Raw genomic sequence first — 72089 nt, 5'->3', positions numbered from 1 at the left:
ACATAAAACATTAAGTTGTAGGAGCAGAAATAGGTCATTCAGCCCCATTAAATCTGCAACATCATTCAATTACATCATAGCTGATCTGATAATCCTTAATCTCACTATCCTGTCTTTGCCCATTGCCCTTGATTCCCTGATTGATTAAAATTCCTTCTATTTCAGCCTTGAATATACTTAATGACCCAGCCTCAATAGCGCTCTGGTGAACAGTTCCACAGATTCACTCCCCTCTGAGAGAAGAAATTCCTCTTAATCTGTGTTTGAAATGTGTACCCTGTTACTTTGGACCAGATAACTAAGACCAAAGTGAAAGTCAGGATGTATGGGTCATTATCAAGTTGTGCTCAATTTGTCTTGGGTGCTGTGCCACAGGGATCTGTGATGGATCCTTAACTATTGAAGACCTATATTGAGTTGGATGAACTGACCAACTTGTAGACAAATTTGCTGATCATACAGAGGTGGATGGGAAAGTAAATTGTGAAGAGAATGTAAAGAGCCTGCAATGGGATATAGAGTAAAATTCATGCCCAGACAGGAACTGGGATGTGCCAATAAATTGAAAATACTTTCTCTGAAGATGAGTCATATTGGACTTGCCAGACCTGCTGAGTTTCTCTAGCACTTTGTTATTTCAGTCCCTTCATCTGTCTGCTGTGGCTTCATATGCTCTGGTGGCGTCTACAGTCTCTGATACTATCAGCTTGGTTAACAGCTTGGGTATATTTTCATCCGAGTTCAGAAGAATGAAAGGTGATCCTGTGGAAGCATATAAGGTTCAGAGTGGGGGTGGGGACATCTTAACAGGATAAACGCTGAGAGGACATTTCCCCTCAAGGGGAGTCTATAACTAGGAGCAGTGTTTTAAAAATAAGGGATTATTCCCTTAAGATGGAGATATGAAGGATTTTGTTTTCTCAGGGCTGAATATCCTTCCAAAAGTATAGTAGAGGCTGTGTCATTCAATATAGTCAAGACTGAGCTAGACAGATGTCGAGCTACATGGTAGTTGAGTTTTACAGATCAGCCAGAAAAGTGGAGTTAAGGCCATAATCAGACCGGTAAAGATTGTATGGAACACCAGAGTATACTTAAGAAGCTGAATGGCCTACTCCTCCAATTTCTTATCATGTTACATTTCACTCTGCATCATCATTGAGAGAACATCATCAGTGCTCACACTGAAGCAGTTCATGTAGATGGCCCATGACTATCTTCTCAAACCAAATTAGGATGGATAATAAATTCCAACCTGTCAAAAACACATCTGGTGGATGAATTTAAGAACCTCAATGAATTCCAGGAATCACATCATTAGGCCTTTCTCATTTAACATTCTTTTCAATTCCAGCCTCACTTTCAATTCTTTGATAGAAATGTAAGGCAAAGTCTGAGTTGTTTCAGGTTTTTTTGGATGGATTTGCCCTGCAAGGTTCGAGTGTTTTCATGTTGTATCTTATCAAACTCACATTATTAATTACTTCCCTCTCCATATTGGCATCTCCATGTCTGATTCTGGCCCCAACTTACCATGCACCGTTCCCAGAACAACTTGTCACTCAGTGAACACCGCAGAACTCACCAGTAGTCTCTGTAATTGCACCTTCTTTCAAAGCCTATTGCGCATCTGGACCAGCCCTGAGCTACCCTGCACGGTTTCTGATATTTGCCCCAGAGATGGCAGAGAAGGGAAACTCGTGTCCAGCTTGATGGGCAGAGACCTAGAGGAACTGCTGGGCTGGTGCAGAGATTGGACTACTTCTTGCCCTAGGGCCAACAGACAAGGGCACAATACCAGACCCTGCCCAGCCTAGATTGAGGGTGCTCCTCCCCTGGGTCAGTGCGGTCTCTGCTGCCTGAAGGAATGCCCAGTGCTGTAAGCTGAAGGTCAATGACCTTCTCCACGTTGCCAGGGTAAATGCTGCCATCTTCACTCTGATACCTCCATCTCTACTAATGTCCCCACTTCCCAACGCTCAAGGTGTAGCCCTCTAACTATTGCTACAACATTTTCCCCCACTGTAACATACATCTCTGGAGAGTCGGTGTGGACTTGTTGGGCCCAATGGCTGTTTTACGCACTCTAGGTATTCTAGGACATATTGGTTTATCACCCACCAACACACCCACCCCTGCATTGCCCTCTGTGCTGCCTAGCCAGAGGGACACCTCCCTGCCTGCACCAACAGTAATATCTGTGACCCCCTGTTTCATCACCTACCTCTCTCTCATTCTGGAAGAATACAGCTGACACTGGGGGCAGAGAGCCAGGAAGGGGTGCTGGGCTGCCCAACATTTGACTCCTCATCAGTTATTTGGAGAGCATCCTGACTCTGCCTGCTCCAAGTGGCTGGCTGACCACAATGAAGCCCTGGATTGGTATCAGATGCTGCCCTTGAACTTACTGTACTAAGAAACTCTGACCAAAGGCTGTCTTCCTTGACTTGCCTGAGGCCTGCTGGCAGCCATGACAAACTTCCTGGCTTTGTGCCTGCACTAAACAGCAAGGTGCAAGGAATGAGCCTGGTATCTCTGGCTCAGGAGGTAAAGTGCAAAGAAGCAAGTCACGAATTCTGTGTGTCCTTTCTCCATAGACTGTGAAAGCAAGGATGTAATGCCACACCTCTGCAAATCATTGGTCAGACTACATTTGGAGTATTGTGTTCAGTTCTGGGCACTTTATTTAAGGAAGGATGTTAAATCCCTGGAGAGAGTTGAAAGGAGAACTCTCTTCTAGATATTTACTCAATTCCCTTTCAGTCAGAACATACTGGATCACAACAACTTACTATGTAAACAAAATTCTCTCATGTCACCTCTCATTTTTTTTTGCTAATCGATCTAAACCCATGTCCCTCTGGTTACCAACTGCCCTTCCAGTGGAAACAGTTTATCCTGATTTACACAAACAAAATCCACCAATGTTACAATTTTATTGAGTTCTGCAGTCTTGGAACTTGAAGTAATTTCCTTGCTGTTAACGATCTTTGCACGCTAGATTTATATGGTTCACAAGTCAGTCTGTTGTGGAAATCCCCTTTCCAGTTTTGATATAATCATTGACCTGCTGCATGTAAATTTCATCTCAACATACACTTAATGCTCAATAAATATTAAATAAATAAGTGAATTATTGCCTAGATTCCAGCTGTGGAGTGCTCTAAACCTACAGTTATCACAAGTCTTACTGTTGTTAGAATTTACTTATGATCCTTGGTGTCATGCCTGAGTCTATTTAGTCCTTTATCAAAAAAGACTGGAAAAGATTACTGGCTGCCCAAGATTTGCCTATCTCAAGAGTGAACAAATAGACTACTCCAGGCTAATGTGAATGAACGCTCTTTCCTAAAACCAATCCATAATGGTATCATCAATTGAATGGAGCACTCAAAGACATTGTATCAATCACACCCAGTGTTAAACAACACAGGACGTTGGGATCAACATAAACACCAGCTGTTTTCTGGCACAAGACTTTGACCTTGTTAAAATCGTATGATAAAGGAGCCATATTGTTCTTATCTTTAAAGATCATAGAATTATAGAATCCCCATAGAGTGAAAGCAGGCCATTTGGCTCATTGAGTCCACACTGACCCTCCAAAGAGCATCCCACCCAGACTCACCCCCCCCCCCATTCCTATCCCTGTAACCCTGATCAGTTTCAGGTAGAAACTATTTGTAGATGGAGTTCCTTCTTTTTAAAAAAAAACCTGTTACAAGTAATCCAAGTGGCCAGGCAACTAACAGCAATACCTTGAAAAAGCAGGAGATTCCAACAAAAAGAGGAATGACCCCAACTTGTTCCAGTTAAAGTTCACCTGAGAACCACTAGCCTAAAAACTCAAACACAGGAAGCCTTATGGTCTTCTGAGAATCCTGCTGAGAATTCTGAGCCTGGAAGAGTGCATGGTATCCTCTTTGGTCAACAAAACAAATTTCAATGTTCTACTTTTGTTACCACTATGGCCAGTTAGGTATTTTATTTATTTTAGGTTTAAAATAAAAATACCCACCAATAAGGTTTCTTTAACAATAAAGTTATTGATTTACTGTAAAGAAAAAGACTTATTTGGCTAATTTGCAAAGACTATATAACCGTAAAATATAGGAGCAGAATAAAGCCTATTGGTCTGCTCCACTATTCAATCATGGCTGTTATGTTTCTCAAACCTATTCTCCTGCTTTCTCTCTGTAACGCTTGATCCCCTTACCAATCAAAGGCCTAACTATCTCTGCCTTAAATACACTTTATAACTTGCCTGCATACTCCTTGGCAACAATAACTGCTGCAGATTGACCACCCTCTGGCTCAATAGGGAGACAGAAAGCAGGAAACTATAGGCCAGTTTGTCTAACGTCTGTCTTTGGAAAATTGCCAGAGTTCATTATTATGAAAGAAATAGCAGAGCATTTAGAAAAGCTTAACACAATCAAACAGAAGCAAGACGATCTTGTGAAAGGGAAATCATGTTTTACTATGAATGACTAAAGAGTTTAGCCTTTTATTGATTAGAGTTTAAAATAATAAGAGGTGACCTTATTGAAACATACAAATTTCTGAGCCAGCTTGACAGGAGAGATACTTTTGTTCATGGTGGAATCATGAACAAAGGAAGATAGTTACAGAATAAGGGACACTCATTTAAAACTGAGATACAAAGGAAATTGTCAGAGGATATTGAACTTCTGGAATTCTCTACTCCAGAGACCCGCGGAGACAATAACCACCAAAAGTATTCAAAGAGGAGATCAATAATTTTTTGAAGTATCAGACAGTTGAGGCCCACGAGGAACTGGCACAAAAAAGCCTGCAGCAGATTAGCCCTAATTTTGTTGAATGGGGAGGCAGGCTTAAGGGACAGATTGATCTACTCCTGCTCCCGTTTCTTATGTTCTTCTGAGTTTTAACTTCAACACCCAATGTATATTCTCATATGGTGTATTCTCATTTCTGAATGATTTGATTGTGATTCATTATTTGCCTTCATACTTGAACAGAGCAAAAAGCACTAAATGCTGTGATGCAGAAATGTCTCAGTCGGTTTATTTATTTAACAGATCTAACATTCAAATGATAACATGCAATCCATGAGACAGCATCATGGTTGTCGGGTTTGTTCATATTGAGCAGCCCTCGCAAGCAAAACAGGGGAGTTCTCCTGGAATCCAGCAAACCCATGGTAGTGACCTCTGACCTGAGCGTTTTCCAATGCACGGAGTGATAATCCTTGGGGGTGAGATGAAATAGCCCACTCATTGTAGAATGATGAGGAAGATCAGTTTCAGGGTCCCAGAACTGAAGGAGATAATTCAGGAATCATTCATTCCAACATTATGCAGATGCCAATGCAGACTTAAAGGGCCTCTTCAGTATTGTTTGATTCTATGTCAGGGAGCAGGAGAGAATTTCTGCTGAAAATCATTCTCAGAATGTTGGCAAGGTTGACATTCATTGCCTATCCCTAGTTGCCCTTGATCTTTTTGGTAGTTGAATGCCACGGACAGGTTTCATGAGTTATTTCAGAAGGCTGTTAAATCTTAGCCACATTGGTATGGGCCTGGAGTTACTCATAGACCCTGACTGGATAAGGGCAGTACTTTTCCTTCCATTAAATGAATCTGTTTGGGTATTACAAGAATCTGACAGCTTTGTGATCACTTTTCGTGAGCAGGACTTTATATTTTCCATTTTTAATTGTATTTAAATTCCCAAACATCCACCAGGAAGCTTTGAACGCTTATGTTCTCAATTATTAAACCAGATATCTGGAGTACAATATAGTAACACAACTACATCTAATCTGTATTCAGAATTTAGGAGAGGCAATTTCACAGGATGATTAATTATAGTATTACAGGGATAGAAGCTGGCCATGGAAAAGGCTTGTAGGAGAGAAAGGTGAGAGCAGGATAATCAAACAACAGACTTATCATTAAAATTACATCTGCTTTAAAGCTACTTTCTATCTGATTTGGCATTTGTCTTTTTCTGTCACAGTGATCTTGTGGATAGCTTTGCATAGAGGTTTATAACTAATGTGGAATCAATTGTTGTGTAAAGTTTTTTCACATCACAGGACAGCTGAAATTGAAAGTGCAGCCACTGTCAGTGTAGTTAATGATTGAGGTCCTGTTTGTTAAACATTGTGAAAATGGCCAGAAAATCCTTATTTCCCTGTGCCCGAGATGGTTTTTGACTTTCAGACTTTGCACACACCACTTCCTACCCCCACCAACCAGAATATCTTCCAACTGAGAACATTGAATCCCCTGGCCTCTTGTTTTGTGAATTTTGTGTTGATGGGATGTTGGTGTTAGCAACAGGAACATTTTCATCTATTACAATGTTCAATACAGTAAATGCCAACATACAGAAGCAGAGCAACTTGTTTATAAAAACCAGTAGAACTGCGGATGCTGTAAATCAGGAACAAAAAAAGAAGTTGCTGGCACAGCTCAGCAGGTCTGGAAGCATCTGTGAATAGAAATCAAAGTTAATGTTTCGGGTCCAGTGACTCTTTCTCAGTACACTGGACCCGAAACGTTAATTTTGACTTCAATTCACAGATGCAGCCAGACCTGCTGTGGCAGATCGGGTTCAGAATTGGCTGAAACTTAGAAGATAAAGGGTGGTAGTGGACAGAAAATATTCAACGTGGTGCTCAGTTACGAGTGGTGTACCACAAGGATCTGTTCTGGGTCCTCTTCTATTTGTGATTTTTGTAAAGGATTTGGATGAAGAAGTGGAACGGTGGATGAGTAAGTTTGTGGACTGATACAAAGGTGGGTTGAGTTGTGGATAGTGCGGAGGGCTGTTCCAGGTTACAAAGGGATATTGGTAAGATGCAGAGCTGGGCTGAGAAGTGGCTGATGGAGTTTAACCGTAAAAAGTGTGAGGTGATTCATTTTGGAAAGACAAATTTGAAAGCAGCATACAGGATTAATGGAAAGATTTTTGGCAGTGTGGACGAGCAGAGGGATATCTGGGTTCATGTCCACAGTTCCCTGCAAGCTGCCAAACAGGTGGATAGAGTTGTTAAGAAAGAGTATGGTGTGTTAGCTTTCATTAATAGAGGGATTGAGTTCAAGAGCCCTGAAGTTATGCTCCAGCTATATAAAAGCCTGGTTTGGCCACATCTGGAGTATTGTGTCCAGTTCTGGTAACCTCATTACAGGAAAGATGTGGAAGTGTTAGAAAAGGTGCAGAAGAGATTTACCAAGATGTTGCCAAGAATGGAGAGAAGATCTAATGAGGAAAAGTTGAGACAGCTAGTGCTTTTCTCTTTAGAACGACAAAGGATGAGAGGTGACTTGATAGAGGTGTACAAAATGATCAGAAGTATCGATAGTGTGGACGCCAGAAACTTTTTCCTAAGGTGTAGGTAGTTATTATGAGGGGGCATAGTTTTAAAGTGAGTGGAGGTAGATATTGGGGAGATATCAGAGGTGTATGGATGATAGTATAAGGTAAGGGTGGAGGTTAGGTAGACCTTAGGTTTAGGGTAAAAGTTCGGCACAACATCATGGGTGGAAGGGCCTGTACTGTGCTGTACTGTTCTATGTTCTACAGAGGGGAGCTTCTCCATATATACTGCCCTTGACCTTCTAGTGGATTCAGTGGCAGTGGTTGTAGATTTGGAAGATGCTGTCAAGGGGGTCTTGGTGAGTTCCTACAGTGTATCTTGTAGATGGTCCACACTGCTGCTACTGAGCATTGGTGATGGAGGGAGTGGATAGAGTCATAGACTTGTACAATTCAGAAATGGACCCTCCGATCCAATTCGTCCATGCCAACCAGATATCGAAAATTAATCTGGTTCCATTTGCCAGCATTTGGCCCATGCCCCTCCAAACCCTTCCTAATCATATGCCCATCTGGATGCCTTTTAAATGCTGTAATTGTACCAAACTCCACCACTTCTTCTGGCAGCTCACTCCATACAAACACCACCCTCTGCATGAAAAAGTTGCCCCTTTAGATCCCTTTTAATCTTTCCCCTCTCACCTTTGTTTGCACAGTCTTTCTCATTCTTCCCTACACCTGTAACTCTGATCTAGAGCAGAACATGCCCCTCGTGATATTGTTGCATGACCTTTCAGCACCATCCTTCTTACACTGAAGCTTCCTCCCAAATGCCCCACAGCTTGTTTATTGGCCAGACATCCTAATCAGAAAACAGAACATCATTTTCTTTGCACTATTATATAGCCTTTGGGACTTCCCCAACAGTGTTTCCACCCCATCATCAATGTTTTTATAACTAATGAATCAATATATTTAAAAATGGACAAACTGGGTACTCTTAATGTCTCAAAGATACTAAGAACTGCCAATGCTGGAGTCAGAGATAAAACAGTTTGGAGCTGGAGGAACACAGCAGACCAGGCAGCATCAGTGGAGCAGGAAAGTTAAAGTTTTGGGCCGGGATCCTTTTTCAGAAATGGGGGAGGGTGAAGGGAGCTCAGAAATAAATAGAGAGGAGGGGTGGGGCTGGGGAAGGTAGGTGGGATGGTGGTAGGTGGGATGGCGGTAGGTGACTGCAAGTGGGGATTGGTCAGTGAGGTGGGAGGAGAGGATAGGTGGGAGAGAAGATGGTCAGGTTGTGTCAGCTTAGGGAGACGGGGATGAGAGGGAGGGTTGGTCATGGGATGAAGCCGGGGTTGGGGAGATTTTGAAACTGGTAAAGTCCACATTGAGACCATTGGGTTGCAGGCTCCTGCGGCGGAATATGAGATGCTGCTCCTCCAGTTTCTGGGTGGTGTCATTGTGACACTGGAGGAGGCCCAGGATGGACATGTCGTCCAGGGAGTGGCGGTGGGAGTTGAAATGGTTTGTGACTGGAAGGTGTTGTTGATTGTCACAAACAGAGCACAGGTGATCTACAAAGCAGTCTCCGAGCCTGCGCTGATCTCACTAATGTATAGCAGGCCACATCGGGAGCAGCGGATACAATAAAGCACATTGGCAGATGTGCAGGTGAACCTCTGTCTGATGTGAAAGATTTATTTGGTTCCATGGATGGAGAGGAGGGGGGAGGTGTAGGGACAGGTGTAGCACTCCCTGCGCTTGCAGGGAAAGGTGCTGGGGTGGTGGGGTTAGTGGGGAGTGTGGAGCGGATGAGGGAGTCGCGGAGAGAGTAGTCCCTATGGAAGGCAGATGGGGGTGGGGTGGGAAATATATCTTTGGTTGTGGGTCGGATTGTGGGTTGTGGAAGTGGCAGAGAATGACGGGTTGAATCCGGAGGTTGGTGGGGTGATACATGAGGACAAGGGGGATTCTGTCTTTGTTTTTGTTGGGGGGAGGGGATGTGAGGGCAGAGGTGTGGGAAACACAAGAGATGTGGTTGAGGGCATTTTCGACCACCACAGGGGGGAAGTTGCGGTCCTTGAAATAAGAGGACATCTGGGATGTGTGGGAGTGGAATGCCTCATCTTGGGAGCAGATGTGACGGAGGCGGAGGAATTGGGAGTAAGGAATTGCATTCTTGCAGGAAAGTGAGTGATAGGAGGTGTAGTCCAGGTAGCTGTGGGAGTTGGTGGGCATGAAATAGATGTTGGTTTCGAGGCGGTCACCAGAGATGGAGACAAGAGGCCCAGGAAGGAGAAAGAGATGTCAGTCATGGTCCAGGTGAACTTGTGGTTGGGGGTGAAAGGTGTTAGTAAAGTTGATGAACTGCTCGAGCTCCTTATGGGAGCACAAGGCAGCACCGATATAGTCATCGATGTAGTGGAGGAAGAGTTTGGGGGATGGGTCCAGTGTAACAGCAAAAAAGGGACTGGTCCACGTATCCTACGAAGGGGCAGGCATGGCTTGGGCCCATGTGGGTTCCCATGGCCACCCCTTTCATCTGTAGGAAGTGGGAGGAGTTGAAGGAGAAGTTGTTAAGGGAAGGATGAGTTCTGTTAAGTGGATGAGGGCTTCGGTAGTGGGAGGCTGGTTGAGCCTGGAGGAGAGGAAAAGGCAGAGGGCTTTTAGGCCATCCATGTGGGAATACAGGTGTACAGGGATTGGATGTCCATAGTAAAGATGGGTGTTGGGGGCCAGGAAATTGGAAGTATTGGAGGAGGTGGAGAATGTGGGTGGTATCCCAGACATTGGTGGGGGGTTCCTGGACCAGGGAGGAGAAAATAGCATCAGGGTATGCAGAGAAAAATTCAGTGGGGTGGAGACAATGGGTCAGCTGGGACAGTCAGGTTTGTGGATTTTGAAAAGGAGATAGAAGTTGCGGGGTTGGAGAATGATGAGTTTGGAGGCTGTGAGTGGGAGGTCACCTGAGGTGATGAGGTTATGGATGGTTTGGGAGATGATGTTTTGGTGATTGTGGGTAGGGTCATGATCGAGGGGGCAGTAGGAGGAGGTGTTGGAGAGTTGGCGCCCTGCCTCGGCAACGTAAAGGTCAGTGCGCCATACTACAACTGCGCCCCCCCTTGTCTGCGGGTTTGCTGGTGACGTTAGGGTTGGAGTGGAGGGTGCAGAGGGCTGCATGTTCCGTGGGGGAGAGGTTGGCATGAGTGAGAGGGGTGGAGAGGTTGAGGCGATCAACGTCGCGATGGCACTTGGAAATGGAGAGGTCAAGGGAGGATAGGAGGCCTTTGGGTGGTGTCCAGGAAGAGGTGTTGTCTTGGAGGTGGGAGAAGGGGTCTGTGGAGGGTGGGTTAGACTCGCGGTTAAAGAAATAGGCAAAGAAGCAGAGGTGGTGGAAAAACTGTTCGACGTCCATGTGTGAGTGGAATTCATTGATGTGTGGACAGAGGGGAATGAAAGTTAATTCTTTACTGGGAACTTGATGTCTGCATTTGTTTGCACCTGGGATTTGCATATAATGGTATCGTAAAGATCAATCCCCTATTTCTGGAGATTGATGGCAATCACAGAGATTTAGCATCTCTACAGTGGTCACATATTGGGAGCGCACCACACCCAGTGGGAGCAGAGATAAGATAAATCAAAAGCTTGAATGATATAAAGCTTGAGTTTGAAAAGTCCTTTGGAGGGGAGAGTGTGAGCAGAGTCAAATTCTCTGAAGGCTGAGTTCAGAACCATAGGGGCACAAATTTATCTACAGTTCCATCTGTTACATTTTGTGTAATGTAACCATTTTAATTGAAATCATAAAGAGGTTACAGTGTTTCCATATGAAGGATGTACAGATTGGGAACTCCCATCCCATGAGGGATGTGGATGCTGAAGAAATTAATGAAATCTGCATCACTGAGATCTCTGTTGGGTAAGGGGATTGAGGAACAGTATAGTGTTGGCTGTGTAACTGAGGTGTCATTCACTCAAATGGAAACAAAAATTGGTGGAGAAACTTCTAGCAGCATCTGTGAAGAGAAATGCGGAGTTACAGTTTCTGTTTTTATTTCAAATTTCCAGCTGCCTCGGTTATTTGCTTTTAATCGATCACCGTTTACTCACTCCACTGAGGATTGAGGCTGACAACCTCAAATTTGTAATTTTGATAACTTGCAAAGCAAATAGTTCTAAATTATTTGCAGAGCCGATCAATCTCCAACTGGGGCTTGCCTGTCCTTGAGGTCATTTGGAGAGGCAAAGCCAAACTTATCAGATTCTATGTGTACTGAAAGTGAATCACTGCCAACTGAAACTCTGACTCTATGTTTAAACCTGATATCGCACATACCCAGTCCAGACACCTGAACATCTGATACAGATGGACCTTGTTTTTCGAGAAGCCCAGTGCCCTGCTGTTTGCTTTTCCCACAGACTGGCTGGACTCTTACTGCAATCAAAGTCCCACTGAGAAAAAGCTGCATTGATTGTGAATCCAAAACTCAACATGAGCATTATATTTGAAACCAGGATAATCTATGCCCTCTCAGGGTAACCTATAAAATCTCACAGCACTATACTAAAGAAGAGCAGGTGAGCTCCTCCCATTGTCTTGTCGAATATTTATTCCTTAGTTAACACATCTAAGAAAAGATTTCCTGGACATTATCACATTGCTGTCTGTGGGATCTTGCTGTGCATAAATGTGTTGCCAGATTGCCTACATTACAACAGTGACTACATTTCAAATAAAGCACTTACAGCGCTGTAAAGTGGTTCAGCAATGGGCTGAAGTTTTTAATGGTGCTATATAAATACAGATCTTTGTTATCAGTGCCAGAAGCATGTATAAAGATGCTTTAACTTAAAAAAAATTCACAAAGATAATTCAAAGAATAATAAGCAGCCTTCAAAATAACAACCATCCCAGGGAAGTATGAAACATACTGTGTGTTACAGTTCCGTCCTGTTTTAAGCTGACAGTTGTTGTATATAAAATATCTTGGTTTCAATGATTGCTCTGCTGAAGCCAACCAATAGAGAGGAAGTAGTTAGCTAGTGTCTGGTTGAGAGCAGGGTTTCACTTCATGGAAATTGTTATTTGTCAGTTTCTTTTGGCACTGTGCATTAAGAGTAGTCTAACCTGTCCCATTAGTAATATTTCATGTATAACTGCTGGAGTCAGCCCAGGATAAAAATAAACACATCCAAATGATTGAGGAGGTGCTGTGCTCGAGGCACAATCAACCAAAGGTCCGAGTCTAGGGCGTTCGGAGGGCTCAAAATCAGCAACGGGCGATGTTATATGTTGAGCACCATCAGGTTCTAAATCTTTGAAGTCATCGATTCTTCCTTGCATCTTTGGAGTTTCACTGGTCTTAAGTAGTAGCTGAAGGCGAACAAAGCAAATGAAAATGGAAATCTCAGCTTATCATCCGCTGTTAGTGTCTTTTGTTATATTTTAATTTTCTTTCTTTGTCAGCAGAAGACTGGAATGAAAGAGTCCTGAGACTGATACTAGGCGTGACACTGGTTTTGCACAGTCCCTCAAAGTCAGTGATAGGCATAAACGCAGGGGAACAAAATACAAACATTGCGTTAACTTCTGAGACTCTATCTGGGGCCACACGGTGGAACAACATCAAAATGTCAACGGAGGCCGCAATGCTTGGGAGCATCCTAGCCCAGCGCGGCTGAACACAGTCCACGAGATGGGATGGGGGAGTTCCCACAGACACACGGTGTGAGCGGAGAGTTGGTTTGGTTTCGGGGTGGGACCAGCAGAGGGCTCAGTGCACAGTATCAGGTTACGCTGGGTATCAGACGCTGTGCTAGTGATGATCACTGGGTGACAAAACCAGGTAACCAGGCGACTGACACAAACAAACACAGCAGAGACAGAAGATACAAGTATCACCCCAGCAACATGAGAATCAGAATTTTTATTACGAATGAAAAATGTAATGAATAATGTAATTAAGATTAATCTTAAATTATGAGATCTGCTGCTCAGTATTTCCAGTGTGAGTTAATTTACAGACGTTTATTTCAAAGTCAATGATATACATATTTTGGAAATAGAATAATTCTTTTGCTTCTTTCTTTCTTTCCCACAAGTGCAGCAATTTTTTTTTAAATATACTTTCATGGGGCAAGGGTGCTACTGCATTTGTTATCCATCCCTAACTGTTATTGTAGTCAGTACAGTTAAGAGTCAACTATCTTGTAGTTTAGGTACAGAGTAAAGCCTCCTCTACTGTTTTAACTGAAGGTAATACACAGCCTTTTTTTCCCTGAAGAAGGGTCTAGGCCCAAAACGTCAGTTTTCCTGCTCCTCTGATGCTGCTTGGCCTTCTGTGTTCATCCAGCTCCACACCTTGATATCTCACAGTCTCCAGTTGTCTCTCTCTCTCTCTCTCTCTGAGCAATCCTATGCTCTGGTAAGACTATGGCAAGTTTACCTTTAAGTCCGGAATAATGCAGACTTTTCATTTCATGATGGAACAGTCCAGGACAGAGACAGTATGGGGTCAGATACAGAATAAAGCCCTGTCTACACTGTCCTCATCAAACACTCCAAATGCAAACATTGTGGGGGGGGGGGGTGTCAAATACAGAAGTTGCTGGAAAAGCCCAGCAGGTCTGGCAGCATCCGTGATGAATAAATCAGAGTTAATGTTTCAGGCCAGGTGACCCTTCCCCAGTTCTGATTAACTCTGATTTTTCCTACACTGATCTGCCGTACCTGCTGAGCATTTCCAGCAACTTCTGTTTTAGTCCCTGTTTTTATTTAGAGAATGGAAAGATTGTTCTCGGTGCACCCAGGGCTTGTTTTATCTCCTGTATTATTTCTTAGGCAGCAAGTTTCCAGGTACAACAATCAACAAGTGTCAATGGAGAATGTAGCTTTTATTAACATGACTAACCCTGGCAATATTAGTTTAATTGGCCTCAGGGGACTTGTTCAGCAAAACACCTTCTTGCTGAGTCACCTGGTGAAATGTTGCCTTGTTATGAAGGTTGGTTGGTACATAGCCATACTGATCTGGGTGGTGTCCAGCTCAATTCAGGTGTCAGAACTATAACACTCTCTCATAATCAGAGATACAAAGTAATTCAAACTCTTTCCAAAATCTACCTGATTGGGCAGGTTGGGTTCTGAGTAATTGAAGAATTACATTAAGGTATCAATCTACCTTCCTATCTCCAACTTCTCTCTTCAGAGATTTTGAATAGGTTGTTGACTCCCAGCTTTTCTGCAACCCCATTTTGAATGTCTCCAAACTGGTTTCCACACCTGCCACTGCATTGAAATAGCCCTTACCAAAATCACAAATCACTTCCTGCATGACCGTGACAAAGGAAAACTCTCCTTTTTGTCATTGTTTACCTGTCTGCCACCTGTGACACAGCTGAAGAAAGATTTTGCATTTATATAGTGCCCTTTACAGTCTCAGTATGTTCTAAACCACTTTACAACTATTGTTGTACTTTTGGGGTTTGGTCATGGAGCAAACATTCACTGCACAGCAAGATCCCAAAAACACTGAAGATGACCAGATAATCAGTGATGTCTGCTGAGGGATAAATGCTAGCCAAGGTACTGAGGAGAACACCCTTCTCTTACTCAAAATGGGACGTTTTTTGAGGCTAAATGAGACCTTGTTCAATCAAGCTAGCACGTTTAGGCTGGTATCTCACTAAGTCAGTGACACCCACATCCCATGAACAAATTAAAGCAAAATGGAATTGTGCAGCACTCACTCAGTAACTGTTCAGGAAGTGTCAGCCAGGAAAACGGGTTCAAATCTCTCAAGTGGAAAAGTAAACACACATCCTTCCAACTGAGAGGTGAGTGTACTGCCCTCTAAAAATTTTGCTGAGTATTTAATTGAACAATCACAGTCCCTGATGGGATGGAGGCTGCCACTGAAGGTGACGATGGGTCAGGACTGGCCTCAGATTTTTGTTTGATCAACCTGTTTGATTGGATTACGATAAATTCCCATTGCCATCACATCCTGAAATGGGACTTGAGCTCAATGTTCATTGCCTGGGATTGAACCACAGCACCACTGGGTCATCTCCGTCTTTGTAACTTAGTGAGCTCAAACAGCAGTCAAAAATGTACATGGACTCATTTTCAGAGCCACATCACAAAATTACTATGACATAGGAGGAGGCCATTTAGTCCATCATGCCTGTACTGCTCTTCAAATGAGGGTCATTGCCAAACTTCTGATTTCCCCCAATACCTTTGCACACCATTTCTCTCTAAATAACCACCCAACACCCTCTTGAATGCCTCATTTGAGCCTGCCTCCACTACATTTCCAGGAATTGTATTCCATACCCTAACCACTTGCTGGGTGAAAAAGTTCTTTTCTTGCATCACCCTTGCTTCTTCTGGATGTCACTTTAAAATCCACGTCATTCCCTCATCGTGAGGCAATTTGAAATGCACAGACACTCGAGAAGCAAATGTAATCAAGTGGCTTTCTCAATTGTCTCAGCAGGAAGCCAGTTTTTTTTGTTCATGACTCAGACTGATCCCATTAGACTGAACAAGATATGGAACACAATGTAGGAACACCACAGATCAATGAAGGAAATTTAAATTGACAGCTTCTGTGCTCGGTGTCTGTACAGGGTCCAATGTTTGCTGCCATACCACAGGGATCAGTGTTGGATTTATGATATATCTAAACAATGTAGATGAGAATGTAGGGGGTGATCAGTAAGTTTGCAGGTGACACAAAGATTGCAAAAAAAGATTTTAGGAAGAAGGGAATAATCCGTTCATGGCTGAATACAAGGAAACTCAGAGGAATCTTGGAGTTCTTGTCAATATTAAGGAGGCTGAAGTTTAAGGTGAAAGGCAAAAGGTTTAGAGTGGATTTGAGGAAAAATATTTTCAACCAGACAGCAGTAGAGGTCTGGAATACAGTGCCTGGGAGAGTAGTTCAGGTGGGAAACCCTTTGAAAAGTACTTAAATGAGCATTCAAAACTTTAGGCCTAGTGGAGGAATGTGGGACTAGATTTAGTGCAGTTTTGATGGGCCAAAGCAACTACTCCATGATCCTATGAGTAACTTCAGACCATTCCCCTTAGATTAGATTCCCTGCAGTGTGGAAACAGGCCCTTCAGCCCAACAAGTCCACACCACCCCTTGGAGCATCCCACCCGGACCCGTCCCCCTATAACCCACACACCCCTGAACACTACAGGAAATTTAGCCTGGCTGATCCACCTAGCCTGCACATCTTTGGACTATGGGAGGAAACTGGAGCGCCTGGAGAAAACCTGTGCAGACACAGGGAGAATGTGCAAACTCCACACAGACAGTTGCTGGAAGCTGGAATCAAACTCGGGTCCCCGGTGCTGTGATGCTGTAGTGCTAACAACTGAGCCACACCACTTAGGAGTGCTTCTTTCTCTCAGACTTAGGAACCATAAAAGCTGATTAGATGCCACATTTACCTGTGATAATGGGAACTGCCGATGCTGGAGAATCCAAGATAACAAAGTGTGGAGCTGGATGAATACAGCAGGCCAAGCAGCATCTCAGGAGCACAAAAGCTGACGTTTCGGGCCTAGACCCTTCATCAGAGAGAGGGATGGGGAGTGGGAACTGGAATAAATAGGGAGAGAGGGGGAGGCGGACCGAAGATGGAGAGAAAACAAGATAGGTAGAGAGGAGAGTATAGGTGAGGAGGTAGGGAGGGGATAGGTCAGTCCAGGGAAGATGGACAGGTCAAGGAGGTGGGATGAGGTAGTAGGTAGGAAATGGAGGTGCGGCTTGAGGTGGGAGGAAGGGATGGGTGAGAGGAAGAACAGGTTAGGGAAGCAGAGACAGGCTGGGCTGGTTTTGTGATGCAGTGGGGGTGAGGGGAGATTTTGAAGCTTGTGAAGTCCACATTGATACCATTGGGCTGCAGGGTTCCCAAGCGGAATATGAGGTGCTGTTCCTGCAACCTTCGGGTAGCATCATTGTGGCACTGCAGGAGGTCCAGGATGGACATGTCGTCTAAGGAATGGGAGGGGGAGTTAAAATTGTTCGCAACTGGGAGGTGCAGTTGTTTATTGCGAATGGAGCGGAGGTGTTCTGCAAAGCAGTCCCCAAGCCCCATATGTAGAGGAGGCCACACCGGGTGCAATGGATACAATATACCACATTGGCAGATGTGCAGGTGAACATCTGCTTGATATGGAAGGTCATCTTGGGGCCTGGGATGGGGGTGAGGGAGGAGGTGTGGGGGCAAGTGTAGCATTTCCTGCGGTTGCAGGGGAAGATGCTGGGTGTGGTGGGGTTGGAGGGGAGTGTGGAGCGGACAAGGGAGTCACGGAGAGAGTGGTCTCTCCAGAAGGCAGATAAGGGTGGGGATGGAAAAGTAGTCACATTTACCTCGTGGTTTGTGGGATCTTTACGTGTACAAACCTGCTGCTGCATTTGTCTACTTTTGGCCCATCATGCCCATGGATGGCTGTTTAAAACAGCTTCCTGGCCGGCGCTCAGATCACCTCAGCTCATCAGATGAGAGCAACAGGAAGGACTTCTTGGCCCCAGAAAATCTGGCACTAACTTCACCCTCCACCATCCCATGCCCCCTCCATTCAAAAGGCCATCCCACATCCCACATCCCACATCCCACATCCCACATCCCACATCCCACATCCCACATCCCACATCAACCCCTCACACCCTCTCCCAACCCACATCACCCTCCATCCCAATTGATAACCGCGCACAGTGCACCCCACATCCCCCCATACACATTTTCTACCCACATCCCACACCACCTTCCCAAATCTTCCCCAACTCCCTTCCCCCCACCCCATCTCCAAACCCACAGACCCCCCCCCAAGGCCACCTCTGGTCCACATTCCCTCCCTGTTGGGGTCAGCGGGAAGAGAAGAGTTTTCGAGCCTCGCCCTCCCAAATATGTAAAATACTCGCCACTGGCCAATGAGCCACCGCTATGTCGGGCACGTAACAGTGAAGGGGCGGGGTTGAGTTTGGGTGGATTTATACCTGGGCAGGTGTGAGACTTTCCACCTGTCGGAGGTATACAGCCTGAGCGAGAGGGCCGTTGACACTGGCACCGACAGACCCCCCAGAGGCTGCAGTTTGACCCACATTAGTTCACCCCGTGACGGGGACAGCGGGGGGGGGGGAGAAGGCCATGAACTGGGAGCCCGCAGCCTTCGGTAACAGCGGTGTGTGTGTGTGAGAGGGGAAGATGCAGACGGAGATAGGGGAACCCGCGTCCCCGAGCTGGTGGAAACTCACCTTCCTCCGCAAGAAGAAGAGCAGCGCGAAGGTGCTGTACGAGATTCCCGGGGAGCGGGGCTGTCCCGACAGTAAGGAGGGTGGCGGTGGGACCGAGAGCCGGGCCAACTCGGAGCTGGAAGCCCGCCTGGAGAAAATCGTGGACAAGAACACCAAAGGCAGGCATGTGAGGGTCTCCAACTCGGGCAGGTTCAAAGAGAAGAAGAAAGTCCGGACCAGTCTGTCCGAAAGCCCCGGCTTCTACAACGATTCAGGCAACAGCGGCGGGGCGCAGTCGTGAACCTCCCGCCGGGATCGATCCCCCAACCACCTTCCCTCCCCCCTCCACCCCAAGCCTTTCCCGGGAGGGCTACAGACCCGGCACCGTCCAGAAACGAGAGGCTTCTCCTGCACTAAATGGAAGAAATTGGTTCCTCTAACTGTGCTCAGGATCGAGCCGTGCCTTCTGATTTTAAAGGGTTCATACCTGCAACCTACTTCCAGGGGTCACTGTTTCCCTCCCCAAATCCCACCGCCCCCACCCACTTTAAAGATGAACCGACTTGGAATCCTCCCCAATTTCAAAAGCATCATGTTTTTTTTAAACTCCGAACAGTTTATCTGCAGGAAAGGAGATTGTGGGTTCTCGGTTTGAGTTTTGGAACAACGCCAGGGTGTGGGGCTCCCCTCGTCGTGAGATTCCCGGAAAGCTGGAGTGTGGAAGGCCTGGAGAGAAAGCGGCTGGGGGTTGCTGGAGCTCGACTCCGGGAGGGACACGCTATCCCACCGGGGTGCGGAGGTTGTAACTGAATATTTCACCCTGACATTGCACTACATTGCGTGTGCGTGAGAAGATTCACCGTTTCTTTTTTTTGGGGACAATAATGAGGATTTGAGGCGATGGGGTGGGGGGCGCACAAGGAGTGACTCTCTTTGAAAAGGAACTAGGAGAAGACTTGCATGTGCAAAAATAACACATTGGATTGTAATTGTTACAGAGATAGTAGGGACTGCCGATGCTGGAGAATCTGCATTTGGTCCGCAGTGAATGTTAGAGAAACTGGGACCCAGCTTTTGTGTGGGAGCTACTGAGTGTACAGTGTAATTGTAGGATTTCGGGGGAAATGCTGAGTGGCAGCTTGTGAACGGGGGCTGGGGCGAGGTTCCGAAGCCCCGTTTTTAAAGCTGATTTATAATTAAATGACCTGAATCGACTATGACTCTGTCAGCTTTTAACAGTTTTAATTGTGTGAAATGCCTTGAGCCATGTGACTTTATTAAAGGTGCCGTATAAATGCAAGTTCTATTCAGTCATAGGCTTCGCGGGTAGAAATCTAATCGAAATTCTCAGATTTGTATGTATACAGGTGAGAGAGAGAATGATTGAGGTGAAGGAGGCTGTACGAGCCGAATGGCCTACTGCCACCGCCCCCCGCCCCGCTCCATGAAACCATGCCTTCTAAGAAGTTTCAAATGGTTGAGAAACAAAAATGTGCTAAATTAAAAACAACAAAATACTTAAGGTGCTAGAAATCTGCAATAAAAATACAAAGTGCTGGAGAAACCCAGCAGCTCTGGCAGAAGCTGTGGAGAGAGGGAAAACCGCTTATGTTTCGGTACCGTTCATAGAACAGATTTTGAAACAGCTCAGAAGAGTCATTACTGGACACAGCATTAACTCTGCTTCTTCCTCCACAGACCAGCAGAATTTCTCCAATTTTATTGAGATCTAGAAAGTTTTATCAAAAAAGTCCTTCCTGGCTGTGAGCACTGAATGATGTCTGGATCGGACAGCTCATCAGGATAAAATGCACAGGAAACATGACCCGGTTTAGATACTCAGTAACAAAACTGGAGCAGGACTTCAGATCAGACCCTTCAGACTCAGATGGTTAAATAAATATCCACATTCATCTCTTTTGCATGGTAGGTTTTTTCTACCATAAATATTGTGTGTTGTTCGAAGGTGTCACGATAGTCACACCTGTGTCTAGTCAGTGAGTTCTGTTGGGCAACACTGAGTTAGCAGATCAGCACAAAATCCAGCAACTTAGTCAAGGTATCACCCCCCATGAGTATTAACATATTCACCTTTGTGGTGTCTGAGACACATGTCCCATAACTTTGTAAAAACGGACAGCCAGCTTATGTGCAAAATTGAGAGGAAGGACATTCACTTTGTAAATTAAAATGAATGTGTCAGTTTGTGACTGAGGCCAATATCTGGCCTTAAATAGAGGCTCAATATTGGAATCCTACAATAAGTTAAATGGTATCACTGCCTTTCGCAGAGTTGGCCTTTCTCTCCAGCTATTTGGGAGCTAAGGCCAGCCAAGGGCAATAGACAGGCCTGTAATTTGGGTGCAATGATAATAGGGTAAATTTGTATCTATATCGCACCTTGTATGACTGTGGGACCAAAATGTTTTCTAGCAAAAATGTTTTGAGGTTCCTCTTCATTTATTAATATTTTGAATTGATTATTAAAGTGATGATGGTTTAATGGTCACCCCCAGAGACTAGCTTTTTTCAAAAAATTGGAGATTTTCTTAATTGAATTTGAATTCCAGTAGGTGCCATGGTGGGATTTGAACTCAATGAGATTCCAGATGTGGGTTGTCGTACTTCTGATTTGAAAAATGAATAATATACATCACCAGCCATGTGACCTCAATATTATTTACAACCATGGTATATTGGTGAACCATACTGGGTCTCTTGTATTTTTCATTGTACAAAACATCAGAGTTTGTGCAATGTATTCGTTTTGGTAACTGAAGGGTGGCAGATCTTTCTATCAAAGATGTGCATTTATTTAAATTTTTTTAATGTTTTTAACACCCTTGTATTTATTTCATTTAGTACAGTCACTGGTTATGGATTTTGTACATTGTACCAACGTGCTCATAGCAAGCTTCCACAAACAGAAGCGCAAATTACTGCATTATCCATTTCAATGATATTGAATGAAGGTTAAATATTGGCCCAGGATACCAAGTAGAGCTCCTGGTCTCTGTCTCTCTGAAGTTGTGTCATGCATTCTTTTCCCATCCACTTGAAAGGGCAGGTGGCATTTCAGTTTAACATACCATCCAAAAGAACCAGGAGTACTTTTTAAGCATTATTTGGTGGGTGTGGATATTGCTGGCGAAGCTGGCATTCATTGACTGTCCCTAATTGTCCTTCAATTGAGTGACTTCCCAACCTCTGAAGAGGGCAATTAAGAGTCAACCACATTGCTGTGGGTCTGGAGTTACATGTAGGCCAGACCAGGGGAGGATGGCAGATTTCCTTCCCTGAAGGATAGTAGTGAGCCAGATGGGTTTTGACAATAAGCACCAATAGTTTCTGGATCACCATTTTGAGACTAGATTTCAATTTGAGATTTATTAATTGGATATAAGTTCCACCAGTTGCTGTGGTGGTCTTTGAACCTATGTTCCCAAAGCGTTAGCCAGGCCCTCTCCATTCATGCTAGTCCAGTGACAATGCCACTACATCACTATCTTCCAGTTCCTCTTGAGAAGGGCAGAACTCATTTCTGCAATGAAATATCAACCTACTGAATGTGTTTGAGCATCTTGAGCAAAACGTTGATCCACAAGCTTCTGAGTTTGGTTAAGTCAATATCCGTAAGCTGGAGCTTCAGCCCTTTGAGTCCACTCCTCCATTCAATGAGATCATGGCTGATTTGATAAGCCTCACCTCCACTTTCTTGCCTGTTTCCTGGAACGATTTTTTGTTTACTGTTTAAAAGTCTGTCCCAGCGCCAAATATACTTAATGACCCAGCCTCACATTTATTGCCTGCAAGGTGTTTCCTATGGAAGGCTTTTGTGGTACAATGGTAGTGTCCCTGTTGCTGAGCTAGGAGACCTGGATTTGAGTCCCACCTGCTCCAGGGGTATGTGATAACAACTCTGAGAAGTTGGTTTGAAAAATTACATTTAAAAAGTGGTGTTTTCTACTTCAAATGTTGTATTGTTCATAAAAATGTTACAATAGCCACATCTGTGTCTAGTCAATGAGTTCTGTTGGGCAACACTGGGTTAGCAGATCAGCACAAAACCCCCAAGCAACTTAGTCAAGGTCCGATATGCAAAATTGCAGTCAAACACATTCACTTTATAAATTAAAATGAAAATTCCTAGATGGGAGTGTCAGTTTGTGACTCAGGCCAATATCTGGTCTTGAGTAGAGGCTCAATATTGGAATTTTACACCAAGACAAATGGTACTGCTGACCTTCAGTGTTGTCCTTTCTTGGAGCAAAGGTCAGCCAAAGACAAGCAGCATTTTTGTAATTTGGGCGTCATAGAAACAGAGGAGATGTGCAGAGTAGAGCAGCTGTCAAACCACAGGGTTATTGACTGCTGAGGTGTGTGTATGAAATTCCTTGGTTGCAGATTGTACCCTTGGAAACACAGCTTATCTGAATTACTCAAACATAATGGTGAGTAAGACAGTGGGGGAGGACTAACTTTGCAGGGGATGTCGGAAGATAAGGGTTAAATACTGTAGTTTTGAGATTCTAACCCATATTCCCAGCAAAATACAATAACTCTACAACAGACAAATGAGGTAATGGAATCATTTTATATCATATCAACATTAACCGTTTTTTAAACACTGTGGTTTGTGTAACAAAACATTGCAATGTAGAACAAGGCTTTGAAGTTCGGTGATGTCCTCTCAGGCATCACAATAGCTAGGCATAGTCATAGGGTCAAAGAGCTGTACAGCATGGAACAGACCCTTCAGTGTAACTCACCCATGCTGACCAGATATCCTAAATTAATCGAACCCCATTTGCCAGCATTTGGCCCGTTTGCCACTAAACCTTTCCTATTCATATACCACTCCAGATGCCTTTTAAATGTTGTAACTGTACCAGCTTCCACCACTTCCCCTGACAGCTCATTCCATTCACACACCACCCTCTGCATGGAAAATGTTGCCCCTCAGGTCTCTTTTAAATCTTTCTCCGACATGTTTAAACCTATGCCCCTCTAGTTTTGGACTCTGCTGTCCTGAGGAAAAGACCTTGCTATTCACCCTATGCATGCCTCTCATGATTTTATAACCTCTATGGTGTCACCCCTCAGCCTCTGACACTCCAGGAAAAATAGCCCCTGCCTATTCATCCTCTCCCTGGCAACTTGCTTGAAATTCTTTTGTTAATCCTTTCAAATTTCTCAATATGCTTCATATAGCAGGGAGACCAGAACTGAACACAGTATTCCAAAAGTAGCCGAACCAACGTCCTGTGCAGCTATATGTTCTGACCAATAAAGGCGAGCACACAAAACACAACCTTCACTATCCTGTCTACCTGCGGTTCTACTTTCAAGGAACAATTACCATGTACCCCCAGTGCTCCTCATTCTGATCATTGTCAGTTTGTAAGTGAGGCTATTTGGGCCTATACGGACTTGATAGCTGGTTTGTTTGTAAATTTTATTGTTGCTAAGTAACAGCCTCTCAATCTGTCTGTGTTGTTCCCAATGTCTAATTAAGCTGCTTTACCATTGCTGGGTCCTTCATCAATACTGTAACTTCCCAAACCAATTTCCCTCTCCCTTCTGAAGATCCTATTGCTTGTCATTGTTCATCCTAACTATGCTCAGTTTCTAGCCAGGTCTGTTATTATTCCCTTTAAGTTGAACTTTATGCCTAACTTGTTGCTTTCACATATTGTTAAAAGGGTCATCTTAACCCTTTTAATCCTCCTTTCAGACTAGAACAGATTCTGGTTTCTTTCTTTAAACTATTATTCATGCGTAGGAGGTGTACTAATCAAAGATCGCTCACAACTCAAACTTTACTGCATGCTTCTATATATTGAAGTCCTGCCTGGTACCTACACTCCCCCTGCCTAATACCCTGCCCAATTGTCCGTCTCATACTGTATGACTTATCTCTTCAAAGCCCTAAATTGCTTAAATATTTCTCCACAGCCTGACTTACCCTTTCCACAAAGGTATTTGTTACCCTTACTTTCTGATGGTTTTGTTGTGCCAGGTTGAGGAAAAATTTGATTCCAGGAGCTTTTATTTTAAATTTACTCCCACAATGTGGGCTTCACTGGGTGGCCAAGAATTTACTGCCTGTTCCTAATCACCCTTCAGAGGGTGGTGCTGAGCTGCCTCCATGAATCATAATTACACTCTGTTTAGAGATAGCAAGAACTGCAGATGCTGGAGACAGAGTCAATACAGTGTGGAGCTGGAGGAACACAGCAGATCATGCAACATCAGAGGAGAAGGAAAGTTGACATTTTAGGTCGGGACCCTTCAGTATAACTGGGATGAAAGGCCCTGACCCGAAATGTCAACTTTCCTGCTCCTCCAGCGCAGTCTGACCTGCTGTGCTACTCCAGTTCCACACTGTATTGGCATAAGCTCAGTGTAAGATCAACACGGCTTTGTGAGGGGCAGGTTATGCCTCACAAACCTTATCGAGTTCTTTGAGGATGTGACTAGAAAAGTTGATGAGGGTCAAGCTGTGGATGTGGTGTGTATGGACTTCAGCAAGGCATTTGATAAGGTTCCCCATGGTAGGCTCATTCAGAAGGTCAGGAGGAATGGGATACAGGGGAACTTAGCTGCTTGGATACAGAATTGGCTGGCCAACAGAAGACAGCGAGTGGTAGTAGAAGGAAAATATTCTGCCTGGAAGTCAGTGGTGAGTGGTGTTCCACAGGGCTCTGTCCTTGGGCCTCTACTGTTTGTAATTTTTATTAATGACTTGGATGAGGGGATTGAAGGATGGGTCAGCAAGTTTGCAAACGACACGAAGGTTGGAGGTGTCGTTGACAGTATAGAGGGCTGTTGTAGGCTGCAGCGGGACATTGACAAGATGCAGAGATGGGCTGAGAGGTGGCAGATGGAGTTCAACCTGGGTAAATGCGAGGTGATGCATTTTGGAAGGTCAAATTTGAAAGCTGAGTACAGGATTAAGGATAGGATTCTTGGCAGTGTGGAGGAACAGAGGGATCTTGGTCTGCAGATACATAGATCCCTTAAAATGGCCACCCAAGTGGACAGGGTTGTTAAGAAAGCATATGGTGTTTTGGATTTCATTAACAGGGGGATTGAGTTTAAGAGTCGTGAGATCTTGTTGTAGCTCTATAAAACTTTGGTTAGACCGCACTTGGAATACTGCGTCCAGTTCTGGTCGCCCCATTATAGGAAAGATGTAGATGCTTTGGAGAGGGTTCAGAGGAGGTTTACCAGGATGCTGCCTGGACTGGAGGGCTTATCTTATGAAGAGAGGTTGACTGAGCTCGGACTCTTTTCATTGGAGAAAAGGACGAGGAGAGGGGACCTAATTGAGGTATACAAGATAATGAGAGGCATAGATAGAGTTGATAGCCAGAGACTATTTCCCAGGGCAGAAATGGCTAACACAGGGGGTCATAGTTTTAAGCTGGTTGGAGGAAAGTATAGAGGGGATGTCAGAGGCAGGTTCTTTACACAGAGAGTCGTGAGAGAATGGAATGCGTTGCCAGCAGCAGTTGTGGAAGCAAGGTCATTGGGGTCATTTAAGAGACTGCTGGACATGCATATGGTCACAGAAATTTGAGGGTGCATACATGAGGATGAATGGTCGGCACAACATTGTGGGCTGAAGGGCCTGTTCTGTGCTGTATTGTTCTATGCTCTATGTTCTATGTTCTTTGGCAGAGAGGTCCACGATTTTAACCCAGTATCTGTGGAGAAATGGAAGTATGGTTTGGAGGGGAATTTGCAGGTGGTGTGTTTCCAGATAACTGCTACTCTGGTCCTTTCAGGTGGTAGATTTGCAAGCTTGAAAGGTAGTGTTGGAAGAATCTTACGAATTATTGCAATGCCCCTTTTGCTGATGCACATTGCTGTCAATGTGTGTCAGTAATGGACAGGGGAATGGGTTCCAATCAAGTGACTTTTGAATGATGTGGAGCTTCTTGAGTATTGTTGGAGATGCACCCATTCTGGCTAGTGGAGAATATTGTATCAAACTTGTGACTTGTGCCTGTGGATAGTGGACAGGTTTTGGGAAATCATGAGGTGAGTTAATCACTGCAGGATTCCTAACTTCTGACCTGCCCTTATAGCCACAGCATTTACATGACTGACCCAGTTCAGTTTCAGTTTATCTGAGAAACTAAGCAAAAAGGTTTGAGAGATAGAAGTACAACATTGCAATGATGTACAACCTTGCCTTAAGCAAAGTTTCTGTTTAGGAACAATTATTCTCCATATGGTGCATCTCTGGAACAGGAGCAGAATAATGAGAGACAACACTTTTTAAAAAATTAATAACTATCCACAAGAGAGGAGGTTGTGGATTGGAGACATTAACAATACTACATGAATATTTTTCAGGAAAGTTAGAAATGGTTGAAAGTAGGACCTCTGCAGGTGAAAATGAACAGGAAGTATTTGATGTCAAAATATTGAATGTATTCAAGAGGTGGCAATTATTAGTGCTTAGGGCAAAGGGGATCAGAAGTTATGGGGAGCAAGCTGTATTAGGCTATTGAGTTGGATGATCAGCCATGATCGTGATGAATAGTGGAGCAAACTCAAAGGGCTGAATAGCCACCTTCTGTTCCTGTCTTCTATGTTAAATAAAATACCTGAGTAATAACAGTTTCTGTTTCTTACCTTGCCCATTAACAGTCCAATCACTTTCATTTGAAAGTGTATATACAGATTTACAAGATATTTGTCACTGTTAATTTTACTTGGGCTCCAACCCCTGATATTCTCTCCTTAAATCTCTCCACTACTTTCTTCCCATTGAAAATGCTCCTCTTAAAACCGATCCCTTTGACCAATACAGTGTTATGAGGCTATGTGTTATTTGTCATTTTAGTCTCTCATATGAAAATCTTCCAAGGTAACTCATAACTTAAGCTATATAAAAGAAAACTAACATTTTATTGTGGAGGTATTTCAGCCCATTAATTTGCTGAATTGAGGTTTTTTAAAAACTAATACTGACATGCTGGATTGTTTCTGACCATTCTCTGAAATCATTTAATCAAATGGATAGTGGTAATCATTGAGCAAGATTGCAAGGCTGAAGTAATTAAAGCAAGGCATAAGGACCATGAATCCCAGAAAGAGAATATACTTTCCAAACTTCTTTCTGAGCAATGTTACAGAAATTTATTTACTGCTTTATTACTGCGATAGTGTTTATTTCAGTGTCACAGTCCAATGACCTGAAAAACGTGTTCAGTTTAAAGGAAGAATCTTTGGTTTCTCCTCTATCAGCTGGCATTTGGGGTTAAAAGTTTGGTCTCAGTAATCGTTTAACCATCCTTTTTGTTTTGCAACTGATGGCAAGATAAAGTAAAATATGATGTTACTTCCTTGCCAGTGTGTGAAGGAATTGTGGTTTAATTTTGCTTTTTGTTTTCTCCTCCCAATGTGTAAAGTCCTAATTCAGTAACTGGGGACCAAGTCTTGGTTATTGTAACACTTGGACTTGTGTTCAACAGGTTTCCATGACCTGTTAACCATTTTTATTTCATAAGAGCAACAAGGATCAGCGCTGGGTCAACTGTTGTTCATTATTTATATAAATGATATGGATGAACGTAGAACATAGAACAGTATAGGCCCTTCTGCCCACGATGGTGTGCCGAACTTTTACTCTATTCCTAAGGCCTATCTAACCTTCACCCCTACCTTATACTATCATCCATATGCCTATCTAATTGCCGCTTAAATGCCCCTAATGAGGCCAACTCCACTACCCTCTCCGGCAATGCACTCCACGCCCTGACCACTCTCTGAGTAAAGAACCTACCTCTGACATCTCCCGATAGCTACCTCCACTCACTTTAAAACTATGTCCCTCGTAATAGCTACCTCCACCCTAGGAAAAAGTCTCTGGCTGTCCACTGTGTATATACCTCTGAACATTTTGTACACCTCTATCAAGTCACCTCTCATCCTTCGTTGTTCTAAAGAGAAAAGCCCTAGCTCTCTCAACCTTTCCTCGTAAGACCTTCCCTCCATTCCAGACAACATCCTGGTAAATCTCCTCTGCACCTTTTCCAACGCTTCCACACCTTTCCTGTAATGAGGTGACCAGAACTGGACGCAATATTCCAGATGTGGCCGAACCAGGCTTTTGTATAGCTGGAGTGTAACTTCACGGCTCTTGAACTCAATCCCTCTATTAATGAAAGCTAACACACCATACTCCTTCTTAACAACTCTACCCACCTGGATAGAAGCTTTCAGGGAGCTGTGGACATGAACCCGAAGATCCCTCTACTCCTCCACACTGCCAAGAATCTATCCATTATTCCTGCATTCTGCTTTCAAATTTGTCCTTCCAAAATGAATCACCTCACATTTTCCAAGGTTAAACTCCATCTGCCACTTCTCAGCCCAGCTGTGCATCCTATCAATGTCCCCTTGTAACCTAGAACAGCCCTCCACACTATCCACAACTTGACCCACCTTTGTATCATCTGCGAATTTACTAAACCACCCATCCACTCCTTCATCCAAATCATATACAAAAATCACAAATAGAAGAGGACCCACAACAGATCCTTGTGGTACACCACTCGTAACTGAGCACCATGTGGAATATTTTCCGTCCGCTACCACCCTTTATCTTCTAAGGGTCAGCCAATTCTGAATCCAATTGGCCACATTTTCCCGTATTCCTGTGCCTCTTTACCTTCTGCATGAGCCTACTTGAATAAAGGAAGTGTCATTAGTAAGTTTGCAGATGACACCAAAATTAGTATTACAGTAGACAGTGAAGGTTATCTGGGTGTAGAATGAGATCTTGATTAGCTGGGCCAGTAAGCCGATGAATGGCAGATGGATTTTAATGCAGATAAATGTGAGGTGTTGCATTTTTGATAGGACAACCCAGGGCGAGACTTGTACAGTTTATAATAGGCCCCTGGGAGTGATGTCAAACAGAGACCGAGGGGGTATGGGTACATAGTTCTTTGAAAGTGGCATCACAGGTAGACTGTGATGAAGTAGGCATTTGGCACGCTTGCCTTCACCAGTCAGGACACTTGAGTACAGGAGTTTGGACATCATGTTACAGCCACACAAGACGTTGGTGAGACCAGATTTGGAATACCATGTAAAATTCCTGTCTTCTCGCTATAGGAAGGATGTTATTAAATGGCAAAGTCCCACCCTTTATAAGGATGTTTCCGGAAGCTGCGACATATGTGCAGGAGGCTGAGGGATGGCCTTTTATGGAGGTTTGTAAAATCATGGACATAGATAAAGGTAAATAGCCAAGGTCTTTTTCCCAGGATAGGTGAATCCAAAACTAGAGAGCATAGGTTTAGGGTTAGAGGGCAAAGATTTAAAAGGGACCTGTGGAGCAACTTTTTGTCACAGGGTGGTACATGTATGGAATGAGCTGCCAGAGGAAGTGGTAGAGGCTGGTACGATCACAACATTTCAAAGACATTTGGACAGGTGCATGGATAGGAAGTTTTAGAGTGATATGGGCCAAATGCAGGCAAATGGGACTATTTGAGTTAAAGAAACATGATCGGCATGGAAGAGTTGGGCTAAAGGGCCTGTTTCTGTGTTGTATGACTCTATGACTCTGAGCCAATTGCAAGTTTAATGTTTCACCCATATCATTATGCCTTAAAAATTTAAACCTTGTAACATGAGCTACTTAATGTTCCTGACAGTAACTGTAGATGGTTACCTAAAGAGTGTGAATTGATACAATTTCTTCATATCATGGTACAGGCTAAAGCTTCATACTACCAACTGTCAATGGGAATAATTTCTGAGATCCCGAGAATACAAACACTGGCTTTAACCCACTGGCCTATACCACTGTGTTCCTGAAACATTTCAACTCAACATGCTGGAAAAAATTTGTTCTGATGCTTACGAGCCTCCTATCTGTTGTTAATTGTTCTATTTGTTAATTTAGGCTTTTCACTGATGCAATGGCTTAAGCTTTTACTTGAACTTGTGGTGGTGTTCCTTTTGTAATCACAGGGTCACTCTCAGTCACATTATATCACATTTGTGAACTATATGTGCATAATTGCTGTGTCAAAATCCGGGAATGACCTCCTCGTCAGCATTTTGGGTGTATCTACACCACACGAACAGCAGTAGTTCAACCATCTGAGTCCTTCAATTAGATTCTGTTTGACAATGTGGTCGCTACACACTGACCAGGGCCATCTCATTCCAATCTGCAGTTTCCAGAGAAAGTCACCAAATTACCCTTCATTTACAATTTGTTAAAACACCTGGAAACGTGCTAAGCTGTATGCAAAGGCAGTTTCTGTGATCTAGGATTAACATGAATTTTATGTGCAATAGTTGCTGTTAATTGATAATATTTCCTCAGCTTGGATTCTGATATTATTGCAGTGAAATTCTGAAGTTCACTTCACAACTGATCAGGGGTCAACAAGCTGATAAAGTACAGACTAATGGGGATTCTCACTCTGCGTAACAGAATTAAGAATTTCTCAGTGAGCTAGACCTCTATAGCTCAGCTGCAGCAGAAGTTCAAAAAAAGAGTAAAATACTGCAGATGCTGGAAATCTGAAAACAAAAACAGAAGATGCTGGAGAAACTTAGCAAGTTTGGCAGCTTTTGTTGAGTGAGAAAGAGTTAACATTTCAACTCCAAAGACTCTCATTCCGGACCAGCTAATGCCAGAGGGTGATAATGGGAACTGCAGATGCTGGAGAATCCAAGATAATGCCAGAGGGTGTTGGGTAAAGCCTGCCTGGTCCAGATTTGTACGGTCAGAAGTGGGGATGAACAATACAACTCATCTGACACTGAAGAGGTCTGTGTCCATGTGCGACAAGACCTAGACATCAAATACAAAATGCTGGAGAAAGTCAGCACGTCTGGAAATATTTGTGGCAGAGAGAAACAGAATTAATGTTTCGAGTCTGTCATAATGTCTTCAGCTCCCAGCATTCTCTGTTTTTGTTTCAGATTTCCAACCTCTACAGCATTTTGCCTTTAGACCTGGACAATGCTCAGGTTTAGGTTGATAAGCCACAACACTTAACATTCATGTCACTTAGGTGCTGGTGATAACCATTTCGAACAAGTGATAGTCTAACTGTTGCCCATCCATGTTCAATGGTAACACATCACTGAACCCCCAACCAGTAATAACTCTGAGAGTTACGATTGACCAGAAACTGAACTCGATGGCTCTATATAAACACTCTGCCTGGGAATCCTGCAGTGTGTAACTCATCCTATCTTCCAAAGCCTTTTGACCATCTGTAAGGCAAACACAAGTGTGATGGAATACTTTTTACTTTCCTGGATGAATTTAATTTTTACAACACTCAAGAAGTTCACTACCATCAAGCACCTTCACAATTAATTCCTTTCCTCACTGATGTACAATGGCAGCTGTGTATCATTTACAAGATACATTGCACTAACTCTCAAAGGCTTGTTTATCAATACCTTTTAAACCTATGACCACTTCCATCGAGAAGGTCAAGGACAACAGATGCATGGAAACACCATGCCCTGCAAGTTACCCTCAAGCCATTCACTATCCTGACTTGGAAATGTGTCACTGTTCCCACAGTATCAATGAGTCAAAATCCTGAAATTCCCTTCCTAAGGGTATTGTGGATCTACTCACAGTATGTGGACTGCAGTTGTTCAAAGAGGCAGCTTACAAACACCTTCTCAAGGGTAACCAGCGACAGGCAATAAATATTGGCTTTGTGAGATACATTGGCTTCACATGAATGTATTCAAGAGAAAGCTACGATAGCTGGTTCCTGTCACAACAGAGCAGTGTTCTATCTCACCGCTTGTCATAAAATCATCAAGCAGGGAAAACTGGCCTTTCAATCCAAACAGTCCATGTTGAACATAATCCTAAACTAAACTAGTCTTACCTGCTTGATCATGGCCCACATCCCTCCAAGCCTTTCCTATTCATGTGCTTATCCAAACATCTTTTAAATGTTGTAATTGTACCCACATCCACCACTTCCTCAGGGAGTTCACTCCACACATGAATCACTCAACTGTGTAAAAGATTTGTCCCTCGTGTCTTTTTAAAATTTCTCTGCTCTCACCTTAAAAATGTGTCCCCTAGTCTAGAAATCCCCCATCCTAGGGAAAAGACAATTACCATTAACTCTGTCAGTACCTCTCCATTATTGCCAAGGGACTGAGCAATGAAGGCAAGTGTGTTAAACGTCTTATTAACCACCCTGTCTGCATGTGGCACAACTTCAAAGAATGATGTGCCTGCACCCCTAGATGGGCAAGTCCTGTGTGGAAATGCAGATCAGAGATCGTGGGAACCACACATTCCCATCTGTTCTGTTCAATCCCTTCCTGATTGTGAATATTTATATGAAGATCGAGTAGCAGGCACTTCATGCAGCCGTGCTCAGCTGCACCTCCCTGCAATTTAGGCAGATTCAACACTTACTTTTACTGACAGGGGAGGAGCAGAATCCCCAACCCCAACTCTCACCAGCAACCATTCCCCTCAAACTACACATCCTTCCCAGGGCATGGGGCGTAGAGCCTGAGGCCCAGGCAAGAGGAGGGTCAGCTTTCCCAGAATGTCTGTGCACCAGTACCTTGCTTTGCAGATCATTACTGACATCTGTAGTCTCCTCAATAACAGCACTTTCCCTGTGAAGTTGGCATGAGCCTACTGCCAGCAGCCAGCAAAATGCCTGACACTGGAGGGCACACACACACAGGTGTAGGCCATTCAGCCCCTTCGAACCCGGCTCCACCATTGAATGAGATCACCCAATAATCTTTAATCCTTTTGTTATTAACAACCCAGCTAGTTGTGCCTTAAATATGTTTTAAGATTCTGCACGCCATCCTCAAGCCTTTGCCTTTAATGTGTGCCGTTTTCTCTGTGAGAGAATTACGTCAAATTCTATACAGACTCACGTATAAACAGAGATAATGGGAACTGCAGATGCTGAAGAATCCAAGATAACAAAGTGTGGAGCTGGATGAACACAAGGAGGTGGGATGAGGTTGGTAGGTGGGAAATGGAGGTGTGGCTTGAGGTGGGAGGAGGGGATAGGTGAGAGGAAGAACAGGTTAGGGAGGCAGGGACGAGCTGGGCTGGTTTTGGGATGCGATGGGGGAAGGGGAGATTTTGAAGCTTGTGAAGTCCACATTGATACTTTTGGGCTGCAGGGTTCCCAAGCGGAATATGAGTTTCTGTTCCTGCAACCTTCGGGTGGCAGCATTATGGCACTGCAGCAGGCCCAGGATGGACATGTCGTCTAAGGAATGGGAGGGGGAGTTAAAATGGTTCGTGACTGGGAGGTGCGGTTGTTTATTGCGAACTGAGCGGAGGTGTTTTTTCCATCCCCATTTTTCCATCCCCACCCTTGTCTGCCTTCCGGAGAGACCACTCTTTCTGTGACTCCCTTGTCCGCTCCACACTCCCCTCCAACCCCACCACACCCAGCACCTTCCCCTGCAACCGCAGGAAGTGCTACACTTGCCCCCACATCTCCTCCCTCACTCCCATCCCAGGCCCCAAGATGACTTTCCATATCAAGCAGATGTTCATCTGCCAATGTGGTATACTGTATCCACTGTACCCGGTGTGGCTTCCTCTACATTGGGGAAACCAAGCGGAGGCTTGGGGACCGCTTTGCAGAACACCTCCGCTCGGTTCGCAATAAACAATTGCACCTCCCAGTCGCAAACCATTTTAACTCCCCCTCCCATTCCTCAGACAACATGTCCCTTCTGTGCCTCCTGCAGTGCCACAACGGTGCCACCCCAATGTTGCAGGAACAGCAACTCATATTCCTCTTGGGAACCCTGCAGCCCAATGGTAGCAATGTGGACTTCTCCCTCCTCCCACCTCAAGCCGCACCCCCATTTCCTACCTACTAACCTCATCCCACCTCCTTGACCTGTCCGTCCTCCCTGGACTGACCTATCCCCTCCCCACCTCCTCACCTATACTCTCCTCTCCACCTATCTTCTCCTCTATCCATCTTCGGTCCGCCTCCTCCTCTCTCCATATTTATTCCAGTTCCATCTCCCGATCCCCCTCTCTGATGAAGGGTCTAGGCCAGGAATGTCAGCTTTTGTGCTCCTAAGATGCTACTTGTCCTGCTGTGTTCATCCAGCTCCACACTTTGTTCATTTACAAACAGAGGTCGCTGCCATTAAATCCCCACATTAAAGCCTCACTAATGTTATTTGACAGGGAAATGGTGAGAATTTTGCATTTACAGTCAGGTGGTGTTCGCTTATTGAGCCAATTGAGAGAGCTGACTATTTCCCATACTAGTGCCCGGGTTTAGTTAACAGAACACCTCTGAGAATCAGCCTGTGAACCAAACCAGAAATTGAAGACAGACTTGACATGCAGCAAGCAAACCAAACACAGGTCCCTTTCATTCCTTCATCACAAAGAAACCGCATCCCAGTTTCTTCCTGATGTTCTGTTTTGGTTTCTGTGAAACCTTCCATCACCCAACTACATTAGAGAGAATCATTGGGCTGGAGTATAATGATGTTGTGGCAACATGTCTCCCACTCATTAAATGCTCCAGAAAAAATGCAGATGTGTCCTTCAGTGTTGCTCAGTGGTTAGTGCTTGTGCATCTGAGTCATGTCGGATCAATTCCCACCCCAGTCTGAAGAACATAGAGTGACTGGATTACTCAAGTTAGCAGAGGCAGCCTTGAATGTATTAGAGATGATTTCTTGGAATAGTATGCTGTGGAACTAATCAAAGAACAGGCTATTCTGGATTTAGTATTGTATAATATGTCATACTCTCCTAGTAAAGAATCCTGTAGGAGATATCCTAAATTAATCTGGTCCCATTTGCCCGCATTTGGCCCATATACCTTCTAAACCCTTCCTTTTAAATATTGTAATTGTACCACCTCCACCACTTCCTCTGGCAGCTCGCTCCATACATGCACCATCCTCTGCATGAAAAAAAGTTGCCCCTTTGTTCCCTTTTAAACACTTCTCCTAAAACCTTTCTCCTTAAACTTATGCTCTCTAGTTTTGGACTCCCCTACCCTGGGGAAAAAACCTGGGCTATTTACCGTAGCCATGCCCCTCATGATTTTAGAAACTTCTGTAAGGTCACCCCTCAGCCTCTGCTGCTGCAGCACAAATAACCCCAGGCTATTCAGCCCCTCCCTGTAGCTCAAACCCTCCAGCCCTGGCCAACATCCTTGTAAATCTTTTCTGCATCTTTTCAAGTTTCAGAGCATTAATTGGACAGTGAGAAACTGGAGTCCCACACTAGTATTATAGAGTTGAACAAAGATAATTACAGAGGCATGAGGACAAACTTAACTGAGAAGGAATTTAAAGAATATTGGGAGTGACTCAAGAGTCTGGGGTTGAGGCTTTAATTAAGTCAGCCATGACCACTGAATGACAGAGTAGGCTCAAGAGGTCAAATGGCCCACTCCTGATGCTATTTCAATGTTTCAGTTTTACTGGGTCATCATACAGTCCCTTACAACGAACTGTTCTGACTTCCTTATCTGTGGTGTGTTTGGTGTTAAATTGTTCATTGTCCCTCCCCTGCAGTAGCTGGTGAGTAAATGAAACCAAAGAGAGATGCAGGAGAATCTGTGATTGTGGATCAGGCGTGGGAAGAATGCAGAAGGAACTTCTTAAGAGATTATCATCTTCATTAACATCAGGTGCAGGAGTAACACAATTAGCAAAAGCTTTGAGCTGAGTTTCTGAATGACAGAGTGATCTAGAATCTAAATGCAAACATAAATTATAACTTTACAATATCACCACCACTTAAAGGATGGATTTTAAAAGCGGAGGGTCTTATCACAACATCATTGATCAAAGCAAATTATTGGAAATCGTCAATAAAGACAGAAAATACATGATCTACTCAGCAGGTCTGACAGCATCTGTCAGAGTAGAGAAAAAGTGAATGTTTCAAATCAATAACCTGTCAATGGAATGTGCCCTGATTGGTTCCAGAATGTTCTGTTTTTATTTGACAATAATCAGTCTCTGCCTTTGCTGATTTTTTTGTTTTCATTTCTCAGGAAGTTGGTGTCCCTGGCAAAGCTGGCATTCGATACATATTCCAAGATACCCAGTCCCTTCAACGGCAATTAAGAGTCAACCACATTGCTGTGGGCCTGGTGTCCCATGTAGGTCAGATTAGACAAGGACAGCAGATTTCCATCCCTAAAGGACATTAATGAATTGGGTGGCTCTACATGATATCAACATGGTTACGTGGCCACCATTAAGCTAGCTTTTTATTTCAAGTCTTTTAAATTGAACTTAAATTTGATTACCTTCCCCCTTGTGATTCAAAACCAAATCCTCACAACATTAACCTGGGTTGCTGGGTTATTAGTCAAGTGATATTACCACTCTCCCTTTGCTGGTGAAATAGATGGAGTAAGCAGAAAGGTGGAGTCGGGGCCCAAAGAAAGCAAGTAAGTTAGGCAGACAAAGGGATAGTTGATAGCAAGCCAGGGAAGACGAACTGCTAATGATGGGAGCTATGAGTGACTGTGCCGAAATCAGCCCATGGTATGACAGGGCCTGGCAATCAGGGTTTGGGGTAAAGGACATGGAAAATGATGTTCAGGCCCTAAAATTATTGAACTGGATATTGAGTTCCAAAGGCTGCAGGGTCCCCAAGCAGAAAATGAGATGCTGTTCTTCCAGGATAACAAAGTGTGAAGCTGGATGAACACAGCAGGCCACGCATCGTCTTAGGAGCAAAAAGCTGATGTTTCGGGCCTAGACCCTTCATCGGAGAGCTCTCTGATGAAGGATCTAGACCCGAAACGTCAGCTTTTGTGCTCCTAAGATGCTGCTTGGCCTGCTGTGTTCATCCAGCTTCACACTTTGTTATCTTGGATTCTCCAGCATTTGCAGTTCCCATTATCTCTGCTGTTCTTCCAGCTTGTGCTCAGCTTCACTGGAGCACTGCAACAAGGCTGAGGCAGAGACATTGGCCAGGGAATACAGTGGTGTGTTGGCTCATGTTCAGACAGAACATATGTGTTCTGCAGAGCAGTCACCCAGTCTGCATTCCATCTCCCCATTGTAGAGGAGACCTTGTTCTGAGTATTGTCTTTTGTATAAAATGGGTTACCGTTTGTACCATTGTTGAACAAGGATAGACAGATTTTGCTTATTCTATTGATGTATGTAAACAAATACCTGTTTTCTTAAAAGTGCTATTGAAATATTCTTTAAAAACATTTCCAGCAGTTTCATACAAAAGGTATTAATGATGTAACATTATAATGTAGATGGAGAATATGATACTAACTCATTTGAATTGAGATCTTTCGAACACAAAAACATGAGAACTATTGCTGGAGAATTTATTAGTCCAGAATCACTATTCCAACAACATGACTAAAATACCACTCATAGCCTATTCTAATGGAATACCTCACAATAGAGAAACTAATTGGGTCTTGTAAAAGCCCAAACAAAGAATAGAGATCAAGTACAGGGTGGTGTTTGTGATGATGGTGGGTTGACCTAGATTGGGAAGTCACTGATGGAAGTAGACAACACCAGAGTGTATTGCCTTTATCTGACTGATTCAAAACACAGAATGCCATGTCACTCACTCATCGTGATTCTTACAAACCTTTTACAATTTCCCAAATGCAACTATTTATTGAAAATGTGCCTGCCCCTTAGATAGGAAAATAATCAGTCTTTAAAGAATAGACCAGGGATCACAATATGTAGAATAACAGGAATGGGGCCTAACATGGGCAGGAGTGTATATATTTCTGTATGCTTAGCTCACAGGACACAGTTAATGTGGTGGTGGCACAGGGCAGTAGATGTAATTAACCAAATGACGTTCAGATCACCATTCAGCCCCAACAACAAAGGCAATGTTTCCACAGGGGTCCAAATATTAGTTGCATCTTCACCTTAATGGTCTTCTTTCAGGTCCAAACTCCAAGCGTAAGTACAATCAAATCCAACCATGTCTTTGTTCAATGATAATGGGAACTGCAGATGATGGAGAATTATACTCTCTGATGAAGGGTCTAGGCCCGAAACGTCAGCTTTTGTGCTCCTGAGATGCTGCTTGGCCTGCTGTGTTCATCCAGCTCCACACTTTGTTACCATGTCTTTGTTCAATGTCTGCATGTCAGTTCTGAGCAGGCGAAGGCTGTGAATGGAGTCCTGGCCAATATCCCTTCTCCCTGATCCAGTGTTACCCTCTTCACCTGGTCATCCTCCTTTAGGTGTCCTACCTCCAACCATCCCCTTTCCCACCTTCCTGTCACTGAGCCACCCACACGTTGATCCTCACCGCACATCCCCCCCCCCCCCATGGCCAATCAGAAAGTGAATAAATGCTTCATCATCCAATCAGGTGATGCTTTGCATTGACATTGCCATTTTGCTGACTCCTATATCTTCATAACTTGTAATACAGGGATTCATTTTTGTTTTGAGTTCTCCCCTCCATGATTAGTACCCCAAGGTTTGCAAGCAGTAAAGTCCTGGAGATGGTTTTTTATTTCCTATAGACTGCAGGACAATCCTAGAGTGTGAGCAATCTAAAAGCACTGAAGTTGAATGTTGGAGATCCACAGGAACAATCACTAGGTCTCCACACATAAACAAACCATCAACCCATCTCTATTTTGTTAGGGTATCTGTTTCCTTCCTTCCCGACTGACCCTGCCCCACTCACTGAACAGACCCCACCACAGTTGTTGAGATTAAGGTTGTAGTCAGAATGTTTTCTAAATGAATTCATGCACCTAACCTTCACCCTGAGGACACCCTTGCACGCATCTGATTTTAAGTGTTCCACAGTTGGAGGCCGCATTGTCAGCTGCCAAAACCCAAACTTAAGGATTCTCTCCCGAAACCTCTCCATCACTCTATCTATCTCCTCCTTTGAAATGCTTTTTGAAACTTAACATTTTGTAATGTGGTTTAGTGGCAAGATTTTGTCTGATAATCCTCCATGAAGTTCCTTGTGTTCCTCTAACTAGGATAAAGGTACTACATAAATGCACATTGTTGGAGTAACACCATTGTTTCTTCATTGATTGTTTCAGGTAACTGGCTAAGAAGCTAAGATAACAAAGTGTGGAGCTGGATGAACACAGCAGGCCAAGCAGCATCTTAGGAGCACAAAAGCTGATGTTTCCAGCCTAGACCCTCTCTGATGAAGGGTCTAGGCCTGAAACGTCAACTTTTGTGCTCCTGAGATGCTGCTTGGCCTGCTGTGTTCATCCAGCTTCACACTTTGTTATCTCGGATTCTCCAGCATCTGCTGTTCCCATTATCTCTGGCTAGTTTTGCACTGTCAATCTATCATGGATGAATAGTCTGGTCTCCTGCCCAGTCGATGATGTAAATAGGAGAATGTTTGAGCTGTGGGATTCTACACCAATGGGTAATGTAAATTTAATCTTTCTCAGAGAGAGGTTAGTTCTGTCTGAGAACATAGCCTGCACTGTATTTACCAAAAGTCCCAGGTGCTGCATGTCAGGGTGGGGAATAACAGGTTATCATTCTAATTATGAAGATTAAAGCTCCAATTCAAATCTTGGGAAGGTTCGCAGATTCCCACTGGGTCACCTTCAAATTTCAAACAACAATCTGATGTGAAATATGTCAGGACTCAATTTAGAAGAAAATGATAATTATTCTGTGGTTGGATGAGGAATGGTTTGAAGACTGATGTGCATGCAGTTGTCAGGGCGACAGTCTTTTATACACCCAATCTCCTTCAGCCTTGTGAATCATGGCAGGATCTTCAATGCTCTCCCCTTTTAAACGCTGGAACAGGATTCGGTCATGTAGACGATTGGTCTGGCCTTGCCAGAACTCTATGGTGTCAGGCTCCAGAAGATATCCTCCCCTTCAAAAAAAAATAGCACAGGTAGAATTACATGGACTGTGTAGCACAGAAACTGTCTATTCAGCCCATCTGGTACATGCTGGTACTCCAGCTCCACACAACCTCCTCCCATGCTTTTCTTCACCTTACTTGGTTACCATATCCTTCAAAACCCTTTCTCTTTCCTGCACACATCTAGCTTGCCCTTACATACTTTTACAGCACTCACTCCATGTAACCACGAGTAACACATTCCAAACACTCTTGAATTACTTTTTGAGTTAATTAGTGACCCATATAAATGCAAACTGCAAAAAGGTACTGTGTGACTGGTAGAATTCAGAATAAGGGTCTCTACCGTCTCCACTCCTCAAACATGAATGTTGAGGATGACAGAACTTCTTCCCTGAAGTGAAACAGTTGGGCCTCGGTACCAAGCTCTTAGGCAGTATTTTTTATGACTTTAGGATTATTGATTCAGTATTTAACTCACATTACAAAAGGTAACAATGATGATGATGTTACTGAACTAGTTATTCCAGAGGCCCTCTAAGCGCACAGGTTGGAATGCTGAGGAATTTAAATTCAATTCATAATTCTGAAATTGAAAACTAGTCTCAGTCAAAATGGCCATGAAACTATCTTTTTTTTGTATATAGAACACATCCAGTTCACTAACATCCTTCTGGGAAGGAAATCTGCCATCCTCACCTGGTCACATATAAAGAGCAAGAGGGTAACTAGAGAAAGGATTGGCCCACTTAAGGACAAAGAAGGAAAGTTATGCGCTGAGTCAGAGAAAATGGGTGACATTCTTATCAAGTACTTTGCATCGGTATTCACCAAAGGAGAGGGACATGACAGATGTTGAAGTTAGGGATAGATGTTTGCTTACTCTAGGTCAAGTTGACATAAGGAGGGAGGAAGTGTTGGGTGTCCTAAAAGGCATTAAGCTGGACAAGTCCCCAGGTCCGGATGGGATCAATCCCAGGTTACTGAAGGAAGCGAGAGAGGAAATAGCCGGGGCCTTAACAGATATCTTTGCAGTGTCCTTAGACACGGGTGAGGTCCCGGAGGACTGGAGACTTGCTAATGTTGTCCCCTTGTTTAAGAAGGGCAGCAAGGACAATCCAGGTAATTATCGACCAGTGAGCCTGACATCAGTGGTAGGGAAGCTACTAGAGAAGATACTGAGGGATAGGATCTATTCCCATTTGGAAGAAAATGGGCTTATCAGTAATAGGCAACATGGATTTGTGCAGGGAAGATCATGTCTTACCAACTTAATAGAATTCTTTGAGGACATGACAAAGTTGATTGATGAGGGAAAGGCTGTAGATGTCATATACATGGACTTCAGTAAGGCGTTTGATAAGGTTCCCCACGGCAGGCTGATGGAGAAAGTGAAGTCACATGGGGTCCAGGGTGTGCTAGCTAGATGGATAAAAAACTGGCTGGGCAACAGGAGACAGAGGGTAGTAGTAGAAGGGAGTTTCTCAAATTGGAGACCTGTAACCAATGGTGTTCCACAGGGATCTGTGCTGGGACCACTGTTGTTTGTGATATATGTAAATGATTTGGAGGAAGGTATAGGTGGTCTGATCAGCAAGTTTGCAAATGACACTAAGATTGGTGGAGTAGCAGACAGTGAAGGGGACTGTTGGAGAATGCAGTAGAATATAGATTGGAGAGTTCAGTGGAGAAATGGCAGATGGAGTTCAATCCGGGCAAATGCGAGGTGATGCATTTTGGACGATCAAATTCAAGGACGAACTATACAGTAACTGGAAAAGTCCTAGGAAAAATTGATGATCAGAGAGGTCTGGGTGTTCAGGTCCATTGTTCCCTGAAGGTGACAACGCAGGTCAATAGGGTGGTCAAGGCGGCATATGGCATGCTTTCCTTCATTGGGTGGGGTATTGAGTACAAGAGTTGGCAGGTCATGTTGCAGTTGTATAGGACTTTGGTTCGGCCACATTTAGAGTACTGTGTACAGTTCTGGTCGCCATATTACCAAAAGGATGTGAATGATTTGAAGAGGGTGCAGAGGAGGTTCACCAGGATGTTGCCTGGTATGGAGGGTGCTAGCTATGAAGAGAGGTTGAGTAGATTAGGATTATTTTCATTAGAAAGACGGAGATTGAGGGGGCACCTGATTGAGGTCTACAAAATCATGAGGAGTATAGACAGGGTAGATAGCAAGCAGCTTTTTCCCAGAGTGGGGAACTCTATTACTAGGGGTCATGAGTTCAAAGTGAGAGGAGGAAAGTTTAAGGGAGATATGTGTGGAAAATTCTTTACACAGAGGGTGGTGGGTGCCTGGAACGTGTTGCCAGTGGAGGTGGTAGACACAGACACGTTAGCGTCTTTTAAGATATATCTGGACAGGTATATGGATGGGCAGGGAGCAAATGGACACAGAACGTTAGAAAATAGATGACAGGTTAGACAGAGGATCTTGATCGGCGCAGGCTTGGAGGGCCGAAGGGCCTATTCCTGTGCTGTAATTTTCTTTGTTTTTTTGTCTTTTCTTTGGTCTGGCCTACATGTGACACCAGGCTCACAGAGGTGTGGTTGACTCTTAACTGGCTTCTGAAATGGTCCAGCAAGACACTCAGCTCAAGAGCAGTTGGGGGAGATCAACAAAATGCTGGCCTTGATGGTGAGGCCCACATCCCACAAAAGAATAAAATAATCCCTGGGATTTACTAATTCAGTTTTCTGATCAATATATGAATCATAACCCCGGAACTAAGGGTTCTGCTCAGTCACATGTAGCTGACACGTGTTAATATGTCGTAGAGTCTAGCAGGGTTGTCTGAGACCAAATGGAGCTGGGAAACAGGTGATAGTTGCATGTAAATAAACGGATAAAGGTGTGAGAACTGAGCATATATGTGGGGAATGAGTAATCAGTAATCAAGCTCTGACCAGAAAAGTCCATGCCTTAACTTTCTAAGCAAGCTCTTAAGTCTCTGGTTTTACACATCACTCACCAGTACTCGGGCATTGGAACCTCGCTGTCTTTGTAGAGTTCCTCCAACTGTGCATTCTTCTTCCTTAGAAACTGACAAGAGGAGAGAATTACTCAGATGTCACTTTGAGGAATCACAAAACTTTCAAGTGCTGTGTTCCAATCAGGTAAGTGTTCATGGGGAATGATTCCTGAAATTGCAGGTTTGTCACCTTAGTCTCTACAGGTCAGAAAAATGAAGGTGATCTCATTGCAACATAGTAAGATTTCAAAAGAACTGATTCTGAGAGGATGGTTCCCTTACTTCAGGTGTCTCAGAGTAAGGGGTCACCCGTTTCACACTGAGATGAAGAGACATTTCTGAATTGAAAGAATTGTGAGTGTTTGGAACTCCCTCCTGGAGACAGTTATGAATACTCACTTGCTGACGAGACCATTTGGGACCAACACGTGTTTGGATGTTTTGGTAATCAAAGGATAGGGGGATATTGTGGCAAAGTGTAGCCAAGGTGGAAGATCAGCCATGAACTTGTTGATTGGCAGAGCAGTGTTGACAGGCCAAAAGGCCCATGTGCTCCTATTTCTTGTTTACTTCTATGGGATTGAGTGAATCCCGAGAGGAGTGTAGGGGCAGTGGAAGTATACTTCAGAGGGAAACCAAAAGGGTGAGAAGGCAACAAGAGATAGCTTTGACAAATAAGGTTAAGGAGAATCCAAAGGGTTTATGCAAATACATGACGGACAAAAGGGTAACTTGGGAGAGAATAAGGCCCCTGACAGATCAGCAAGGCCACCTATGTGTAGAAATGGCAGGAGATAAGGGAGATACTAAACAAGTATTTCGCATCATGGTTTGCTGTGGAGAAGGATATGCAAACTAAAGAACTTGGGGAAGGAACTAGCGATATCTTGATAAGTGTTCATTTAACAGAGGAGGAGGTGCGTAAAGGTGGATAAATCCCCAGTACCTGAGCACCCTAGAACTGTATGGGAAGCTAGGGAAGTGATTGCTGGGCCCCTTGCTGAGATATTTGTATCATCAATAGCCACAGGTGAGATGCCAGAAGACTGGAGGTTGGCTAATGTGGTGCCACTATTTAAGAAAGGTGGCAAGGAAAAGGCAGGGAACTATTGACCAGTGAGCCTGACACCAGTGATAGGTAAGTTGTTGGAGGGGATTCTGAGGGACAAAACTTACATGCATTTGGAAAGGCAAAGAATGATTAGGAATAGTGAACATGGCTTTGTGCGTGGGAAATCATGTCTCACAAACTTGATAGAGTTGTTTGAACAAGTATCTTGTTCAAATATTTACAAGTAAAATTCTAGAATCCATTGTTAAGGGTGAAGTGCAGCATCGGATTAGAACAAGTCAGCGTGGATTTAGTAAGGGGAGGTTGTGCCTGACAAACCTGTAAGAATTCTTTGAAGAGGTAACAAGTAGGTTAGACCAGGGAAACCCAGTGGATGTTATCTATCTAGACTTCCAAAAGGCCTTTGATACGGTGCCTCACGGGAGGCTGCTGAGCAAGATGAGAGCCCATGGTGTATGAGGTGAGCTACTGGCTTGGATTGAGGATTGGCTGTCTGACAGAAGGCAGAGAGTTGGGATAAGAGGCTCTTTTTCAGAATGGCAACCAGTGACGATTGGTGTCCCGCAGGGTTCAGTGTTGGGGCCGCAGCTGTTCACCTTATATATTAATGATCTGGATGAAGGGACTGGGGGCATTCTGGCAAAGTTTGTCGATGATACAAAGATAGGTGGACAGGCAGGTAGTACTGAGGAGGTGGGGAAGCTGCAGAAAGATTTAGGCAGTTTAGGAGAATGGTCCAGGAAAAGGCTGATGAAATTCAATGTGAGCAATGCGAGGTCTTGCACTTTGGAAAAAAGAATACAGGCATGGACTATTTTCTAAACGGTGAGAAAATTCGTAAAGCTGAAGTTCAAAGGGATCTGGGAGTGTTGGCCCAGGATTCTCTAAAGGTTAACTTGCAGGTTCAGTCCGTGATTAAGAAAGCAAATGTGATGTTGTCGTTTATCTCAAGAGGGTTGGAATATAAAAGCAGTGATGTGCTTCTGAGACTTTATAAAGCTCTAGTTAGGCCCCATTTAGAATACTGTGTCCAATTTTGGGCCCACACCTCAGGAAGGACATACTGGCGCTGGAGTGTGTCCAGCGGAGATTCACACGGATGATCCTTGGAATGGTAGGTTTAACGTACGATGAACGGCTGAGGATCCTGGGATTGTACTCATTAGAGTTTAGAAGGTTGAGGGGAGATTTAATACAAACTTACAAAATAATGCATGGCTCAGAAAGGGTGGAAACTGGGATGGTGTTTCCATTAGGCGGGGAGACTAGGACCTGTGGGCACAGCCTTAGAATTAGAGGGGGTAAATTTAAAACTGAAATGAAGAGACATTTCTTCAGCCGGAGAGTGGTGGGCCTGTGGAATTCATTGCCACGGAGTGCAGTGGAGGCCGGGACGTTAAATGTCTTCAAGGCGGATATTGATAAATTTTTGATCTCAGAAGGAATCAAGGGGTATGGGGACAGTGCAGGGAAATGCCCATCAGCCATGATCAAATGGTGGAGTGGACTCGATGGGCCAAATGGTCTTACTTCCACTCCTATGTCTTATGGTTCTTATGGTCTAAGTAACGAAGAGGAATGATGAGGGCAGAGCAGTGGATGTGATCTGTATGAACTTCAGTAAGGCATTCAACAGTATTCTGCATGGTAGACTGGTTAACAAGATTAGATCATGTAGAATACAGGGAGAAATAGCCATTTGGAAACAGAACATGCTCGAAGGTAGGAGGGAGAGGGTGGGGATGGTGGAGGGTTACTTTTTGAATTGTGACCAGCAGTGTGTCACAAGGATTGGTGCTCGGTCCACTGCTTTTTATCCTTTATGTAAATGATGTGAATGTGAATATAGCAGGTATGGCAGATGACTCCAAAGTTGGAGGTGTAGTGGACGGTGAAGAAGGTGACCTCAGAGTACAACAGGACCTTGATCAGATGGGCCTGTGGGCTGAGGAGTGGCAGATGAAATTTAATGTGTATAAATGTGAGGTGCAAATGTTTGATAGGCAAATCAGGGCAGGACTTATACACTTACTAGTAACGTCCTGGGGAGTGTTGCCGAACAAAGAGACCTTGGAGTGCGGGTTCATAGTTCGTTGAAAGTGGAGTCAGTGGTAGACAGGATAGTGAAGAAGATGTTTGGTCTGCTTGCTTTTATTGGTCAGTACGTTGAGTAAAGGAGTTGGGAGGTCATGTTTCGGCTGTCCAAGATATTGTTAAGACCACTTTTGGAATGCTGTGTTCAATTCTGGTCTCCTTGTAATAGGAAGGATGTTGTTGAATTTGAAAGGTTTCAGAAAAGATTTACAAGAATGTTGCCGGGATTGGAGGGTTTGAGCTACAGGGGGAGGCTGAATAGGCTGGGGCTGTTTTCTCTGGAGCATCAGAGGCTGAGGGGTGACCTTATAGAGGTTTATAAAATCATGAGGGGCATGGATAGGGTGAAGAGTCAAGATCTTTTCTTTTAGGGCAGTCCAAAATTAGAGGGCATGTGTTTAAAGTGAGAGGGGAAAAATTTAAAAGGGGCCTAAGGGGCAACTTTTTCATGCAGAGGGTGGTACTTGTATGGAACAAGCTGCCAGAGGAAGTGGTGGAGGCTGGTACAATTACAACATATTAAAAAGCATCTGGATAGATACATGAACAGGAAGGGTTTAGAGGGATATGAGCCAAATGCTGGTAATGCGGCTGGATTAATTTAGAATATCTGGTTGGCTAAGATCAAGTGTACCGCTTGGTGGCGCTATTACGTGCTGAGGCTTTGTCTCAGGGATGGTGATGTCTGGGATCGTTTGTGGACTCAGTGTGGAGGAAAAAACACAGAAATACCATCTGGTTGGCATGGATGAGTTGAATCAAAGCATCTGTTTCAGTGCTGATGTATCTATGACTCTATGATACTTTGTCCTTGGAAGAGGGGTGCAGAGAGATTTACTAGAAGGATACTTTGCATTGAGCAGTTAAGTTGTAAAGACAGGCTGCATTGAATATAGAATATTAGAGTTGATATAATTGAGGAGTTAAAGATGATGAAAAGATTTGATAAGATAGACACAGAGGATCAAGGACAAGAGAGACATAACAAGCCCAGGCCAAATCATTCAGGGACGATGTCGAGAAGCATTTCTTCACGCAAATGTGAGTGATAACCTGTTACCTTCTCTCACAAGGAGGAGGATGGGTGAGGGGTTAATCCAAAATGTCAAGACTGAAATTGAGAGTCACTATCAGGCCAGGCCATGCAATAACATTTACAGAACGACAGTGAGTAAATGGAATGAAGTTCCAGGTCAGTCATAAACTGTCTGAATGATGACAGAGACTTGAAGGAGGAGCATTCTCTGGTTTTTTTGTTGCTTTGTTGAAGAATGTGATGGGAAATGACTTTAGATTCAGTGAAGAACTTGTTGTGTCTATAAATCACTGTTCAGATTGTTTATTCATGAATCTCACATTCTAATTTGCGCAGGATCCTAGACCGGAGTGATATAAAACACAACATTCAGATACTGAAAACTGTAAGATATGAGGAATACTGGGAAATGTTTCTATCCATTAGCTGTGGTCAGTGATTGACACAGAGGAAGGGAGAGTGCTGATGAAGACCTGGTGACTGGACATGAGGACAACATGGGTTGGAGAAGAAGTAATTCACACATCATAATCTTGGGAAAGGTGAAGTGAAGAGGTGATGGTGTTTGTTAGTCTAGAAAATCCAGGTCAGGCAGTCGAGCTGTGAGAGTGACTGAGTATTCTGGGTTTTTGCAATGAAAACAAAAAGTGCTGAAAATCATAGCAGGTCAGGCAACATCCATGAAAAGAGAGCAAGCTAAGGTTTTGAGTTGTGATGTTTGCTCCTGTATTGGGTTTCTGCACTATTTCGTTTGGACATTAGAACCTCAAACCAGGAAATCAAGCATGTGAGTAAAGTTCACAATGGAACAGTTCATGAACTAGTCTGCGACCTGGCTTAGTATTTCCTTCTGTTACACAAGCCATAACTGAGACCCAAGATAACAAAATGTGGAGCTGGATGAACACAGCAGGCCAAGCAGCATCTCAGGACCACCAAAGCTGACGTTTCGGGCCTAGCCCCTTCATCAGAGGGAAAGCTCTGATGAAGGGCCTAGGCCCGAAACGTCAGCTTTTGTACTCCTGAGATGCTGCTTGGCCTGCTGTGTTCATCCAGCTTCACACTTTGTTATCTTAGATTCTCCAGCATCTGCAGTTCCCATTATAACTGAGACCCACGCAGTTTTGTGTACACACCTCTCTGTCAGGGATCACTGTGCTCTGCCGGCTGACCACAGCACCGATTTGGCTACTCTTGGGTCGAGAATGGAAGTACTCCTCCGAATCTGTGACTGGCAACTTGGTCACATGACCTTCGATGCGTACCTGAGGAAAGTGAATGTTTCTGAGGGTCAGGACCTGTATTCGAACCCACCTCACAGCAGGTGGAACAGAGCCAGAACAGAGGTGACAAATTGATCAAAGGGCAAGATGTGGAAGAGAATATTACACTGAATAACTAATAGCAAAGACATTGCAGGTCAGGCAGTATCAATGGAGAGAGAAAAACTGTTAACATTTTAAGTCTATAACCTTTCACCAGAACCAACCTACAGATGCTGCTGCATTGTTCCAGCATTTTCTACTTTACTTAATTAGTAAATTCTGATCAGGGCCACATAGCTGATGTTTTCCCCCTCCTTTAACTGTGTGGTAATTATACTATTAGTCGGCATTGGAAACCATTCTTGCTTTGAATCAGAAAGTCATTGGTTCAAGTCCATCTATAGCCACCACATAATCCAAGATGACACTGAACTGCAGTGTAGTGACGAGGGGGTGCTGCGTTGTCAGGCTGGTTGTCTTTCATGTAAAATGTTAGACTGCCTGTTCTATCAGGTTCTTGTAAAAGATGATTTGACACTTTTCAAAGAAGGATAGGGAATGTCTGCTGTCGCCTGGTAAATATCTGTTGCTCACGGAGATAGGTGATCCCACCAGATTTTCCACTTAATGATAGAAACGGTCCATTAATGTGCTGCATTTGCTAAATGTCATCTGGGGACATTTAAAGTTTTTGCAAAGATTTGTAGCTTGGGCCGTGGGTGAGGTTGTTGACTTGCTCACTGAGCTGGTTTGTTTGCAAAAGAACAAAGCACAAAGAAAATTACAGCACAGGAACAGGCCCTTTGGCCTTCCAAGCCTGCACCGACATGCTGTTCATCACAAGTAAAACCCCCTACCCTTCCAAGGACCGTATCCCTCTATTCCCATCCTATTTGTGTATTTGTCAAGACAGTCTTTAAAAGTCACTATAGTCACTGCTTCCACAACCTCCCCCGGCAAGTGAGTTCCAGGCTCCCACCACCCTCTGTGTAATAAACATGCCTCATACATCACCTTTAATCCTTGCCCCTCACATCTTAAACGCATGGCCACTGGTAACTGAATCTTCCACCCTGGGAAAAAGCTTCTGACTGTCCAGTCTGTCCATGCCCTTCATAATCTCGTAGACCTCTATCAAGTCACCCCTCAAACATTCAGACGTTTGTCACCATGCTAGGTGATATCATGAGTGAGGCCTCCGATGAAGAGATGTTGTTCTCCGCTTGGAATTTATACTGCCCGGTCTGTTATGGTGAGTTGTGACATTTCCAGTTTTGATATGTATGGGTTTGAATATGGGGTCCAGTTCTACATGTTTGTTGGTTGCATTACAGGTGGAGAACCATGCCTCTCGGAATTCCCGTGCATGTCTATGTTTGGCTTGGGCTAGTATGGTTACATTGTCCCTGTTAAACTGATGGCCTTCATTGTCCGAGCGTACTGATTTCGGGAAAGTTTGTCGTGCCGTTTTGCTGCTAACCAATGGTTGTGTATTCTGACGGCTAATTTCCTTCCTGTCTGTCTGATGTAATGTTTGTAGCTGTTGTTGCATGGTATTTTGTAAACCACATTGGTCCTGCATGTTGTGGGAATGGGGTCTTTAATCCTTGTGAGTGTTTGTTGTAGAGTGGCTGTGGGTTTGTGGGCCACCATGATTCCTAGTGGCCTTAGGAGTCTCGTTGTCAGTTCTGATATGTTGTTGATGTATGACAGTGTGGCCAGTGTGTTAGGGCGTACTGTGTCCCCTTGTTGTTGTCTGTTTAGTAAACACCTGCAGGTGAAGTTGCAGGGATTTCCATTCATGGCAAAGATTTTGTGTAGGTGCTCTTCCTCTTTCCTGCATAGTTCTGGCATGTTGCAGTGAGTAGTAGCATGTTTAAATAGTGTCCTAGCACAGCTTTGTTAATGACATTGGGCTCGTTGGTGTGGAAGTTGGGATTTAGTCAGAATGGGTTGTTTTCCTGTATACTGAGCTTTGGAACTCCCCATTGGTCATACGTTCAACCATGACATCCAGAAACAGAAGCTGATTGTTGCCTTCAACATTGTTTCATCAGAGGTGTCACTGATGATGTGACCTAGCCTGGTAACGAAACGTCTGAACAAAAACAAGCCAGGTCGGCGAGCAAGTCAACAACCTCATGTGAGGACATCCTGAAAGCTATCACATAAATCCAAGGTACAAGGTAAATCTGGTACAAGTTACATAAAAACAGAAAATGCTGGAAATGTTCAGCTGGACTGTGGAAAGAAAAAGATAATTTACACTTCAGGTCAACAAGCAAAAAGTGAAGCATTACTTCTAAAACAAAAGAACCAAATATGTAAATTGAGGACGTACTTGCCTATTCAGGGCCTCCCAGTAAAATACTATTGCTGCAACTGGATTGGATTCCTAGAAAATAGATATATCAACTTGTTGTGCAGACCTGCCCTTGATTCACAATCAACAAATACTGATGATCAAAATGTTTAACACAGTATTATTGTGAGGAGGGGGGAGGTGATAAGGGGTTGATGATGAGGGTTGGTGTTTGCGATTGGTACAAAAAGTGATCCGTCAAGCATCTACTTACGAGCTCCCTTCCTTTCCTGCTTTTGTGGTTTGTGTAGAATTTAAATCCCTCAGGTCCAAACCCTTTCAGAAGCAACATTCGAGCAGAAGGCTTTCCATCCCTAGAGAAGGTCCAAAAACAGAATTTGAGGTAACTAATCCTGCTTTCAAATCCCACCTAGTTATTTGTGAATGCTATCCCTCTATGTACAGACACACAAATTCCTCCTTTCTGATCTGTCAGAAAATTATGCCAGTAATTAGATGGAAAGAGGGGCATTCCTCTACCCCCAACATTCCCAATACTCTCCCAATAACTTTCTTCCCACTTCCTTCAATCTGCATCCGTGCTCGCAGCTGTCCTCCGGTATCAGATTAAAGAGACCATTTCCCTTGACCACATCAAGTGACAGTAGGACATTTGACTGTAGTAAACTGTGGGGCTGAATTACACTTAAGCCAATCAGGTTAGGAAGCTACCAAGTTTGATTCCCAACCTTTGCTGATTCATCAGATCTCCGTCAAGTTTGTGGGGGCAAACCTGGGTGACGGAAGTGGATAATTTGCAGGCCTTTCTATATATAAACACAATCACTGATAGATACTGCACATCAATAGAGATGAGGTCAGACCGAGCTTGTCTGTGATATACACTATGAATGGATGGGCCAACAGATTCTGAAGAATTGTCACCTGACTGTGGTACCAGAGGGCATGGAATGAATGTCTTGAGGACTGAAGGGAATACAATCAGTGTAAGAATTATACAAATCGTGGTGCTTAGGTATGAATATAATTACATCAAATAAACAGCACAGAAAAGCATTCAGTTCAGTGGGATCTATGCTTGTGATCATTTTGCATGTCAACCTCCTCCCAGACTGTTTACGTCAGTTCACTTCATCAGAATATCCTTCTGTTCCTCTCAATGCCATTACCCAGCTTCCCGTCTAAACAAATTGATTCTTCAGGTGCTCCCTCTGGGATTATGCCCCAGTTTTATCCTGGATTCCTGATTGGATTTATTTGTCACTACCTTATTTTTATGCCTCCTACTGAGGTCTCCTCAGCAGGTGGAAAAATCTTTACATTTTCTTCACTCATGACATGTCCTCATCGCAGGATGAGCCAGCATTTATTCCCCAGGCCAACTCGCCCTTGAGAAGGTGGGTGTAAGTTGCCTTTTCTAGCCATTGCAGTCCAGCTGATGTAAGAACACCCACAGTACTGTGAGAGAGGGAGTTCCAGGGATTTGTCCTTCTTGATTGTAAAGATTGTAAGTTTGGAAAGTGTTGTCTAAGGAACCTTGGTGAGTTGCTGCAGTGCATCTTGTAGATGGTAGACACTACTGGTACTAAGCATTGGTAATGGAGGGAGTGAATATTTAATTGGTGGTGCCAATAAAATGGGCTGCTATGTTTGGAAGGTATCGAGCTTCTCAAGTGTTGTTGGAGTTGCACCCATCCATGCAAGTGGGGAATATTTTGTTACATTCCTGATGAAGGACACGCCTTGCAGGTCGTGGACAAGCTTTGGGGATTCAGGAAGTGAGTTATTCATCACAGAACTCCCAGCTTCTGGCCTGCACTTGTAGCCACAGTATTTATATCGCTGGTTCAGATCAGTTTCTGGTGGTAACCCTTCTCTATGTTGATAGAGGGGAATTCAGTGATAGTAATGTCATTAAACATCAAGGGTTGATGGTTGGATTCTCTCTTGTTGGAGATGGTCAATCTGGCATTTGTGTTGCATGAATGTTACTTGCCACTTGCTAGCCCAAACCCAGATATTATCCAGGTCTTGCTGCATTTGGACATGAGCTGCTTCAGTAGCTGAGGATTTATGGTGAATGTTGTGCAATCATTGGTGAACATCCCCACTTCTGACCTCATGGTGGAGGGAAGGTCATTGATGAAGCAGCTGAAGATGGTTGGATCGAGGACACTGCCCTGAAGAACACCTGCAGCAATGTCCTGGAGCTGAAATGACTGACTTCCAACAACCACAACCATCTTCCTCTGTGCCAGGTATGACTCCAACCTGCAGAGTGTTTCTCCTGATTCCCATTAACTCCAGTTTTGATGTCACACTTAGTCAAATGTAGCCTAGATATCAAGAACAGTCACGCTCACCTATCCTTTGTAATTCAGCTCTTGTACCCATGTTTGGATCATCACTGCAATGAGAGCAAGAGCTGAATGGGCCTGACAGAGCTGAAACTGTGCATCAATGAGTTGGTTATTTTTTGTGTAATTTCCAGTTGGTAAATGATCTCTTCCATCATTTTGCTGATGATTGAGAGTAGATTGATGGGGTGGTAATTGGACAGGTCAGATTTGTCCTGCTCTTTGAAAACAAGGCAGACTTGGGTAATTTTCTACATTGTTGGTGAGAAGCCATGTTGTACCAGTATTGCTTGGCAAGAGTGACAGTTAGTTCCAGATATTGTGGGACAGTATTGACTTAGCAGCAGAGGGAAGCAAAAGGCTTCAGCCAGTAATCAGCAGGAGGATTCCTTGCGCATGTTTGGACTAATGCCATGAGACCCAGAGTTAATGTTGAGTTCTCCTCGGGCACCTCCTTCCCAAATGTATAACTCTGTACTACCACCTGGTGTTTGCGATGCCTGGGACATTTTCTGTCAGGTATGATGTCAGGCTGTTGCTTCATTCACCTCTGGGCAGCTCTCCTAATTTTGCGATAAGCTTCCAGATGTTTTGTAAGGGGACCCTGTAAACCAGACTGTGCTGGTTGTGCCCTTGTTGTACCCTGTGACTCGGTCGATGTCAGGTGGTCTATCTATTTTAATTCCTCTTATGAGACTTTAACAATTTGTTACAATCATGTGGCATTTTATAGTCTGGAGTCACATGTCTGCCAGACTGGCTGAGCAGGGCAGAATTTTCTCACATAAAAGGAATTAGTGAATCAGATGGGTTTTATGAAAATCAACAAGGGTTTCATGGTAACTTACTCTAGCTTTTAATTCTAGATTTATTGACTGAATTCAACTTCACCATCTGCTATGGAGCAATTCGAACCCATGGCCCTAGATTATTAACCTGGGTCTCTGGCTTACCAGTCCAGTGATAATAACAGTACACCATTGCTTATCAAACTGTTTCATCATTTTAAACACCTTCATCTAGTCACCACTCTTCTTGGTCTTTCCTGGAGTATTAGGCTCTCAGTTTTGGTATTTTTAAAATGTATCCGGGGATGTGCTGGCTAGGTCCAGCATCTATTGCCTGTTTCCTAGTTGCCCTTGAGGAGGTGGTAGTGAGCTGCCTTCTTAAAACAGCTGCAGTCCTTGAGGTGTACAGCCACTCATTGTAGTGTCAGTCACTGTAGATTCTCTTTGTAACTTCTCCAGCGAGTCTAGATCTTTTCCATAAAATGGAGACTAAAACTATGTTCATTAAGCATGATCTAACCAGGTTTCCACACACGTTTAAGGTAAATTCAACAAACACAACAACAAACTGTTCAGCCCAACTGACTGATACTAGACCTTTTATTGTATAGGAGCTTCCTTCCACTCTAAGTACATCTTCTTGTCTTGTTCCCACTCCACTTCCACACTTCAACCCTAATTTCCCCTGTTAGCATTAGACCTCATTATTGAACAGCGGTAAACTTGCTCTTTGACTTATATTTTACCAAAGGTGTAAACCTATTTCAGTAAAATAACAGAGGTCTTTCACATCGATCTGTACTGCAGTTTTGATAAATCTGTTTTAGGTAAGGTGGCGAAATCCCTGGGTAACCTGAAAAGCTAACTTTCCTCCAGGAGTTTTCGTGAACTTATTGAGGTGCCCTCTTAATTTCAGCCAACAGATCGGGAAAGGTGCTTACTTGGTGCAGGTCGCGAGACACATGGCATTAGCTTCTTGGATCGATGGGCATTTCGTGGCTGCTTCAAACCAGTCAGCAAACTGCTTCATGGGATCCAGAGAAACCAGCTGGTTCTCTTCAAAAGCCTGGACACGAGACAGAAAGAGAGAGAAATGTAAACATACACACCACGTAAACAGCAGAACAGCAGCTGGATACAGATGTGATTTTTAAATTCATTTAGCTCTGGGCTCCAGGTCACTTTGTTGAGGTTATATTTAACCCCACCCCAAGTCTACCCAGAGTGGCAGTGATAAAGCTGTGTGAGAGATAATGGGAACTGCAGATGCTGGAGAATCCGAGATAATAAAGTGTGAAGCTGGATGAACACAGCAGGCCAAGCAGCATCTCAGGAGCACAAAAGCTGACGTTTTGGGCCTAGACCCTTCATCAGAGAGGGGGATGGGGTGAAGGTTCTGGAATAAATAGGGAGAGAGGGGGGAGGCGGACTGAAGATGGAGAGAAAAAAAGATAGGTGGAGAGGAGAGTATAGATGGGAAGGTAGGGAGGGGATAGGTCAGTCCAGGAAAGACGGACAGGTCAAGGAGGTGGGATGAGGTTAGTAGGTAGGAAATGGAGGTGCGGCTTGGGGTGGAAGGAAGGGATGGGTGAGAGGAAGAACAGGTTACGGAGGTCCGCTCAGTTCGCAACAAACAACTGCACCTCCCAGTCACAAACCATTTCCACTCCCCCTCCCATTCTTTAGATGACATGTCCATCATGGGCCTCCTGCACTGCCACAATGATGCCACCCGAAGGTTGCAGGAACAGCAACTCATATTCCGCCTGGGAACCCTGCAGCCATATGGTATCAATGTGGACTTCACCAGTTTCAAAATCTCCCCTTCCCCTACCGCATCCCTAAACCAGCCCAGTTCGTCCCCTCCCCCCACTGCACCACACAACCAGCCCAGCTCTTCCCCCCCACCCACTGCATCCCAAAACCAGTCCAACCTGTCTCTGCCTCCCTAACCGGTTCTTCCTCTCACCCATCCCTTCCTCCCACCCCAAGCCGCACCCCCAGCTACCTACTAACCTCATCCCACCTCCTTGACCTGTCCGTCTTCCCTGGACTGACCTATCCCCTCCCTACCTCCCCACCTACACTCTCTCCACCTATCTTCTTTACTCTCCATCTTCGGTCCGCCTCCCCCTCTCTCCCTATTTATTCCAGTTCCCTCTCCCCATCCCCCTCTTGATGTAGGGTCTAGGCCCGAAACGTCAGCTTTTGTGCTCCTGAGATGCTGCTTGGCCTGCTGTGTTCATCCAGCCTCACATTTTATTATCCTCATGGTCAATGGTGGGGGAGGGACAGGGACAGGGACAGACTCGGGATTTGGGAGGCGCAGGAATCCTCTTGTGGGTGGCAGGGGCCCGTGAGTTGGTTGTAGTCACGATTTTTGGTGTCCAGTAAAGCTGAGTGGAACTGGGTGTTCAGTCTGTGGATCCTGTGGAGGATAAAAAACAGCAGAGATCCTTTGCAGGTCTGGGAGAGGGAGGCTCTGAGCTGGGGCAGGCTGGATTGCGGGTGTGTGGAGGTGCCGGCGCATGGCTGCGAGTGTCTGTGTCAGGACTTGCAGGGAGAAAAGCTTCTGAAGGGTCTGAAAGCTGTGTGTCTCTGTTTGCATTGGGATACTTTCAAACTCTGCTTCCATAAGTCATTAATCACGGGTGCCATGGGAATTATACAGACTTTTTGACAGCATATCCCAAACACCACGACCTATTTCACCTAGAACAGTGCTTCCCAAATGTTTTTCTCACTGTGATGCCAATTCAAGGATTGAAAACTGGCACTCAACCTTGGTGTGACCTGTCAGACTGGAGTAGTAGGGCTTTGAGAGCAGGGCCCTTATTAGAATAGGGTTACTGCTGTTACAGCTAGGTTGGAGCTACACAGCAGTCATTGCTGCCTCGGAGCTGAGGATCTCAAAAGTTCACCCCCACTTGGGGTCCTGACCTGCACTTTGAGAAGCCTTGACCTGGGAGGACCAGGGCAGCAGGTGCACTAGAGCATCATCAGCTCCATTTACCCTATGTTGTGCGTGGGTCAAAAACCTGGAGCTCCCGAACATCCCTCTGGGTGAAGGTTTGCATCCTGTTATCCCCAGGTTCAAGTCCCCCCTGCCCCACAGGCGTGGAATTACATCCCCTGGACATGTTGATTAAACAAAAACCTAGCTCCTATGGCCCTTGATCTGGGCTGAAACCTATGAATGAGTTCTTTCTCCACTTTGGTTACCTATTCTGATGCCTCCGTTGGCTCAGTGTTAATTTTTGTTTCATAACGCTCCTGTAAAGCGCGTTGGATGTTGTAACACGCTGAAGGCGCTATATAAACACAGGTTTTGTGGTGGTGATATGTCGGAGGATTTGCAAATGAAGGTGGGGTTTCGCTGCGCTTACTCTACAAACGGACGAACATAATAGACAACCCTGAATGTCATCCCAAGGACTGTATGTTGGTGACAGCGGAGGCCTAAATATTGCTAGAGCCACCCCCCCTCCACAGAACAAACCACAGGTAATTATTTCATCGCAGGCATTATCCCTTTAATGCAAAATAAAGATAACGCTTTAATTCTGTATGTGTTTCTAACTGACAAGCGAAATGGAACCCGAATTACCCAGTTACAAAACCTGCAAGTGAACGAGATTTCCATGGGGAGGCGCTTTATGTTGTTTTAATTTCGTGAAACACGAAGTAAACATCTGAAAACATATGTTTTACTGCAGTGATGGTCTCGAAGGGGAAAGAACACAAAGCATACCGCCTTCCCCTTGATAGAGTTCACCGCAAGTGGACACCTTCGCGGCTCAGAAACGGTTACACCATATTGTTACATTGTGTTACTCACTTCCTGGTCGCGTTTGTAACTCTTTCTCATGGCGGCCACCGCCAGGCTAGGGTCGGAGGACGAGGTGGACATGTCACCAGCTTTGGATGGTGGGAATACGCCGCTGTTACCGACCCAAAGGGGGTTGGAGCGTCTGAGGAAATTGACGGTGAAACTGATCTTCCGAGTGTCAGTTACACGTGGCCACATCGCAGCCTGAGGGACGATGTTTGCATGTGTGGGTATGTGTCACACTGCAGTATGAATGCTCTTCTACAAAATAGTTTCCTCCACACCTAGACTAGACACACTGTTAAATGACCTTTCGGACTTGGTTAATCATTATTTGCAACACATTTATGAAACTGCAAATGAGAGCTGCTTGTATCTGTTAGGTGTTAGAGTACAGGGAACGGTGTGTTTGGTGAACATCAATCAATTAATCTGTGTGACTATTTGTGTCTTTTGGGTGATGCACATTCTCGGAGATCTATGAAGAAGCGCCAGTCGAAGGGCCGGAGGTTTGAACAAAATTAGGACCGTCGGAAGGTAGCATTGTCCTCAGGCTCGTCGTTCGTAATGTTAGTAGTTCCTCACAGCCTGTGTGTTATGTATGTGAGGGATGTTTTCTTACTCTGTGATTGCCCCAATTTCAATAACTAATCAAAAAGATCAAGATATTTTTCATACACTTGCTTCCGTGTTTAAAAAATCGCAACATCTCACTCACCCCTCTCCCACCCCTCACTACGATGCACAGACAGATTTGATGCATCTGATGAAATGCAATTCCAATCTACTATTATATCAGTTACTCTTTTTTGGAAGACCTACAGTTTCTTAGCTGAGCCGATGCTTTGGATGAAGTTAAGGTCTTGTAAAGCAGATTATAGTAAACTATGAGGCTTCTTGTGGTGAAGAAGAGTTTATGTCTAGGAGACCAGGATGACTGTATGCTTCAAGTGTAAGAGATAACACAGTGTGGAGCTGGATAAACACAGCAGGCCAGGCAGCATCAGAGGAGCAGCAAAGCTGACGTTTTGGGTTGGGACCCTCCTTCTGAAGCTTTGCTGCTCCTCTGATGCTGCCTGGCCTGCTGTGTTCATCCAGCTCCACACTGTGCTATCTCTGACTCCAGCTTCTGCAGTACTTGCTATCTCTGCTTCAAGTGTAACTTGTTTCTCCAGTTTACAATGTACAACAAGAATTACATGAACTTGAAGTTGGAACAGATTAGGGAGAGTCCTTCTCCCATTCTCAAGGTGTCACTGTTTATTACCTTGGCTATTATTTGAACTCGTCAAGAGCCTTTCTGATAGAACTCTGTCTGCTAGCAGCTCCTTGCTGAATTTTAAAAGTAAACAGCAAGTATGGCTGTGTCACCACATGATGTTCTCTTTTAAAATAATGTGGTTTATCAGCCTGATCCCATGTTGCAGTGTTCTTACCTTGAGAGTTTGAGACAACCAGAGTCATTGTATCTGAATGATCAATTTGAAATTAATCTTTTGAATGCCTTTTATGAAAAGGTATTTAGTCAACATCAATTTGGATGGTTCCTTTAGTTCTTTCTGGAGATGGGTGTATTTCAATCCACAAAAAAAAATGATCCTGAGGTGGTCATCTTTCTGCAGCCTTCAGTGGTCAGTTTTAAAATATAAAAATTAGTTCAAAATTCAGAATATATACTGCAGTATAACACCAGTACTGTGATGAGTAAACCAGAAAGGGGAGTAAATTTCATCTGCAGACTGTCATTTTTTAAAATAGAATCCCTACAATGTGGAAACAAGCCCTTCGGCCCAAAGGTCCACACCAAACCACAGAGCATCCCACCCAGACCCATCCCCCTATAACCCAACTAATCTACACATCCCTGGACACTACGGGCAATTTAGCGTGGCCAATCCACCCTAACCTGCACATCTTTGGACTGTGGGAGGAAACCGGAGCACCCAGAGGAAACCCACGCAGACACGGGAAGAATGTGCAAACTCCACACAGTCATCCGAGAGTGGAATTGAACCCGGGTCCCTGGTGCTGTGAGGCTGCAGTGCTAATCACTGAGCAACTGTGCTATTTATGTATGTGATTCACTCCCTTCCCATTTATACAAATCTTTGAAAATGCCAGAGTAAGTTGAGAAGATTGTTTAGAACCACACAGTGAACGAGATAGCAATTTCCCTATCCTGTTCTTCATCAGCAATTAGGCCTCAGCTGGAGGACTGTGTCCAGTCCATTTGTGTGGCTCAGCTTCTGTCTTCATAGATGCTGCCAGACCTGCTGAGATTTTCCAGAAACTTCTGTTTTTGTGCCTTGGATCAACAACTTTAGTTAATATGTTGAGACAAGAGAATCTGGGGTCACAAGACACATAGAAGTGCAAGTAGGCCATTTGACACATTGAGTCTGTTGTGCCATTCAATGAGACCATGCCTGATCTGATAATCCTCATCTGCACTTTCCTACCTTTTCCCCATAACCCTTGAGTCCTGTACTGATTAAAAATGTGACTATCTCAGCCGTGAATATTCTTAATGACCCAGCTTTGACATCCCTCTGATGTAAAATATTCCATAAATTCACTGCCCTCAGAAGAAATTCCTCTTCATCTCTGTTCTGAATAGATGATGCCTTGTTCTAAGATTAGAATCTTTATGGTGTGGAAATAGGCCCTTCAGCCCAACAAGCCCACAGCAACCCTTGGAGCATCCCACACAGGCCCATCCCCCTGAATCCCATTGAATCTACAGATCCCCGAACACTGTGGGTAATTTAGCGTGGCCAGTCCACCTAACCTGCACATCTTTGGACTGTGGGAGAAAACCCACACAGACACAGGGAGAATGTGCAAACTCCACACAGACAGTCTCCTGAGGATGGAATTGAACCCGGGTCCCTTTGTGAGACAGGAGTGCTAGCCACTGAGCCACTGTGCCGTCCGTACTCTTCTTGTCCTGGACTCTCCCATAATGGAAGCACCTCTCAGGACCTACCCTTGTCAAGTCCCCGAAGTAGAGCCCGTCATTGTCCATTGAGCCAAAATGTCAGTGTTATATCAGATTCTCCAGCATCTGCAGTTCCTATTATCTCTTATCACTGTGTGGAACAGGGTGGGGAGGAGTTGCCGGGCCCCTCGGATATCAGGAGACTCATCTTCTGAGCTAACCCACAAAAAGGGCAAACTGCCAGATGGTTCTCCAGCCTGGGTATGTGCTGTTGAGGTACGGTCAGTCAAATCCTCTGTTTAATGCCAAGGAGTTGCTTGGTTCAGGAGCCACTGTTAATACTTGCCACTTTATTTGCTCATTCAAATTTCTTCTGTTCTGATTGTAACTCATCTCAAATACCCATTAGCTGTCACTCGCTGTAGTCACTGATTTTACACACACTCCCAAAACAACACTCGACGTTTAAGATTCTCAACCTTATTTTCAAATCCTACCTTCCCTCACTCTATCTGTGCAATCTCCAACAATCTGACCAACCCCTGAGATTTCTGCATTGCTCCGCGAATCCACGATTTTAACTCGAGCATCATCAGCGTTGCAGAGTCTCTATGCTCTGGAACTCACTTCCCAAATCTCTCAGTTTCTCCACGGCGCTCTCCTTAAAATCATTACTGAAAGTTCAGGTCATTGACTAAGCTTTTGACCAGCCGGCGCTAATATCTGTTCATGTGGCTCGATCTCACCAGAACTGTTGTAGGTCAGAGGTCAAGGCCAACTTCAAGTCTCACCTGCTCCAGATTTATATTGAAATATTTCCAAATAGTGTGATTCAAAATATCCATAGTTCACTCTCACTTATTGTTTGATAAAGCTTCTGCAAGATGCTTTCCTATGCTAAAGGTGCTACATAAATATAAGTTATTGTAAAACGGCACGATGTAAATGCAAGTTGATTTTGATTTTGTTGTTGAGCAGGCAAATGAGAAACCCAAGTGTGAGCTGACCCCTGGCTCAGGTGTGTATCTCACCAACAGAGAGGTGAACAAATTCTCTTACCTCCCCAGGGACAAACCAAAACCGATGACTTGCAGGCTCCTGGGGTAATTCTTCACAGATCAGACGCTAACAAAGCTGCCAGCTTGGGGAAAACGTATCGCCCACAACAAGACCACCATGCAGAAACCAACCCGCCTGCCCACTGATAATAAAGTGTGAGGCTGGATGAATGCAGCAGGCCCAGCAGCATCTCAGGAGCACAAAAGCTGACGTTTCGGGCCTAGACCCTTCATCAGAGAGCCCGAAACGTCAGCTTTTGTGCTCCTGAGATGCTGCTGCGTTCATCCAGCTCCACATTTTATTATCTTGCCTGCCCATTGCAGTCACTTATGCCATCAAAGGTGAAGATCCAGTTGAGGAAGGGCTGAGGAGGCAAAGCTGCAGTTACATTGTATTCCTGCTGGTGGGGCTGCTGAGACCCCCGGCCAGCTGCTCCCCCAGGTGGCTACTTGTTGCACTGCGACATTCTACATATTCTTGTGAATACACAGGGACTGACTGACAGCCTCAGCAGAAACGTCTCTGCATTCTCTTCAATTCTGACCCCTTGAGCATTCATGATTTTAATCCTCAGCCATTTGGAGACGTACCTTCAGCTGTCTAGGTCCCAAGCTCTGAAATTCCCTCCAGCACCTTCTCATCAAGCACATGTTCAGATCTACCTCCCTGACCAAACTTTTAGTCATCTGTAATCTTACCTCATGTGACTTAGTGTCTAAACCGTGCTTGTTAATGTTCCTGTGAAGTGCCTAGTAATGTTTTACATTAAAAATCCTATTTAAGTAGACCCAAGGAAAAGTTACAGCACAAAAAGAAGGCCATGCAGCCCATCATGTCTATGCAACATGAGGATGAGGCCCTTCTGCACTTTGAGCCTGATCACCATTCAATATGATCACAGCTGATCCTCTATCTCACTGACATATTCTTACTTTCTGTCCATTCCCCATAGATGCTTTTAAACTAGCCTGTTATATTGATGGAACCAGGAATTTTTATGCAAGGTAGACAAATGATAAATCTGAATAGGAACATTTTAGTGATTACGCCCAGACCTCCACACCTAGCTCGAGACTGCTCCCAAGCTCCAACCCCTCTGGGTCCCTTGATCAGTTCTCTTAAAGCCATAGAAACCCAACTACATATACAACATAACCATTTATTCTAATGCCTTGAGCCTTTTAAATGAGTTTAGGCCTTCGACCTCAACCACCAAACTAGGTAGAGACTTCCAGCCACTCTCTGGGTGTTTCTTCTCATGTCCCCTCTAATCTTTTCCTCAATGACCTTAACCTGTGCCTCGGTAATTGACTCCTCCATGAACGGAAACAAGTCTTCCCTGTTGACTCTATCCTAGACCCTTATTATTAAATTATTAGACTTCTTGCCGACCTAGATGTGATGCCAGATATGCCTAGTGATCCTGCTATCTCCCAGCTAACCTGGGCCACAACCCCAAGAGTTAATGTTCCTCTTAGTGCCTGATGGGTTTGTGTTGCATTGACAAATGTTACCCAATGGTGTAATTGACATCATCCTCTAGGGCAGAGAAAAGAGACAGAAACTGATAGAAACTTGGTGTGAAACTGGAAAGTCAGCTTTTTAAAGACTGAGCAACCTAGACAACAATCAGAGGCAATTTATTGTGGATTTTTGTTTAGTTGGTGATTTTAGGTTGTGCCTGAAGACCCTTGTTAATTTGCTCCGAGCCTAGTTCAGAATGGACAATCCTGGGATAGAACTTGCTCCTTCAGACCTATGATTTGTAAAAAGAGGATTTTTTTCTTTTAGAAAATGTTGAAATTTCTTTGGGATTGTAAAATCACAATTAGTTTCAATATCTTAAGATATTGATCCCTGGGTTAGGGAGAGAGGGGAAAGCAGCCAGGGTTCCTGCTCCTGATCACTATCCAGTGAGGGAGAAAATCAGTGAGGGCTTCTGATTCTGATCCTGTCCTATGTCTGGGAACTCCAGGAAGTGGGTGGATGTGTCTCTGACTGTGGCCTGGTTGGGCTACCCACAGAATCACCTCTCTAGGTTCAGGAGTCACTTCGCAAAGTCAGAGTTCTCTTCATTGCAGCAGGCGACAGGCGTTTTCAGGGAAGGTGATGGGGATGGTGGTAGAGGGTCATTGATACACACATGGTTTGTTTAACTCTGTTCCAGACTATGTTTACTTCTGCGGGAGGGGATGTGATTTTACTGCAGTGATTAACAGTAAATGTGCCAGTTCCAGAGTGGCTGTAAAAGCTGATGGAAAAGCTGGAATGAAACTCCTGAAGTTTTCTAAAGAAGGGTCTCGACCCGAAACATCACTTTTCCAGCTCCTCTGATGCTGCCTGGCCTGCTGTGCTTCTCCAGCTCCACTCTGTGATACCTCTGATTCCAGCATCGGCAGTTCTTACTATCTCTTGGAATGAAACTCCTGCCCTGATACAGTGCAACAAAGAGTGAGCAGTGAAGATGATTCGAGATTATTCTCATCAAGCTGCCTCAAGGAAGACCATCTCCACTTATTCACCAAGAAGCCACTGATTTTGAAATTGTGAGCAAGTTGCTGGAAAGGGAGAGTATTTTTAATCTGCAAAGGTTATTATTGACTGCAGAAATGGGGTAACCTATTGGACTCAAATAGAGTAAGGAATGGGAGAGAGACTGGACTCTGCATCCAAATGGCACCACTTGAAAATTAAATGGAAGAAGCAAAATGATTGTGAATTTTAATGTTTTGTATAATGCTGTTTTTCTGAAAGCTCCATTGTACTTAAAATTTTCACATTAAATACTTTCTATGCTTTGGTTTTTGAGTGAATTCTACTTCAGGGAAAAGGCTGCCTTGTGAGATTGTATTTCAAACTACATTTTAAAATAATACTGAAAAATCATGCTTTATTATCTGTTGCTTTTAAAATTTCTCATAATGTTTGCTATTTAGCTTCTTTTTATTTATTTTCCTGTAATCGTTCCCCCATCCCCCAAGAGACAGTGCCTCATGTTTCACTTCTGTCAGCAACAACAATTTGAATTTATATAGCAGTTTGATTAGATTAGATTAGATTCCCTACAGTGTGGGAACAGGCCCTTCGGCCCAACAAGTCCACACCGCCCCTTGCAGCATCCCACCCAGACCTATCCCCCTGTGACCCACAAACCCCTGAACACTACGGGCAGTTTAGCATGGCCAATCCATCTAGCCTGCACATCCTTGGACTGTGGGAGGGAACCGGAACACCCGGAGGAAACTCACGCAGACATGGAGAGGACGTGCAAACTGCACACAGACAGTCGCCCGAGGCTGGAATCGAACCTGGGCCTCTGGCGCTGTGAGGCTGCAGTGCTAACCACTGAGCCACCGTGCCGCCCGTTTGACAAAAGAAAACATCTGAAATCCTCTGCAGTTCTACTGCACCTGTATGACCTTAAAATGTCCCAGGGCGCTCTTCACCAGTGCAATGTCTCACTGGTGCCAGGAAGGAAAAGTGGCAGCCGAACTGTGCAAGCAGCAGCATGGAGACAATCCGGTTTTTTAGTCTCTTCTGAGTGCACCAGTTTTCAAGGTTCTGTGAATTACTTGGATTTTTACTTAGGTTCTTAATGGGACAAAAAGTTGGCAGTCATTAGTTTTGGCACAAAAAGTTAAGAGAGTATTTATTAAGTCACAATAAAGCAATATTTGACAACCAGATGATAGTTTATCCACAGACTTCACTCCCCCTCCCGCATTTCTGAAGAAGGGTCCCGACCCAAAATGTTGACTGTCCTGCTCGTCTGATGCTGCCTGGCCTGCTGTGTTTCTCCAGCTCCGCAGTGTGTTGACTCACATTTGCACATCTGTGTTCCTGAATACATTTTACTTTACACGATTGGTAATAGTGATTGTAACAAAGTCAGCCAAGTGGACTTTGTAGAATATGAGTTCCCTGACTTAATCTGGGAGCCCTTGTTGACAGATATAAAGAGGTCAGTACTCTACGGATCTGGTCTGACTTCCCTCTTTGGATTTCTTTTGAGTCTTTTATTTTTTTAACCACAGTGCCACAAGAGGGTCCAGCTGTAATGGTTAATTATTTTCACCAGATCACCTGTGGTTCTATATTTTAACAATGTGAGACCGAAAAAAGGAAGACACCATTGTGAATCGACTTTATTGTTTGTATATTCCTTTCCCTCTGCACCAGCAAAACATGTGTGTGGCCAGTGGAATATTTCCGAGGAAAGCTTGTTAACGGCAATGCTAACATCAAAAAGTGCGTTCAGCGAGGGAAGGTTTCTGCTGTGAGCCAGTACAAATTTGCATAAAAAAACTTCTCCTTGCATGGTTGAAGGATTATTGGTCTAGGCACTGGTTAGACTGCCCCTGGTATTCCTTATGGTGCTATGAGTTCTTTTGCATCAGCCTCAAAGTGCAGCTCTAGTCCCTTGGTTAAGTCTGAAAGATGGTGCATTGTGCTGTCCAGCACTGGGAGTATCAGCTCAGATTCCTGTTCATGTCTCTGGAGCACACCTTTGTGGAAGAACAATTTGTATTTAGGTAGTATTTATTTGCATTTATGTCCAAAGATGAACACATAATCTTCTGGCTTGGAGGAGGAAACAGCTATGTGTGAATATTGCAGAGATGGGGCAGAATGAGCTCAGAGAAGTGGCAATGGAAAAAAAAGATACACCTGGTGAACAATGGGAGATCTCTTGAAGTATCAGGGGCCTGGGAGCCTGCTTGGAGAACAGAAGCAAGCGGCAGGATACTCTGGATTACTGTCCCTTCCTGCACCCTCACTGTCCCTAATCAATCACTCACCACAGTCTCTACCTCTAATGTACTACTCCATTGCTGATCCCTTTGCCCAATGCTGAAATTTTAATACTGTCCTCTTGTGCTGCAATATATATTACTGTTGCTGCAGAGTTCACAGACTGGAGATATATGTCCTGCTTGAAAATTACTGACGGTGTCCCAGCATTCTTGTTGTAAGCTCTCAATCACTACCTTCCAAAATGTTTTTTTTTAAAAGCTTGTTCTTGAGAAACGGGCAAAAGTAGTACAACAGTAGATTTTTAATCAGTAAGGGAAATCAGTGGCTATGCAAATAAGGCAGAAAAGTGGAGCTGAGGATTACCAGCTCGGCCATAATTTCATTGAATGGCACAGCAGATTTGATTGGCAGAATGGCCTACTTTTGCTCCTTGTCTTATGGTCTAACAACATTTTCTGGATTTTCTGGAATGACTTCAGGAGTGAGAATCCAACACATTTTATGATAAGGCAGTTAAATGTTGGGAACAGCATCACCATTTCAACAGCAACTGGCTGTGGATTTAAGTATTGGTCATAATTGTATTACCCAATTCCAAAAATAGATTTAAAGCTGATCAGGTTGAATAATGATTAAGGTTCCAGTTGTAGAGTTTTCAGATCACACAGCACAAAAATATACCTTTCAGTCTGACCAGGCTTCCTGAAATTAAAATAGTCCCATTTGAGTTCTGAAGAAGGGTCACCAGATTGGAAATGTTAAAGCTGATTCCCCTCCACAGATGCTGCCAGACTTTGCTGAGATTTCCAGCAATTTTTGTTTCCCATTTGCTGGTATTTGCCATATATCTCTCTAAACCTTTCCTATTCACGTACCCGTCCAAATGTCTTTTAATTGTTGAACTGTGTCTGCATTTACCACTTCCTCTGGCAATTCATTCCACATTGTGGCATTCACAGTACTTTAGTTTCTGGAAGCAGCACAAATTTACAAGATTCAATTAATTCCATTTTATAACTGGCTGCTTCAAAGCATAAGCTGTTAGCATCATCAATATATTGCTCAACTCTGACTAGGCCTCAACAGTTAACACCATTATCTCCTAAATTTTTAGTTGTGTGTTCAAATTCCACATTAATAACCTCGGCCAAAAATATGCACTTATCCAAGGGAATGGGTGAGTAATAACATTTCTGAACAGGTTGATTAGAAAATATGAAAACCTGCCATTTCAGAATGATAATGACCGAAATCCTTAAACTGCTAAAATTGATACCTTGTCAGTTAGATCGTAATTGTTGGTGGGACCTTCTTTTGTGCAAACTACCTTCTACATCTACAGGACAGAATGGTGGCTCAGGCAAAACATGAGGTGTTGTTCCTCCAGTTTGCGTGTGGTGTCATTGTGACACTGGAGGAGGCCCAGGATGGACATGTCACCCAGGGAGTGGGAGGGGGATTTAAAATGGTTAGCGACCGGAAGGTATTGTGGACCTCTATTCTGCCTCAAGACCCTACAGCCCAATGGCCTAAACATGGAAGTCACCAGTATTAAAATGTACCCACCCCCGGCATCATCTCATGTCCAACGCTCCCTCTCATCCCCACCCCCTTGACCTAACGCAACCTATCCATCTCCTTCCCCAGTTATCTGCCCCACTCTTTCCACCGACCAATCCCCACCAACCTCCTACCTGCATTCATCTATCACCATCCCACCTGCCTTCTCTAGTCCCACCCCTCTATTATTTTCTGAGCTGCCTTCCCCCCGCCAGTTCTGAATAAGGGTTCCGACCCAAGATGTTGACCGTCCTGATCCTCTGATGCTGCCTTTCCTGCTGTGTTCCTCCAGCTCCACAGTGTGTTGACTCACATTTGCATATGTGTTCCTGAATACATTTTACTTTACACAATTGCTAATAGTGATAGCAACAAAGTCAGCCAAGTGGACTTTGTAGAATATGAGTTCCCTGACTATAGTTTTTAACCTGGGAGCCCTTGTTGACAGATATAAACAGAAGTGTCAGAGGTTCTGGAAAGTTGACGTTTGGGATCTTTCCTGCACCTCTGATGCTGCCTGGCCTGCTGTGTTCCTCCAGCTCCACGCTGTGTTGTGCCTTACTCTAGCATTTTGCATGTTGTTGCTATCTCTGTCAGGGGTTCTGTTCACTCTGACAGCCAGCTGTGAGCGAGTTGGATCAATGTCAAGGACTGTGCACATGTAAATAAAGGGTAACTTGGTGACGGGATACCAACTTCTGTGGAGTCATTTTCAAGAATGACACTGGCTACTGCCTGCAGAAAAGCGACAAAAACTTTTTATTTCATGCAAAAGCTTGCAAACTTTTTAAAGTAATAATGCAATCAGCTTGTTCCTAGTATACTGTTTTTTCAGCATTGCATCCGGCCTGTTTCAAATGCGATTGGACTTGCAAATGTTGGAAACATGTACAGTTAGAAAGTACATTTTAATTGGGTGGCTTTGCATTGAGAGCAGGGCGGTGCCTGTTTAAAAAAATTCCCTTCCCCAGGGTGAACAATGGCTACTGGCCACCTCTGGTTCATTTGCAGCTGCGCAGGCTCTCCCCAGATACACCTATCAATCATTCTACCAGTGCCCCACCCCCATAACATCTGACCAATCAACCCCCGGGCGCTGGAGACGCCCCCTCGGCATCCTCGATCTCTAGTGGTCTACGTCACCGTCTGTCAGAGTGTTGTCCAATTCCAATCCCTGCTTGGAATGGGTTCCGCCCAAGCCCGTCTGTCGATCAAGGCACGGCTCCGACCAATCAGAGCGCGGAACCGTGAAAACACCACCGTCCTGCGTCTTGGCGTCAGGAGCGAACGTCCCCAATCCGGCGTTCGATTGGTCGAACTCCGTGTCAGTCTGGGACTGAGTGGGCGGGACGGAGGAGCCGATTGGACGACGGCGGCGCGCTCCACTTTGACCCTCTTAAAGTGAATAAAACATCATGAGCGGTAGGTTCGGTTTTTAAAAAAAAATTAAAATAAATAATCGGGTTTTAAATCGGGTATTTTTGTGGCGACCGAGGTCCGCGGCTGGTGAAGGATATCCAGGCGAAGCGGGTTGACAGGCGGCGACCGGGCCCGGGGGCCCAAGGGGTGGGGGATGGGGCCGGGGCCGAGCCGCTCGCTCCGGCCTCCGCCGCCGCCGCTGCTCGCGTTTTTTTTCCCTCCGACACTTAAAGGCGCACTTTGCGCAGGGGGTGGGAGGAGAAGGAGATTTGCAAAATATAATTAATCTCATGCATCCTGATCGGGAATATTTTCATGCTGGATCTGCATTGCAAATTGTTGCATATGTTGCATTGCAAAGTGTTGAGAACGTTTTTACATTTTCTGGGGTTTTTTTTTGAAAAAAGAATAGAAAAATGGAAAATGTTTCGTTTTTTCGTTTCCCCGCTGCTTTTGCAGTTTTGCACTGGCAATGTCAAGATGCCCATCAATGGGCGAGCAACGGTTGGCAGTAAAATCCGCAGGTTGCTGCCCTGCCTGCTCCCTCTGTCTCACCTGATTGTCATTGGAGGGAGGGTGGTGGGTTTGGAGGCTGGGGGTTCATGTGCCTCCAGATAGGGTTCTGTAGCAACGCTTGACCATTGCCCCTCCGTCTCGACCGCTGTTGGTCGTGACGTGTCCGCGCTCAGAGGCATGAAGAGGGTTAACTGTGTGGCATAAATGGGGCCTCTGAGAAACTACAGGTTGGCATTGGTCCGACATCACACATCGCTTTGATCTTCCAGCACCAATCGCTGTGCACATGCTTTAGATTAGATAAATTAGATTTTGGTGTACAGTCCGATGAAATCACAGTGCACAGAACTGCAGTGTTGTGGAAAAGAACAAAACTGGATGCCATCAATGCAGGATAGTCACCAACAAATCCAATAGAAAATGCAGAAGTATTTACTCAGTGAGTGCTGAGAATTGGCAATGTATAACCACCAGGAGTGGTTGAAGCAAATAATCTAGATGAAGGGCAAGGTACAGAACCACATTAGGCAGAGTGAAATTGAAGGAAGTGTGTCTTGTTTGCGATAAAGAGGGTTTGAAGGCCTGGAGTTTAAGTGCTGACTTGGCCTAGATGGAGCCATTATGTGCTGTTTTACAGCATGGAATATGTTGGTTTCAGCTCAAGAAGTAATATACAATATCCTAGAGATAATGGGAACTGCAGATGCTGGAGACTCCAAGATAATAAAATGTGAGGCTGGATGAACACAGCAGGCCAAGCAGCATCCCAGGAGCACAAAAGCTGACGTTTCGGGCCTAGACCCTTCATCAGAGAGGGGGATGGGGGGAGGGAACTGGAATAAATAGGGAGAGAGGGGGAGGCGGACCGAAGATGGAGAGCAAAGAAGATAGGTGGAGAGGGTGTAGGTGGGGAGGTAGGGAGGGGATAGGTCAGTCCAGGGAAGACGGACAGGTCAAGGAGGTGGGATGAGGTTAGTAGGTAGCTGGGGGTGCGGCTGGGGGTGGGAGGAAGGGATGGGTGAGAGGAAGAACCGGTTAGGGAGGCAGAGACAGGTTGGACTGGTTTTGGGATGCAGTGGGTGGGGGGGAAGAGCTGGGCTGGTTGTGTGGTGCAGTGGGGGGAGGGGATGAACTGGGCTGGTTTAGGGATGCAGTGGGGGAAGGGGAGATTTTGAAACTGGTGAAGTCCACATTGATACCATATGGCTGCAGGGTTCCCAGGCGGAATATGAGTTGCTGTTCCTGCAACCTTCGGGTGGCATCATTGTGGCAGTGCAGGAGGCCCATGATGGACATGTCATCAAGAGAATGGGAGGGGGAGTGGAAATGGTTTGCGACTGGGAGGTGCAGTTGTTTGTTGCGGACTGAGCGGAGGTGTTCTGCAAAGCGGTCCCCAAGCCTCCGCTTGGTTTCCCCAATGTAGAGAAAGCCGCACCGGGTACAGTGGATGCAGTATACCACATTGGCAGATGTGCAGGTGAACCTCTGCTTAATGTGGAATGTCATCTTGGGGCCTGGGATGGGGGTGAGGGAGGAGGTGTGGGGACAAGTGTAGCATTTCCTGCGGTTGCAGGGGAAGGTGCCGGGTGTGGTGGGGTTGGAGGGCAGTGTGGAGCGAACAAGGGAGTCACGGAGAGAGTGGTCTCTC

General features: G+C 44.5%; 3 protein-coding genes across 5 annotated transcripts in view; 2 read left to right on the top strand and 1 right to left on the bottom strand.

Moving 5' to 3' along the window:
- Positions 1–18346: 18346 nt before the first annotated feature.
- LOC125466108 (proline-rich protein 15-like protein) lies at positions 18347–22568 on the top strand. The gene has a single exon (XM_048560256.2). It carries the CDS (start codon positions 18541–18543, stop codon positions 18868–18870), a length of 330 nt encoding a protein of 109 aa, XP_048416213.1. The 5' UTR covers positions 18347–18540; the 3' UTR covers positions 18871–22568.
- A 17229-nt stretch (positions 22569–39797) lies between these two features.
- On the bottom strand, positions 39798–58505 carry pnpo (pyridoxamine 5'-phosphate oxidase). The gene is made up of 7 exons (XM_048560838.2): positions 58204–58505; positions 55307–55431; positions 51474–51573; positions 51239–51292; positions 48769–48897; positions 43431–43501; positions 39798–40455 (listed from the first exon to the last, which is right to left on the bottom strand). Exons 1-7 carry the CDS (start codon positions 58390–58392, stop codon positions 40290–40292), a joined length of 834 nt encoding a protein of 277 aa, XP_048416795.1. The 5' UTR covers positions 58393–58505; the 3' UTR covers positions 39798–40289.
- Positions 58506–69836: 11331 nt separating this feature from the next.
- The window catches only part of sp2 (sp2 transcription factor), a 27987-nt gene continuing 25734 nt past the window's right edge, over positions 69837–72089 (top strand). Inside the window, exon 1 of one of the 3 annotated variants that reach the window (XM_048560723.2) lies at positions 69837–69928. In XM_048560723.2, the coding sequence (XP_048416680.1) occupies positions 69922–69928 (7 nt within the window). In that variant the 5' untranslated portion in view covers positions 69837–69921. Of the gene's footprint in view, positions 69929–69983; positions 70669–70700; positions 70881–72089 lie in introns of those variants that run through there. The other 2 variants (XM_048560724.2, XM_048560722.2) reach the window with 2 other exon arrangements.

The sequence above is a fragment of the Stegostoma tigrinum genome, chromosome 31, assembly GCF_030684315.1.
Source record: "Stegostoma tigrinum isolate sSteTig4 chromosome 31, sSteTig4.hap1, whole genome shotgun sequence".
In the NCBI taxonomy this organism is placed as follows: Eukaryota; Metazoa; Chordata; class Chondrichthyes; order Orectolobiformes; family Stegostomatidae; genus Stegostoma; species Stegostoma tigrinum.
Note: the sequence above shows the minus strand (reverse complement) of the source record. Positions and strands in the feature narration are given on the sequence as shown.

Excerpts from the sequence above, each read along its gene's own strand:
- pnpo (XM_048560838.2), bottom strand. The coding sequence starts at position 58,392 with ATGTGGCCACGTGTAACTGACACTCGGAAGATCAGTTTCACCGTCAAT. Across the intron at positions 48,898-51,238 it reads GGGAGGCCCTGAATAGGCAA|GTACGCATCGAAGGTCATGT; the intron begins GTACGTCCTCAA and ends CACTTTCCTCAG. Across the intron at positions 40,456-43,430 it reads GTTCCAATGCCCGAGTACTG|GGGAGGATATCTTCTGGAGC; the intron begins GTGAGTGATGTG and ends TTTTTTTTGAAG.
- LOC125466108 (XM_048560256.2), top strand. The coding sequence starts at position 18,541 with ATGCAGACGGAGATAGGGGAACCCGCGTCCCCGAGCTGGTGGAAACTC.